The sequence below is a fragment of the Python bivittatus genome, unplaced genomic scaffold (genome assembly GCF_059951505.1).
Source record: "Python bivittatus isolate LINGU-HERP-01145 unplaced genomic scaffold, Pbiv_v1 ctg000030_np1212, whole genome shotgun sequence".
NCBI classification, from domain to species: domain Eukaryota; kingdom Metazoa; phylum Chordata; class Lepidosauria; order Squamata; family Pythonidae; genus Python; species Python bivittatus.
The window spans coordinates 827,298-896,354 of record NW_028277031.1 but is presented as its reverse complement, the minus strand read 5'-3'; the positions used below and the strand labels follow the sequence as shown (position 1 = coordinate 896,354).

At 52.2% G+C, this 69,057-nt stretch overlaps 2 protein-coding genes across 2 annotated transcripts; one reads left to right on the top strand and one right to left on the bottom strand.

Moving 5' to 3' along the window:
* Positions 1–2,905: 2,905 nt before the first annotated feature.
* SCNN1G (sodium channel epithelial 1 subunit gamma) lies at positions 2,906–13,448 on the bottom strand. The gene is made up of 13 exons (XM_088153243.1): positions 13,385–13,448; positions 12,027–12,359; positions 11,583–11,886; positions 11,120–11,313; positions 10,545–10,648; positions 7,014–7,177; positions 6,623–6,721; positions 6,158–6,275; positions 5,752–5,830; positions 5,170–5,227; positions 4,608–4,669; positions 4,358–4,433; positions 2,906–3,971 (listed from the first exon to the last, which is right to left on the bottom strand). The coding sequence occupies exons 2-13, from the start codon at positions 12,341–12,343 to the stop codon at positions 3,588–3,590; spliced, it is 1,959 nt and encodes a 652-aa protein (XP_088009369.1). The 5' UTR covers positions 12,344–12,359; positions 13,385–13,448; the 3' UTR covers positions 2,906–3,587.
* An 8,118-nt stretch (positions 13,449–21,566) lies between these two features.
* On the top strand, positions 21,567–54,446 carry USP31 (ubiquitin specific peptidase 31). Its single transcript, XM_088151973.1, has 16 exons — positions 21,567–22,276; positions 40,064–40,204; positions 40,559–40,647; positions 41,197–41,289; positions 41,482–41,617; positions 42,323–42,467; positions 42,768–42,951; positions 44,629–44,740; positions 45,366–45,460; positions 45,905–45,982; positions 46,525–46,654; positions 47,094–47,213; positions 47,336–47,561; positions 47,857–48,015; positions 48,294–48,446; positions 48,649–54,446. Exons 1-16 carry the CDS (start codon positions 21,683–21,685, stop codon positions 50,151–50,153), a joined length of 3,960 nt encoding a protein of 1,319 aa, XP_088008099.1. The 5' UTR covers positions 21,567–21,682; the 3' UTR covers positions 50,154–54,446.
* The last annotated feature ends 14,611 nt before the right edge of the window (positions 54,447–69,057 follow it).

Genomic DNA, 69,057 nt, shown 5'->3' with positions numbered 1-69,057 from the left:
CTGACTGGCAAACCCAGGCAGGTCGTCTTGTGTAAGATTGCTGCAAGGCCTGTGGGAGAGCCAGGATGGCCTCACCCTGCCGCTCTACCAGCAGATTGCGAAAGTGGCACTGCTTCTTTCTTCCTGCCTCCAGTTTTCTGGGCCGCCTTCAGCTCCCTGCCCCCCCCCCGCCAATTCTTTATACCATCAAAGAGCCTTCCTTGTCATCCCCACTGCTTGGTTTCCCTGCCCTGTTCTCAGCCAGCCGAGCCTTTGAAGGCAATCCCTGCAGAGAACAGTGGCACTTAGGGCTGAATCACGTCCCCAAGGATTTCTCAAAATGGCCAGCACAGAGATGAGCACCCAGGTTACCTTTGCTGCAGCTAGGAGGAAGTGTCTGCGGGACATTCCCCTCTGTCCTGGGAGGAGTGGACCTTTTGTCCAGAAACTGCTCCGTGGCAGTCAGCTCCAGGCCATGCTTCTGCCAGGGGGAAACCCACCCTGAGGTCATTGCCTGTGCTGGTCGAACTTGCTCGGCTCCTCTTTTTGCAGGCCACAGCAGAGTGCTCCTCTTGGTCCCCAGAGAGCTCCAGGGGCCCCTGCAAGCCTGCTGCTCCTCAGAGTTCAGAGGGGAAGGAGCCCAGAGCCGGGAGACTCTAGGGCAGCCCCGCTGCCTTCTCTGGCTGGGTGGCTGCTTAGCAGGAGAAGCAGAGCTGGGGAGAAGCCCCACGGAGGAGGAGGAGGAGGAGGAGGAGGACAGGAGCCCTGGAGGTTCTTGCCTGGCTAGCTCTTGCCTCAGGCAGCCCTGTCTTCCTCTGCCCCAATGGCCTCCCCTCCTGGGTGCGCTCCGTCTGGGAAGCGTCATCCCGAGGCAAGTCGCCCTGCCTCCTCCCAGGTGAACTCTGATGCGGGTTCTTCTCCCCGTGGCCCTGAGCCCTTTGTCTGCCCAAGGCCGGGCCTCCTTTCTCGAGGGGGCCCCCAGGAGCTCTCTTTCCCCTGGCCGCAAATAGGGATGTGCGTCTGAGTGGAACTCTGCCCAGAAAGTCTTCAAGCATTTCCTCTTTCTCCCACCCCACACCTCTTCATGCCCTCACCCCCAGAGCACGACTTTGGGGTGCACAGCTCTGCCTCTCAGCAGGCTCTCAGGCATCTGAACCCCTGGAGTGACTGGAAATTAGGAAGACAAGAACCAGGGAAGAACCCACCTGAAGCAACCAACAATCACGATGAGGACCAAACAGCTCTTAAAACCTGAAACACTGTTTACTCTTCAACACCCAGCTGATGCCTGCCAGGCAGCCCACACTGAGAAAGGCTCTCAGATGCCCCATGGGTTGGGTGGTGCCCTGCCCATCAGCCCTCTCTGTCTGGGCCTGGCGTTTGGGCGGTCTGTGCTGCAGGGGCCTGTCTGTGATTTACAGGCGTTGTATGGGGGGGTATGGGGGAGGAATCAGCAAATGCCAAGGGCTGCCCTTCTTGATGTTGTGCTTGGGCTCCTTCTGCCCAGGCAGGGTCTCCTGCTTCCCACATGGGGCAGAATCTCAGCTGAGCAAACGGGGACCAGCAGAAGCCTTCACTTAGTCCCTTAATTCCTTGCTGGCAGCAGGAAGGAGAGCCCCTTTCCCTGGGTGGGGGAGCCCCTGAGGCTGTTTCCCATGAGTCCTTGCCACATGGGCGGCTGCTGGCAGCTGGGGTGGCCCTGGGGGAGTGGCCAGGCCAACCATGCCCTCCTTCCTGCTCAGGAAGGAGAAACTGGCCTCCAGACAAGACACCGCTCTTTCTGGCTTGGGCACATGGCCTGACCCATTGGTGAAAGTCGGGCACAGTCACCTCCTTCAAGATGGCAGCCTTTGCCTTTCGTGTAGCGCAGCTGGTTGCCTCCAGAAGACACCTCTCCAATCCATGACAAGTGCCATGGAGTGGGGTATTCACACAATACAGCTGACCATTCAACGTTTGGCTCCTTTCTGGTTTTGGCAGCTTAGCAGCCTTCTTGGTTGCGTGATAGTTCAGTACCTTGTGCAGACTCAGAAAACGGATTAACTCAGAGAGCAATGAATGGGAGGAATGTGACTGTAAGACCTCGCACCTGGCCAACTTGATCCAGAGGGCATTAAACTGAATTCTGAATCCATTGGCAGCCCTGAGCAGAATTTATGTGGAAATCTGACCTTGAGCGGTTACCAGTGGATGAAGCTTTCAGAGCTAATGGCTGTCTCTGGTAGAATAGATCTGTGGGAGGGGGATGAGCATCTGCAGGGGGACAAGGGGGCAGAGGATGATGGTGCAATGACAGATCTTGCAAAGGCCATGACCTGTGAACTTACATCAGATGTCCTGATGTAAATACATAATTGTGGCATTTGCGAAGTTGCATCATTGTGCATGCGCTGTCCTTCTGAGTCTTTGTGGTTTGCCAAGGGTGCTGCTGTGGGTGTGTGTGGGAGTGATTCCTCATGAGAGGTGCAGCTCTTTTGACTGAGAGGGGAGGCAGCGAGCTTGAGGTGGCTCCTTTCAGTGCGGGGGGCAGGCAGAAATGGGTGGCCAGCCCTGGTAGCTCCTGCAAGGCGCGTTAAAACACCTGATCAGGGAGCTGTTGACCACCGGGGGGGCAGACTCCCCTCTTGCCTGGCCCCCGCCCTTCCCAGCCATGACACTGTTGCTTGTCTCCACGACCACAAACAAGATCTAAAGCCATAGCACCGATAGCTCTGCACACGGGAGAAGCCCTTTTGGATGTGAGAGAAAGCGCCGTTTGCCCAAGAGCACCCTTTGGGAAGGCTGAACCCCACAGCAGCCTTGGCTGGTGCAAGAATGAGCTCTGGCTGAGGGGAGGCACCTGTTGGGGTCCTGAAGGTGGTGCAAAATCCTTCCCTCCGGCCCAACCCAATTCCCCACGGAGGGAGCAGAGAGGGACGCAGGCTGCTCCTTCAAGGACAAGTTTATTAAGCTGCTTTGGCCCTCCCTTCCCTTCTCCACGGCTGCGTTAAGGCACTCGCTGTCTGCTGTGCACGAGCCGGCCTGTTCCCTCCCTCTGGCTTGTCGCTGGGCATCTTCCAGACCGCCCCAGGGCTTGGGGGCTGCTGCTGCTGCAGCTGCAGGAAACGGCCTTCCAGGGAGGGGGCAGGAAATCTCCCCCTTCTGAATGCAGCCGGCATTCGCAGGGCTTCCAGAGTAGGTGAAAGGTAGCCGGTCAGGCGGCGGTCTTAAGGTCAGCCACTGCTCCTCCTGCTCAGGAAGCTGGCCTCCCCGCCATGAGCCAGCTTAGATGCTTCCACCTCGGCTCCCCCCGCCCCGAGGTGCCCGGAGGTCTCCTGGACCAGCCGTGATGGTGCAGCTCAACAGCCAGGGAGGCTTCCCAGCTGAGGGAGAGGCAGCTCCTGTCCAGGGCTCAAGGCCACGGCCTGGACGCCGCCTCGCCCAAGGGCCCCGTCTGCCATCCTGAAGCATGGTAACAGCAGGTGTCCCGCCGGTCTGGCTCGGCCCCCACAGGGGCAGAGCGCGCAAAGTACCGAGTCTCTTGCGCAGAGAGCTGCCGTGCTGCTGGTGCGTGGCTCCAGCCTCCAGCTGTCTGCACATCCCGGTGCTTTCCGCGGAGACCGATGGCCTCACTGGGCCCTGACCTCCAGGGTGTCCGCCAGCTGCTCAGGAAAGGGGCTGATGTGCTGCAGGGTGTTGTAGTTGGGTGGGGGAGTTTGGGGTGGCGGCAGCCGCATGGCTGTGTTGAAGGTGGGCGGGTCATCATCATCTGGGGAGCAGGCGGAGTTGTGGTATCCTTGATCTGCACTGCTTGGGGGGAGCCCATCGGCCCCTTCCTGGTCTTGCTCACCCGGCTGCCCCTTCCACCACCTTTTGGCCTTCTGCCACTGCTGGCGCAGGACGATGCAGAGCGTGTCGAGGAAGAAGACCTCCACGATCTCGATGACACAGACCACCGAGCAACTCATCCACAGGCCCAGCTGGCCCCCGAAGTTAGACAGGAGGAGAACAATCTGGGATGGAGGGATGGGAGTGTCATGCCCCATGGCCACCGGAGGGGGGACTGCTAAGGTCCTGGCTGAGAAAGCAGGGACAAACTTGCCCCTAACTCTGTGAAGACGGTCCAGGTGGTGCCAAGACACCTGGTCCTGGTCCCACTCCCCACAGCTAGAAGATGCACGTTGGTCAGAGGGAAGGGAGGCCAGTTTGAGGGGGGGCACCCTAGATTGCACTGCACTGGGCACAATCCAAAAACGATGCCCTCCCCTGCCTCTTTCAAGAAAGGCCAGCCGGAAGGGGTGGGGGTCTGGGCATCAGTTCTCCAAGGGATCCAGGTTCTGGGGGGATTTGGGTCCTTCAAAACGCAGTGGCCCAGAACTTAGTCAAAGGGGAAACTTACATTGTTGGCTGGATTTTCGGTGATGAACCTCTCATTCAGATCTTTGTAGAACACCACGAGATTTGCCAGGTCTGTCCTGGGGAGGGAGGGAAGGAGGGAGGGAGGGAGGGAGGGAGGGAGGAAGGAAGATGAGGACTGGAGAACAGTACAAGGGCCAGCCACGAGGGGCCCGGCTACAGGAATGGCCCTTCCGGTAGCCAGCCCAAAGGTTGAAGGCTTCTGATAGTTGGAGAGGCAGCAGAAAACTTACTTGTTTAACATCTTGTTGCTGTTTTTCCATTTGTCCCAAGACAGAACTCGAAGGATCCACTCCTTTCAAGGAGGAGGAGAAGGGCAGAGGGAGGGTTAGCGTAATGTGTTTGCATGGATTCCCCATCCCCAGACTTTGTCATTCTCAATACCCCCTTACTGTGTTGTCTGAACCCTTTCAGAGGCAGTGAGTGTACCCTTCCCCCAGGAACTCCAAGTTGGCCTCCTCATAATGTTCAACCCCCCGGGTGTGGACAATGAAGCTGGGTAACAACCCCGCTCCCCATCTGTCCAGGGAGGCTCCAACCTAGATTTCCACTGGTTGCTTCCTCTCTTCAGAGGGGAGGCTAGGAAGATGGTGACACAAGAACCTTCGTTCTCTGTGCTTCTGGCAGAGAAGGGGGCCTGGCGTGGGTTCTGGGCAGGCGCAAGCCCTCTTGATTGCACCCACTTGACCCTGGTTAAAAGCCAACTGGGCTGGGCCCGGCAAGACCTGGCGTGCCAAATAAATCTTGAGCCGAGGCCAGTGCCTGGCGGGGATCCCTCAACCGAGCAGAACTTGCCTCGGACACGCTGGAAGGCCACTGGGCCAGGCTGGTGGTGAGGGTCCACTCTTTCAACCTATGGAGAGAGACCGCGGGTGAGTAGCTGGGAGCAAGGACAGGAGGGGAAGCTCCAGATCCAGGATGGCACCCCCCACCCCATTTTTTACACATAAACTCCATGCTAACTGCAACCATCTGGCTCAGAAGCGACTGTTTATGTTGGTAAGGATTCTCATCCTGACATGAAGGGGGATTTCTACTGCTGGATCAGGCCCTGCCTCAGGCATAAGCCCGGGGGCTCCACTGGATCTGAATACTCCAACCTAGAGTCGGAGGGGAAGGATGACAGCCCAGTAGCCCTTTGGGCTTTGGCCTTGGAAGCATCGGACTGGGGCAAAACCGTCGATCCCTGGGGGACCCCCACGAGGCTGCCGATGAACAATGAAAGAGCTGTTGGCCTGAGCAAGGGCCACAAAGGGAGAATGGGGGGGGGGCTCTGCCTCTTCCCTAGGAGAGAACAGATGCGGCGGAGCCAGCTTTGCACACATGCGCCTGTGCGTGGGGGGGCCTGGGCCGCAGCGGCCTCCCGCAAGGACTTACCTACAAGCTTCCCTGCAGATTTGCTGGCAGCCCAGCTGCTCTTTCACAAACTGTTCGTGCAGCTTGTAGTAGCAGTACACTGCAGGGGAACAGGGAGGAGCGTGATGGGGGACGGAGAGTGGGAGGGGGCCTACACTTCACCAGGAGCCAGGAGGAGAAAGCATATCGGAGGGAGCCCGAGAGCGGGCAGGGAGAGACCCGGGGCAGCGCCAATTGTCCCTGCTGCCTCAGAGAAGGCAGGGGTCTCTTGGGGCCTGCTTTCCAAATCTTGGGAGGGGAAGGAGAGGCAGATGGGGGTGGGCCAGGGGCAGCCCTCGGGAAGCAGGAAGAGCCTGTCCTGGTCGCCACTTTCGAGGGGCTTCGTGCCTGCTTGCGAGGGACCCACGAACCTCCCAGAGGGACTTACTCCAGTTGGGGAATTTCTTATAGTTGCAGAATTCGGCTCCGGCAGGCAGGGGCTGAGCGTACTGGGCACACCCGCAGGTTTTCACCATCGAATTCTGGAAGCAGGAATGCAGGCAGATCTGCACCGGGGGAATCAAATGCTGGTGAAACCACAGGGCAAGAGACCCGCACAGTGGCCTTCTTCCTCGTAATCCCTAGGAGCCGCGGGAGGGGGGCCCATGGGGGGCTTGAGGCACAGCCCGCTTCATTGTGTTGAGCATCAGTGGGCTCTGCAGCTGCTGAAGCAGGTTGCAGTTACCCCTGGGCTGGCCATGGAGATCCCCAAAGAAGTCAGCCTAAGTTTGCTGAATTGCTGCAAAGGGGTGGCGGCAGGGGACTTGCTGAATCTGGGCCAGCTCTGACGTCTCCCCCTTCAAAGCCAGCCTGCACGGAAGGCCACAGGCTGGGTGGGTCAGGATGGGCTCACCTGCAGAGCATAGGTTTTGTTGTAGAGGTTCTCCACAGGAACATCGGCTCCATCCTCCGTGCAATTGCTGTATGGCTGGCTGAGGCGATGCGACATGGTCTGCAGTGTGGCAAAGAAGAGTTCTGTTGGGGAGATGACTGGGAGAACCCAGGGAAGGGGGCTTTGGAGCCCCAAGGTGAACACCCCTTCTCCCAACTGATCCACTGCTCAAGGAAGGCCTCTTTCTGACCTGCAGAGGCAGAACAGACTGCACAAAAGATGCAGCTTTGTCACTTTGTTTAGCTTTGACCATGGCAGAGCAGGGCAAAGAATGTGCTGAAAACCCGCATTTCCCAAAGCGCCTCTAGCCCCTGCTTCCTGGGCACAGAGACCTCGAGACGGTGGTACTCACAAAGTGCATTCCAATGGAGGTGGCTGTGGCTGTCTCAATCTCGGTGCCAATGTCCTCAATGAAGGGGTATTCATCTTGATCGTGGATCACAATCTTGGCTCCCGTGGATGTCACCAAGAAGGGGTTGTAGTCTGCTTCCTCTATGTACAGGATCACCTGAAGTCCTGGGCAGAGAAGAGGGAGCAACTCGAGGCCCTGCTGGCAGAAGGAGCAGGACCAAGCAGCCCTGGAGGCCCCCTGGCCAGGTTGGTGGGGCTGAGCTCCACAATATGGGAACACCTTGGCCTTCTCCCAGCATATGAGGCTGCCTACAAAAAAAGTTACCCCCCCCCCCAAAATCTACCAGGCATACAATCAAATTAAAGTTTTGATTGCTACCAATTGCTGCTATCTATTGATCATCCATATTTTTTCAGCCCAGATCTGTTAGCCTGTGATGAGACGCCATCAGCCGTTTAACCCCAAGGAGAAAGCTTCAGTCCAGGGCAAAGGTTCCACAATGCTTCCTACTGCTACAGCAAAGTCAGGGGAAATACTTTGATTTCAGCTACCCTCCCTGGATGGGCCCACTCAACCTGGACAAGGCAGTCTGATATTCAGGCCCTGAGCCACACAGGGCTTTAACAGTGACAACCAGCATCTTGAATGGCACCTGGAAGCTACCTGACAATCAATGCAGCTTCCATAATAGCAGGGTTACATAAGTACCCGGCCTATTGCATGCTGTCCTGGCTGAAGCTTCTAAATGGCTTTCAAGGTCAGCCCCAGGTAGAATTACAGTAGTCCAAACGTGAGCTGATGAGGGCACAAGTGGTGATGCATAATGCCTTCTGATCCAGGAATGACAAGTAGCACACAAGATGTCATTTTGCAAAGGCCCTCCTGGACACAGTCTTTGCCTGCTGTTCAAGCAGCATCCGTGAGCCCAGGATCCTCAAGATGCAAGCCGGATCCATTCAGAGACTGCAACACCATCCAAAGCTAAAGATGGACTACCAGCCTCTTGAACCATAGTCTTGTTAGGATTCAGCTTCCTGTCCAGTGTGGGTGAAGATACACAGTTGGGTATCTTCCACATAATGATGTCATCTCACTTGTCAATGGATGACTTTTCCCAGTGGCTTCATACAGAAGGGAAGGGCCAAATTCTGTGGCACCTCACAGGAGAGCAATCTAGAGGCCCAATGCCAAGAATCTCATTAGGAAGCTGAGAGGTTGAAGTGGGTGTCCTTCAGATCTATGGAGATGAATCACTCTCCTCAGTGGAGCAAGAGGAAAACATTGCTAGGAGTCATTATTTTGCATTCCCCAGGCTTGCCAGTGTTCAAATCCTGAAGATCCAGGACAGGGCAGAAAACCCTCTAGTGTGATAGATGGTAGTGCCCTGAGTAAACTCCTTCTCTTGGACTAAATCAGCAGGAATATCAGTGTCCTGTGTAGATGTGTGCTGAGAATAACTCCTCTAAGAGAGATGGTTGGATGGTAACAAACTCTTTCTAGAGAAAGGGACACTGATTTTATTATGAAACAAGCCAAGATAATAGTAGCCATCTACTGATCAGAGATAATGTTCTGCCACATGTTGAGGAACTCCTGAAGTGAGAACCGAGGAAAAGAGCAGCTAAGCCTTGAATGTCAATGACTGTGCTTCCTATTCATTGAGCAAGTATTCCAGCGCTTTTTCTCCCAATCAGTAGTACTGTTGGGCTTCACTGAACAATCCCTTGTCATTGACTACAGTAGTCATCGACTGTATGTTCCCTCAATCATATGAGGAAAGAACCTGCTGCTATTTTGAGTAGGAAATTGGATCACAGGTTCAAAAGATGTCTTTTGTCTCCAACAGCAAACATTGTTAATAGGCGATAGAAACATGGCTAGCTACCCTCATGCATGGCTAAGCTGTTGCTGTTCACTTTAATTCATATGGAGTAATTTCAAGGTTTTGTACCTCTAGTCTCCACTAACTCACTCATTTGGAGGATTGGGCCAGTGAATGCCTTTGCATCCTCTGCAGGAGACCCTGGGGTTTGGTTGCCAATGTTGGCATCACGAGACAAAATGGAGGAAGAAGATTCAAGATTGGAAACTTGATTGTCAGTTCCTGAAGAAGAGGAACAGCAACAATGGAAGGAGCAGAGAGAGATGCAGGTATAAAATCTAGACAGGAACTGCTGGCTGCTGGGAATCCCAGGAAACTGATAGTGGAGATGCTCCTGGAAGACTTATAAAATAAATGAAGCTGCTCAAAAACGCCTTGGGTGGCACAGTGTGAGGAAGGTGGAACCAAGGATGCAGCTTAGAACTAAAGATGCATTGCCAGATGAAAAATAGGCCAAGTAGCTGGCAGGAGGCACCTGCAGCAGAGCAAGGATTTCGAACTGAAGGACCAGAACTCAAAAGGAGCATCAAGGCCCACCCTAGGACAGCAACTGAGGTGAGCCTAGACCACAATTTCTCTATTTTTCAGCATCATCTTTCAGAAGGGATGTTGTTAAATGGGCTTATATGAACAGCAAATCCAGATGAGGAGCAGCTCCTAGATATCAATAGTTAGGGAATGGTGGTGAGGTTACTTAGTTGCGGCAGTGATAATGGTGAGGAGGGAGACATGATTAGTAGGGTAATAACCAGGCGATCAGCACCCAGAAGTGGCGACCAGGCAAGCAATGGTCCCAAACAGAGGCAACAGACCTCGGGATGGATAGAGCCTCAGCCAGTTGTGCAACCAATGGGGATGACAACTTGATGTGAAAAGGATACTGGAACAACAACAGTCACAATCCTGATATGCAGAAGATCTTATAGGGGTGAGACAGATGTTTTTGTCATCCAATAAGGTGGTCGGTTTCCAGCGATGGAACTGCAGAGAGTGTGTGTGGAGAAACCACAGTTGCTCCAAAGGCTCAGGCTGGCTGTGGTCTCAGAGAAACAGGCTGAGGTGTCAACTGGCGATGAGCCCAACAGAGGCCCAGTGGCCCTGCTACCGCTGGGGGTGTCCCCAGCCTCCTACTCCCAAGGAGCCGATCCTCACTCCTGCCGGTGAAGACGCTCCCATCGAGCCCGAGCAAATTCAGCTGCTCCACTGCCCCTGGGCTGCCAGGCGGAGCTGGCAGGGAGCGCGATGGAGGCTTCTGCTTGGGTGCCTCCTCTGGGAAGCACGAGTCCGATATCTCCGACCTGCGTTCTGACAGAGAGGCTGCCTTTATAGGGCCTGGCCAGCCCAGGGCATTGGAGGCCACGCTGTGCAAAAGCAGGACCTTAACTGCTCCTGGAAAGGCAATGTAAATAAAAAGCGGGTCGGGGGGGGAACTTGGAGCCCTTGGCTCGCAGAAGGCGGCTCTAAGCCAGAAAACACGGAGGTGCTGAAATAAGGAAAAACGCAAACAGGACAGAAGCCAAGCAGAAATTAACAGAGAAGCAAATCAGACAATATACTAGTGCCAATCAAGAATCTGGCTTGCTTTTCTCCTTTCCTCTAGTGATCAACCTCTCCGCAGCCCCTGCTTCCTGGAGGGAGCGACCTCTTACCATTTTCACTGCCTCCTGTGGACGTGCTCAGGATCTTCCCATCTTGCCCACTGTTGAAGGTGTAGCAATTTCCATGGAGGGGATGGTGGAAGGAAGTGAAGTTCCTGAGAGAGACCATCATAGGAAACATTTTACTAGGAGTATTATGTACACTCCCCACCAGACCAAAATAAGGTCTTTTAGAAACATCATGTTTCTACTTATTTGATGAACCAAAATAGGAATTCAGCTTTGCGATAGGGTTGCTGTCTCTCCTCCTGGAGAGTTGAGGCTAAAGGCTGAGAACTTAACCGGGTCAGTTACAAACACAACATGTCAAGCTCAGTCAGTTTTCTTCCGCCACTTAGTTGGTGGAGTAAATCTGGGTCATTGGGTCAGCTTCCCTGCTGAGGTCTTGAAGACAGGTTCAGCATCCAGGCTAAGCTTGCAGTGCGAATGTAGTCCCACAGTCAGCGGGCCCTCCCCACTTAGGTGGCCAGCGACCAGCCTGCCCTTCCCCCTATCTGCTGGGGGAATCTGGAGCCGGCCCACATGCCCGCTCTCGCTTCCCCTCTGCCCGGAGCCCAGTGGCCGACCTGGCATCACAGGAGTCCCCATCAAAGAAGCAACTCAGCAGCAGCTCCTCCGCTGAATAGCTCATCCTCTCTTTCTCCTCCGCGTCGATCTGAGCCATGATGTTCATGTAGTGCAGCTTGTACCACTCCTGGATGGCATTGACACCCGAACTGAACGTATAAACGGTGCAGTCACTCTTGTTGTTGGTGTCACACTGGAAGGAACACAACAGGCAGAGGGAAGGTCCGGAGAAGGAACGCCACGGCAGATCAGCATGCCTGGGAAAGCTGTGGCCCCTTTCGAAGCTGAGCTGTGGGTGTCCCTGAAGTGCCCCCTTGCGTCTTGAAGCCCCCTACCTCTTGCTCATGGCACCTCTGCAGAAGCGTCGCCTCAAATCAAACCCTCTCCCTCACCACAAGCCTTGCCGCTAAGTCCAAATGCCATAACTGGGGGAGTCTGGCCCTCCTCGAAGGAAGAACTCACCAGCCGAAAGCCCACAATGTCCTGGGGGCTTCTGACATTCACTATGCTGGAGCTGCCCGAGATGATGCCAGCCCCAGTCCGTCGCCTGTACCCTGCAGAGACGTTAACAATGGGCTGGGGATGGGGGTTGCCCAGTTTCACCAGGGGAAACTGCCTGAGAAACTTGCTCTTCTTAGGGCTCTGACCGCCAGCATCACGGCGTTCCCGTGGCTTGCCTTCTGCTCCCGTGAAGTTATATAAGGTCTCCAGGGCCACCATGGTCTCCTTGTCCAGTTCTGCGAGGTGCTCTTTTATGGCACTGTACCTGCAGCAGGAAAAGGAGCTGGAGGAAAGGTTCAGTGGCAAGCAGATGCCCGCCCCCCTTTGTCTTCCACCTGTCCTCCAGTCCTCGTCCGTGCCTATCTGTCACCTGCTGAAAACTCCTGCCGCGCCCTCAGCACCTACTTGTAAGGGTTGATGTTGCAGATGGTCACGGCTGGGAAAGGGAGCTTCTGGAACTGCACCGTGACTGAGACAGAGGCCACGTAGTAGTTCATGACCAGTTGGGCGCAGTACCACAGGATCAGCCCTACGGCCGTCAATGTCAGCAGGATCCAGAGGAACCGGCGCAGACGTCCCCGAGACACGACGATACGCCGGCAGCCGTGGGTATTGGTGTTCATGCAGTACCAGTGCATCAACTCCTTCAGGGTGGGGGCCTGGGGCCCAGTCACAGGCAGTGTCTTCTTGATCTTGGCCTTGATCTTCTCTGCAGGAGCCATGCTGGTGGTCACTGCTCTGAGGAGGACAAAGGAAAATGAAGGGGAAGGTTATCAAGAGAGTCTGTGGCTCCATGGCAGCTCCCCTTGGATGATTCCATCAATCTTTGTCTCCTCCCCCCCCCCCCCCCGCTCTAATCTCTTCCAGTTTCTGTCCAGGCTTCTCAACTGGCTTCAGGAGAGGGAGGGGTCCAAGTGCGGGGAAATCTCTTTCCCTCCAACTGGAGGATGGGGGGGCTGCTGCTGCTTGGAGGCTCCTGGACTCCCCGGCCTCACCTAGCTCCAAGGTGCATTTCTGGTTTTGGGGTGAAAGGGGGGAGGAGGAGGCGGAAGGGGAGAGGGAAGGGAGGAGGGAGGGAAGGGCACCAAGGAAAGGGAGAGCAAAATGCAGTGAATTAAAGGCGCTTGGCTGCCTCAGTTGGAGCAGTGAAGGCAAGCCCTAGTCGTGGGCTCCGGGCCCTCCCCTGTTCTTCCACAAGAGCCGGTGGCCCTCCGCAGCGAGTGCGGAGAAGCTCGGAGGCGCAAGAAGTTCGCGAGCGCCCTTCCACCCTTCCGGCCAAGGATCAACCAACCAAGACAGCGGGTGCGCTGCGCCAGGCAATGCTGGTCCGGACCTCTACTCAGGAGCAAGTGGCCCCGCTCTTCCCGGGAAGAGGGTTGCTTCCCGCGCGCCCAGGACTGGGCAGCTTAACGCGACCGGACACTTCTTCCGACGGGGCAGCGGGGCTTCGCGGACGAGGAAGAAAGCGCAGCCGCAGCAACGGAGGCTACGCAGAAGCCCGGTCAGCCCGCGACGCCGTCGAGGGAAGGAGGGGGCAGGCGAGAGCTCACCTTCCCTGTCCCAAGGCAGAGACCGCGCTGGAGGCAGCGCAGCGCCGGCCACGCCGCGGGGCCCCCGCCGGCCGTCGAGGAAAGGGCCCGAGGCGAACGGCTGGGAGAGGGCTCTTCCCCCGGAACACGCCGCAGCGGGACTCCCCGGTGCCCCCGGGACGCCTGCTCGCCCCCCAGCACGACACTAGCGCGCCGACGACCACCGCGTCTCACCTGAGAGGCGGCCGTGCCCGGAGCCTCCGGAGCAATCCGCGCTGTGCCCGCCGCCGCCGCCGCCGCCGGCCCACCCCGCCCCGCCTCTCTTGGCTCGGGCGGCGCCCCCGCCCAGCTCGTGTGGGTGCCCCGCCGGCCACGCTGCCTCCTGGGCACCGGCTGTCCTGAGGCGGCCCCTGTCGGCGGCGGTTGGTGCAGCAGCCGGTGCCACCCGGCCCCGCGCTGTGCGCCTGACTCCTGCCCGACGGCGCTTCAGGGGCTGGAGAGGTGCCTGCAGCTGCGCGCAGCCCTGGGGCGCGGTGTGGGCAGCGGGCCTGGCCCTTGGCAGCGAGCCCAGCAGGAGTCAGCCCCAGACAGCTGCTGGGAGGGCTGAGGCAGTTCTGGGATGCAAGGCTTGGGGACCTGCTGGTTTGGGATGGACAGAAGAGAGGGGGATGTTCGGTCTGAAGAAAAGGAGACTCGGGGAGACGAGATATTGGTGCTCAGGTGCACAAAGGGAAGCTCTTCTCCGCAGCTATAATAATGGGCATAAATTGCAGCTACCTGGTTTTCGTTTAAATATAAGAAAGTTCCTGATGGAACAGTCTACCTACGGAGGTTGTGGGGTCTCCATCTCCGGGAGATCTTAAGAGGCTGGACAACCACCTCTCATGGCTGGCTTTCCTGCACATGGCAGAGGGTTGGACTAAAAGGTCCATGGGGTCCCTTCCAACTCCGCAATTCTGCGATTCTGTAAACCCAGCCCGTGGCAGTGATTTGACAGTTGTGTTAAACAGAGCAGGGCTTCATGGAATATGTGTACTTAACCTGCCGTCCTTCACTCTGCAGAAGTGACCTAGGAGTAAATCGGTTTCTCCTGGTATCAATAGGACACCAGTTTTGTGCATCAAACCAAACAAACATTGCCTTTGGTCCTGATCCTGATTGCCACAGCTTGCCCAGTCTATTCAGAGCTCCTAACAGCAGATAGTGCCACTTTAGAGGGGTCTATGCTTCCTGGCAGCCACCCCTTGGGTTGGTGGTTGAAATGTGTATTTCAGCATTCCTCAACCTCTGCAGCTTGAAGATGGGTGGACTTCAACTCCCAGAATTCCCCGGTCCACCCATCTTCAAGTTGCTGAGGTTGAGAAACACTGGTGTATTTAGTGGAAATCAAACATGCCAGGAAAGGAAGGGTGTTTGTCCAGTATTGCTCTGGGCGAAGCTCAGTCCTCTTCTCAACAAACATGTCCTCCTTAGAGGGGACCCACTTCATAAAGTTAAGTCAGGTCTGTAAAACAAAGCACCATCAAGACTTTCACCAAGGGGGTGTTTCTCATAGCCCAGCAAGGAAAGGTTATTTTGCCTATGGCTTTCCTTAACAAGAATTGCACCTCCTAATATAGAGTGAATTATACTGTAGTATTCTGACATTCAAACCTTCATGTTAGATGTTAGTAATGTATGTTACTCGTGTTATGCACAAGGGATCAAATTCTTCAAATTCCAGACGGGGAGTGTTCTGCCCCACGTGCCTATGTCACCCTTGCCCTTTCAGGTGATCTTCCTATGCTACTAGCATCGCTTACCCCACTTTTAACAGCGGTGTCCTTCCTCACATCCACTGAAACGTTAAAATCCTTTGGTGCTTAGCCAGGCTGGCGTGCCACCTGATCCAAAGGGGCCCCAGAGTTTCCCGCAGGGACCAGCCTTCCCAGGAGAGAGGATTGTTAGGCATCAGCAGCCTGTTGGGGGGAGCACTGAAAATGAGACTTCTTCCCCCCCCCCCCCCCCCCGCGTTTCCCCTGGCGGTGGGTCTTTTCCGGCCAAGGCTGCTGTGCTGTGACACGGGTGCCCCCGGGGCTTTTCTTGGTAGGAAACAATTAACTCCTTTGGGACTATAAGAAATCCTTGAATGGCAAAGTTAAGCTGCTGGTTCAGTGGGAATCTAATACTTTCTCACAAGAGAAGAAAAATATACAACCTTCTAAAGATACCATAGAAAATATTAGAAAACGGAGCAGGAAAAGAAAAGATTTCTTTACAAATACCTATTATATTTGTTTTATTTGTTAAAGATTTGTCCTTGGGCTCTGGGGAGCTGTGCTAACTCGTGAAAAGTGACTACAGAATTTTGATTATATTCAATAATGATGGCAGCAGTGATTATATAGACATGTGTGTGTGCGCGTGTGCATGCGCACACGCCTTCAAGTGAGTGTTGATTTCTGGTGACTGCCTGGATGAGCCCCTGCAGCTTTCTTGGCAAGAATTTCAGAAGTGGTTTTCCACCACTGCCTTCTTTCTAGGGCTGAGAGAGAGTAACCGGCCCATGGACTTTTACCTTTCTCTAAAAGTATGCCTCTGGGATATATGTTTAACAAATAAATAAGACTTCCCAATCAAACAATCCTCAGCCAAGGACCGCTGTCCCAGCAACGAGAGGGATTGGAATGCTGCAAGGAAGACAGCTTATTCAGGGAAAAAATGCCGTACGTTTCTGATGTAAAAGTCAACTGGGAAAATCTTTAACAGCTGAAAAGTAAAGATGGTTGTTTTAAACATTTTGAAAAGGAGGAAAAGTGACTAAAAGGCACAATATGGCTGCTACCATGAGGAGGAGGGCTGAAGGTCAGAAGAAACCCTGGTGCATGAGGCAGACCAGCTCCGGACCTAACCCCAGGCCCAGGGGGAAGGCCAGATGGCCAAGGGGTGGGGGGGGCTGCCCTGTCCAGAGGAGAAGGTGCGAAGCGTGGAGGAGGAAGGGCGCTTCAGGGCCCTGGGGGAAGGAAAAAGATGCTGGAAGCCCAGAGGCAGTTTGAGAGTGAAAATGAAGGAAACCTTCAAGCACAAGAGGAACAAGGGCAACATGGAGGATTAGGGCAGACGTCAGTCATAAATCCAGCAAAAGGGGAGAACAACACAGGAGACTGGAAGAGCACTCAGAGATGGAGCGGGTGTGAACGCATCTCAGCTTGATGAGGGAGACTCCCCTGAAACCTTCCTGAGGATTGAGATGATTGCTGAGACAGATTCAAAGAGGCTGTTTTCCAATGGGATCTGATTTCTTCAGGAAAAGATTTAAAACTCAGCTTAAGGCAGGCCAATATTTGGCACCCAGTTATGTCAACTTCCATGGAAGTGGGCAGAAGAACACAATGAATTGAACTGGGTCCATTTTAGAATCATAAAAACATACAGTTGGAAGTGATAGAGGTCAATAAGCTTGACCTGAGGGTAGGGATAAAACTACAAGTACATTCCTTGTGAATTTGAAATGCTTTAACAGTTCCTAAGCTGTGTGAGACTTCTGCATTTAAAAGAGGGTTAAAAGAAGATTTCTCTCTGGGAAAAATCAGAGAAATTACAACAGCAGGAAGAAAGTCTGAGGCAGTAGAAACCTCAAGAGAACTTCCTCATTGGGAAAATGATACATTATATAGAAACTGGTGACCACCTAAGAGAAAAATTATCTATCAGTGAAATAATTAATCATACTTGCTAAACATAGAAAATATGTAGCTTGCTGTGTAAAGTAAATAACTTATTATATAGTATTGGATATTAAGGCAAAAGCAAAATAAAATGGAGATTTGTCCAGGAATTTCTTAGGGATGTTTGCAGGGTATGGTCAAAAATGTTAGATGGGGGTGCTGGCAGTGCAACTGAAGCTTTGCCTCTTTTCATGCGTGACACACACCTTGCAGTTGCTCCTGTAAGATGTGAAGAGTTATTACCAAGGGTGCCAAGTTTTGTCAAGTGAACAAAATGAAAACACATTGCATTACTACAACCTTCCCATACCCACAGACTGAACTGAATCTTTTTGAAAAGCAGCCAGAAAAAGTGGAAAACATATTCTAGCAGTGGCACAACTGGAGATCCCCAGACAATGGCATGGTCTTGTCTAGAATCCGCAGAAACATTGCTGAGCATATTTTTGCCTTTGTTTCTTCCTCCCAAACTAGATGAAGCAAGTATCGTGCAAAGTTTAGGGAAATATTATGGCATCACCCAGTGGTTTATCCGAAAGGCTCAAGGGTACCCTGAAGTCCATTATTAAAACATTCAGTAGATGGCTGAGAATCCTGAGAATTGGGATGGAGAATGACAGCAAATCCTGTTTGCCTGTGTAGAGAAGCGCACAGGCATCCCCAGAATTTTCCTGTTTCAGCCCTTTCTTTGAAGGAAAATAATGCAATTACTTTCTTCAGTAAAAGAGAGTTGAGGAGCAAAACTCTGAGAACAAAGTAGCTGTTATACAGCATGCACTAAAATTTAGAGAAGTCTTAAGTAAAATTAGTTGAACAAAATCTGGCCTGCTCTCAGGAATATTAAAAAAACTCAGGAATGATAAGAGTTTTGAACTGATACCATCCCATGGTAGTTCTTCCCTTAAAGACTGAATAAATTAAAAGCTGTATGGGAAAGTTAAATTTGTTTATTCATGTATGTATCGACTTTCATGCTGCCTTTAAACACATTAAAAAAACTCTATTGGAAAAGAGAAAGGTGTCCTTTGTTGAAGACTCAATGCTGGTTACTTTGACACTAGTGCAATTTAAAGCAGATTTTGAAAGTCCTGATTAGATGATGTCAGCAAAAGAAAAAGGAGGAATTAAGCAGATCCAGTGGGCAGAGAACCTTTCAACAGCAGATAAGGAAAGATTTCTGGAAGTGGCGAAGAATATCAGGAGATCTTCTGCAACAAGCCATGGAGGACAGATCTGTTCAGGGACAAGATTAATACTAATTAAAACTATGTGTCCCTCAGGCCTCAGTTATATAAGGCCAATGGCAAAATAATGGCTTATAAGGGAGGAAGTGAAAGACATATTAAAAATGGTAAGGTCTTCCATAAGTCCTTGGTCTTCACCCATAGTTTTGGTGGATAAGCCAGATCAAAGTATTCATTTCTATGTAGATTTCAGGTGGCCAGTCCTGCTGACTATTCCATATGCCTATCCAACGCCTTGGGTGGATGTGCTTATTAGCTATTGGGGAGCTGCAAAAGTTATTTCCATCTCTGCAAAGGGTCTTGGCAGATGGAAATCAATCTAGAATCTATTGAAAAGACAATGTGAGAATTACTTCTTGTGCTGATTGGAATGATGGTCAACAAAACAGAGATCAGATGCAGACTGCCCTTTCTTCACAAAAGAGGCGAGGTTCCAGCCTGCTGCATACCAGGAGCCACCCTAAACTGCATGCATAGGTATGTGCATGTCTCATTTGAAAATAGGGTACTCACTGGTATACTTGGGTTATAACCTTAACCTCCCTTCTGAGAAATGCTATGTAATCAGAGCTCTCTAGCTGATTGCAAACTGGGTATGAATTAGCCATGTTGCTGCAGAACAGGCCAATGTAATTTTAACAGAAGTTTAGTTTCCAGATCATGGAATGTAATAACTGCCCTTCCATGCTGGTCAGAGTTCTGGACACCAAAGTGATGTGATTCAGACAAACTGGAACAAGTTCAGCAAGTGGCAAAGAAGGTAACCAGAGTCTAGAAACTCTTATGAAGAAAGAATGAAGGGACTGGGAATGTTTATCCCTGAGAAGTAAAGAATGAAGGGGGAGTCCTCTTCAAGTAGCTGAATGGATGTCCGAGACCTGTTGTCCAACATTTGAGGGTTCTGAAATAATGGGTTTTCAAAGTTTGGTTGCAGTACCCTCCAGAAATAAAGATCTTTCCAGAAATCCCAGTGGCTCTCGTTTCCTGAGTTTGCCTGCCTTGAAAACCTCCAAGTGATTCTGCAGCTCAACTTATACCTAGTGTAATTACTCTGAATCTCTTTCTCAAGTCGTTCTCTCTCTCCCCCCACCCACCCCCCAATTCAGGAAACTTTTCTATAACAGTAAGTCTCCCAGGGTCTGCTAGACTTTCCATCACAAGACAATATAAAAGGATTCAAGTGCAATTAATTGACTATTCTGGGACTGTTATGCCTATATAGTTCAAATATGGAGTAGTCTGTTTAGCAGATTTTTTTTTTTTAAATCAAATAAAACTTCCTAGGATTTCTCATGTTTATTCAAAGGAATTAGCTGTACCTCTAATATTGCAGGAGATAATTGACCCAGTTGATTGGAGATGAGACTTTTGAAAAAGGGTGTCTTCCCTTATCACTCTAAAATGGGAGTTGATTTTTGGTCTCTTAAATATTTGGGGACAATTATTCCTAGAAAAAGATCTTTGTTGGTATATTGGAATATTTCAAATTGTGTAATGCAGATTAATGGTGACATTAACAGATGGTTGAAAATACTCAGAAGCTTACGGAGCTCATAAGCTTGTGAATGTGACTGTAACCTTGAAATTTATATATAAATTTTTAAGAGGGATGTCTATTTCACTTATTTTAAACAAATTAATAAGTTAATAATTAAGTTCTAATGGAACAGCCAGACTCCAAGGTCCTCTCTCTCGGTTATAACTTTCAGATGAGTATGGGGGCTTCAATATTCCTGATTTTTTATTTTATCACCTGGCATATTTGTTTACTTCTGTTTTGCTTCATGAAAAACTTATGAGGAAGAGTTGGAGGTGTTGGAGACATGATAGCTTCTTCACATGTCTGCAGGGCTGCCATGTGGAAGATGGGGCAGCATTGTTCCAGAGGACAGAACAAGGAACAACGGGATTAAATTGCAAGGATGTAGAGGTGGTGGCGGCGCTGGCGGGGACATCAGGACCAATTTCCTGCTCAACAACGGCACGGACTGCCTGGTGACGTGATGGCCTCCCACCTGCTAGAGGTGCTTAAATCGAGGCTGGTCGCCAGTGGGAGATGCCCCAGCGGTGGGTTTCTGCACCAGGCAGGGGTCGACGTGATGAGCTCCAGGATTATCCCAACCCTGACGCTTTCCCGTCTTGACCGATGGCTGTTCGGCTGCCAAGGCCCCCATCTCCAATATAATGGACTCGGTTGCTCCACTGACGTTATCCTTATGTCTGTTGCGCCCGTCCTTGTTTAGAAGCCCACCAGAAATGGCTTCGTGCGACCTCTTCTGGAGGTCAGTTTGTTACCCTCCCTCCAGAAACCAAGCTTGTTTCTTTAAAACGAGATAATGATCTTAACCAAGGAGAGCAAGGAGGGTTATTTCCTCCAGCTCCCCCTCCGTGTTCTGAATTCAGGGCTGCCTTTCCTTCACCCGGCGAAGCTGCAGCTTGATGGCCTGGGAGCCCTTTGGGAGGCTCAGCGTGGCCGAGGCGGCGCTCCGTTCTCCCCGCCAGTCCCAGACCCGGACCAAGAGAACCTGATTAAACGGACGGGTCGAAAACACCGCGCTTGTCCGTTTACTTATTCAGGAGAAGGATCGGAAGCGACATCTTTGTGCCCTTCTCGCTCATCCACTTCAGGATGGGGGGAGGCCCAGCCACCCCCGGAACGCCCCAGCGACGCTTGAGGGCCTCCCAGGCTGGCTGGGGCATTCTGGGAGTGGCTGAGGGGGAGAAGCGCTGCTCTGGGAGGGCCAGTTCGGGGGGGGCGGAATTAGAGTCGGGGTTTCCATCCACGGGAGGCCGATGGGGCCAGCGCGGGAGGCCCGGCCTTGTTCGGGGTCTTCCCCTCAGAGGCGACGCCGGGGAGGGTTGACGCGCCCCGGGCCGGACAGGCGAAAGCCGGGCTCCTTCCGAAGAGCTGGGGCTCCGCCAGCGGGGCCGCCGCGCGGTTTCCAGGCAGGCCGCGCCCGGCCCCAGGGCGCCCCGGGGCTCAAGACGCCCCTTCGCCTCAGACTGGGAGCGGCGGCGCCATTTCCTGTCAGGCCTTGGAAAGGGAGGAGCGGCTCCCGCGGGCGCCAGCCTCCGGGCCCGGCCGGCGGGATCAGAGGCGGGCCGCCAGCAGAGGCCCCGCGGTCAAATGCGAACGGGTCCCGGCCCGCACTCGCCACGGACCGCCCAAGCCCAACGCCGGCCGGGCAGACCATGCTCCACTCCTCTCCTCGCGGCCGGCCCGGAAGCGGCCCGGACTCGAATCAGGGCGGGGGGGGGCAGGTCACTCGGGGGGGCCGGTCGCGCGGACCGCCGCGTTGCCAGCGCGGCAAACGCCCCGGGCTCCCCCCGCAAGGATGGGGAGGTAAGGCGGCAGCGCGGGCCCTTTAAGGCCTGCCCGTTTCCAAGATGGCGGCCTCGCCCGGCAGGCAGGGCAGCGGCCGCCCTCGCCCGAGATGGCGCGGCCGGCTTCACGCGTGACGCCCCGCCGTGCGCGCCCCGCCCCTGCCGCCGCCGCCGCGGGAGCCCTCCGCCGCCTGACCCGCCGGCCCGGCTGCGGCGCTGCCCCCCGTCCGCCCGCCCGCCCGCCCGGGAGAGGCGCCATGGCGGGCCGGGTGAGCGGCGCGCCGGCCCCGGGGCTGCCCGCGTCCGGGGCGGCGGGCCCGGGGGCGGCGGCGGCGGGGAAGGAGAAGGAGAAGGAGAAGGAGAAGGAGAAGCGCTGGCTGGGGAAGCGGCTGCTGTTCCGCGGGCGCGGCGCGGGGGGCTCCTCGCTGGGCGGGCTGGTGAGCCGCGTGCTGCGGACGCTGTCCACGCTCTCGCACCTGGGCGGCGAGCACGGCCCCCCCGCGCCGCCGCCGCCGCCGCCGCCCCCCGAGGAGGAGGAGGAGGAGGAGGAGCCCGAGCCGCCCCCCCCGGCGCCCCCCGGCGCCCCCCCCTGCTGCCCCCCGGCGGGCGCGGCGCTGGTGCCCGGCGTGGCGGGGCTGCGCAACCACGGGAACACGTGCTTCATGAACGCGGTGCTGCAGTGCCTGAGCAACACGGAGCCGCTGGCCGAGTTCCTGGCGCTGGAGCACTTCCGCGCCCCCGCCGCGCCCCCGCCCGAGCCGCGCGCCGGGGAGGTGACCGAGCAGCTGGCGCAGCTGGTGCGCGCGCTCTGGACGCTCCAGTACACGCCGCAGCACAGCCGCGAGTTCAAGGTGAGGGTCTTCCGCCCGCCCCGCCCTCAGGGACCGCTCCCCGCTGGGAGCGCCCGTGGCGGCCTTTCGCCGCCGCCGCCGCCGCCGCCGCCGCGCGCTGTTCCCCGTTCTGTCAGCAGCCAAAGCGGTCCCGGTCACTCCCCGTGCTCGGCGGCCGCGGCTCCGTGAACTTTGAGCCGAGCTGCTTTCGGCAGGCCCCTCGAGGGGCGGCTCTCCCGCGTCCTCCCCGCTGCAGAGCCCCGCTTGCCCTTCGGAGAGGCGCTGCCCGTCTCCGATCTTCTGCAGCGACGGTTTCCCTTCCCCCGAAGGCTCCGAACCCGATTCGCTGCCGCGGTGGAAACTGGCTCCGGTTCCCGAGCCTCTGCCTTGCAGGTGTCCCTCGCACCACCTGCGCTCGCGCCGCTTCGGAGGGGGCTTTTTCTGGAGTTCTGACGGTCAGCGGAGAGGGGCCAGTGGTGGTTCCGGTCCTCTGGCTCCCTGAGGTCGCTCTCGTGCAAATGTACGCCAGGTTATTGGTAGGCAGCAGCACAGATATGTCACAGCTGTGGCGGGTCCCACCGGAGGCTCCTGCTGGCGCTTTTTAATAGAATTCCAGTTCTGAGGGGGCCTGTTCAGGACCCCGAGTTCCACCCCTGCCTGGGGCAGGAATCCTAGTGACAACAGTCCGGACAATGGCTACCCGCATAAGGGGGACAGATACAGAAGATAGGATCTAGGCTGCAGATTCCAACTGAACTTTAGAAACATCTTCCTAACAGCTACTACATTAGTCAATTTCGAGAGATTTCAGCCAATTTCACATCTGCAGTCTTGAATTTTCACCAGGGTTTGGGCTTCTTCCCTGAGATTTCTGTAGCATTCTGAAATCTCACAAGGTTGGGCGATCTTTTGTGTAGTGGCATCCCCAGGAACTGACAAAAGTGGTGTCATGATATTGTGCCACAAATTCTGCTCCTTTGGGGCATGGAGTGATATCACGATATGTGTAGAAAAGGGTCGGGCTTGTGTTGTAATGCTGCCGATGTTAGTCAGGCTCCCAATGGACACCAGTGGTCCTGTGAGGTTTTCAGAGTTTGAAAACTGCATGGCGTTGCAGACGTCGTTGCCCCCATAGGTGCTCCCTGGCCAGCATGAGAGTTTTCAGGCAGCAGTCAGTGGAAAACAAGGTATGAGCAAATCTGACTGTTGCAAAAACAGAGGAGAGCTGGAAACAGGCCAGCTTGCTTGAAAGAGGGGTCCGGCAGTCTGCCAGGCAGGGTGGGAAGGAAAAAGAACTGCCGTGTCTGAACGCTGTTTCTTCATGTAGGGCTTGTTCTCTGGTTATAGCAGCTGTTCTGGGCTTCCTAATAGAAATACTACTTAGTTCCTGGATTTCTTGCAAGCTTTCCTTAATGGTTCTACTCATGCTGGATGGGTGAAGCTGGCAACAAACAAGCATGGCTGTTCTGAAGATCATTTGATGACCAAAGCTAAGAGCGTTGGCTGCCGCAGACAGACACATGGGAATGAGCGTAAAACTGCAGTTCAGGCCTTGATGCAATAGGTTTTGGATGCCACAGATCAGGCATGGTTTCTTACGCCAATGACATAATTAGGGCCAGACCTGCCCCTTGGGTTGGTGTAAAGCCGAGGGCCACTACACGGAAGGCCTGCCTTCCCACCCATGCCCTCTCACCTCCCTTGGGGCAGCTCATGGAACTATCCTGCACGAGACACCTGGACTGGGTGGGCAGAATTCTGTTGGGTAAAGCAGCCCCTGATAAACAGCCCGAGTGCTGCTGTTTTTGTGACTGTTGCTCTGAATTGGGCTTGGTCGTTCGTGTAGTGACTGTGAAATAGGTAGAAGTCTACAATTGTGGGTTTCCCTGTGAGTAGTGGGTTTTCCTGGTCCCACTGCAGCCCCTGCATGGTCTTCAAAATCAGCCCCGTCAAGAGTATGTTGCTGCGGGATGACACCAGGGGTTCCTTGTCTGGGTAGCTTTTGCTGGGTAAGGATCTAAGGGTGGCTGCCCTGTCTTCCTGCTGAAGAAGTCTGTCCCAATGATCTGGACGGTCCACCTTGCCTTAAGCTCTCGGAGCAGAGCAAGACAGGCGTGACGTTGTGGTGTTCAGCTGGGGGCCTAGCCTTCTGGTCAGCCTTTGGCATCAAAAGCAGAGAATTTAGTACTATGCAGAGGTTCAACACTATTTTACTTACTTCATAAAAGACACTTAGGGGCATCCTTCATAACATAATTGAAAATAATGATTATTAAATGAACGAATGCAGAAATAAAACATGTTATCTTACATGTATTCCATTCCATTCCCTTCCAGGAACTCAAGACCCCTTTTATCTTTGCGATGGTTTCTTTGGGCAGTTTACATCAATTCAGTTAGTGGTTCCAGTTGCTTCTTTTTTTCCATCATGTGCCGAGGTTTGTTGTGGGTGAGTGGGCTGTGGTGGCTGTTTTTTTAGGGTGTTGTGCATGTCTGTGGATGGAACAGTTGGACAATGAATTTCGGGGATCCCCCGGGCTTTCCCCAGATTGGATGGCTTCAGACTGCTTTTTATTGGCCCAGTGCGGTTTGCATCCCTTGTCAGGCCTTTGGGTGATCTGGGGCAGAAATGTTTCAAGTGTGGCACCAACCGAGAACCCAGGACAGGGGCAGGGGTGTAGCTGTAGTTACTGTGGGGACATTTGGAGGCGCTGCTTTGTGGATAACTGGTTGTGAGAACCTGTTTATCAGTTGGGCTTTAAGGGTCAGTTACTGTACCAGCCTCGTAACAACCTCCCTGCCTGAGCTCCTGGACAGTGGCTGGGTGGACAGTGGAGCTTCCCAGGCTTATGGTTCTGGGGAACTTCAACCTGCCTTCTTTGTGGGTGCTGGGCAAAGTCATCCGAAGACATGGGGTAAGGTATCATCAACATGCTGACGATACCCAACTTTCTATTGCTGGCTGACTGAGTGAGGTTCGTTCTTAGTGTCTGGAGGCTATGGGGCCTGGATGGGGAAGGACAGGCTGAACCCTGCCAAGAGTGAGTGGCTTTGGGTTGTAGGGCTACCTGGTTCCACGGAATTTCCATCTCTTGTTCTGGATGGGGTTGCACTGCCCTGAATATAACAGGTGTGCATTTCAAGGTCCTCCCGGAGTTGTGGCTCCTGCTCAGGGAACAGGTAGCTGGCGTGACTAAGAGAACCTTTGCAGAACTTCACATTGTGTACCCATTGCACTGTTTCTTGGACCAAGAGGGTCTGCTCATGGTCACCCACACCATAGCTCCCTACCTAGGTGGACCACGGCAATGTGTTCTACATGAGGCTGACCTTGAAGAGCATCCAAAAGCTACAGCTAGTACAAAATGCAATGACATGGGTTGTTGTGGATGTTTCTCGGTCTTTGCGTGTTGTGCCTTTGTTCTGTGAGCCGCATTGTTTGCCATTGTGCTTCCAGGTTCAATTCAAGGTGCTGGTGGTCACCTATTAAACTTTTATGGCATGGGGCCAGATTATTTGTGGGACTTCTTCTCCCTGATTGTATCTATCCTTCCCATCGGATCTGGCAAGCTATGGATTCCATCCATTCAAGAGTGCTGCCTGGTGGGACCTGCCCTGTGGAACATCATCCCCCTGGAGATCAGATTGGCCCTGACCTTGCTGGCTTTTTGCAAGGCTCTGAAGATGTTGTGTTCATGGGCGTGGGGGTCAAAGTGGCAGTTAGGGGCCCTGAAGTTGATGGTTGTTACTGTTTTTGTCTTGCCTGTTTATTTTGTATTTTTTGGTGGATGGCTGGTTTTAATTATTGTTATTGGCTATTTAAAGTGCTAATAAAAGTGACCAGAGTCACTTGTTTGGTATGGGCAGCCATATACAAACTTTGAGATAAATAATAAAATAGCGAGGCTCATGACTAGGAAGCAGTTTCACTCTAAATTTCATCTTTCTGCCTGAGTTGTAGACTGACCTTTTAATGCTTGCAGAAATCCTAATGGACAGTTGGCTGGTTTCTTTCGTCCAAATGAAGATGGTTGCTCCAGTTCTAGTTCACAGTTCTCGCTGCCATTAGGAAAGCTAAGACAGTAGGGTTGCAAAGTTATCAAGAGGAAAATATTGACAATTTCTGTCAATTAGCCCCTGGTTTTTCCTGGATTGCCAAAACCCAAGAGTTGTTTGAAAAGGGTCTGGCTGGGTTTTGGTTACTGCTCCTTATTGCTGGCTCTTTTGGTCAGCCTTGTTCTGCTAAACATTTGGCTGCTGAAGAGATCCAGTTCCTGACCTGAGGTAACTGGATCCCTCCCCAACATGTGTTTAAACACCTCCAGGAGAGGCTCTGAAGCAGCCAGTTCCACTGAACAGCTAATGTCCAACTGAAGTTTACTACTTTGTAATTTCAGCCCCTCATTTCTTGTCTTGTCTTAACTACCCCTACTAAGGTTCAATGTAAAGAAGGTTAATCTGTTCTGACCCCTGCGAATGTGATCGCCAACCAAATTGGTCACCAACTGAATCAAATTTTCCCATAAGGTTCAGTGTAGATAAGGTTAATCCGTTCTGAACCATATGTATTTTTTTTAACCACAAAAATATGAAACAAAGTACAGTACAGTATGAAGAGAGAGAACACTAACCTTGCTTGAGGCGACACCAAAAAGCGTCACAGCAAGTGTCTGTCTGCGACCGCGATCTCGCCTAGAGGAAGCCATGACCACGTGTCAGAGCAGGGAAGATGGCCACGGGTTGTGTTCGTCACCCAATGCGGAGTTCACGAACAGAAGCAAAATTTTGCGAACGCTGCTGTTCGTGAACTGAATTGTTCATGAACAGAAGCATTTGTGAACCGAGGTATTACTGTACTACGCTTCTGTTGTTGTAGTGTAGGACAGTGTTTGCTTTTTTGCAGCTGCATCACCCCATCGACTCATTTTCAGCTTGTGTTCCACCAAGACACTAGATCCTTTTTGTTTCCATTGCTGCTCAGTTTGATCTCCATCATCCCTGCCTTTGATATTTCTTACCCAAATGTAGGAGTTGGCATTTGTCCTTGTTGAAATTCATTTTGCTGATTTCTTCTCATTTGTCAAGATCCTTTTGAATCTTGGTACTCTGGTAGTTTTCTTCAGCCAAGAAAACAAACAAATGGATCATCGAACAAATCAATCCACTCGAGGCACAAATGACCAGGCTCAAATTATTCTGCTTCCGACACATGCAAAGGCCTCGCTCTCTGGAGAAGGCTCTAATGGTAGAAAAGGTGAAAGGGAAGAGAAGACCTGGATGGAATCAATTACAGTGGTGATGGGTGCACTGCTAGAAGGCTTAAAAGACCAGGTTAGGGACAGATCGTCATGGACAAGATCCATCTATGTGGTCACTAAGAGTTGACACCAGTTTGCCGGCATGTAATCACTCGTCTAGATGTTTGTTTTCCCCCCATCCTCCTGTCATCTACAGATCTGATAAACATATTTTTTAATACCTCATCCAAACCAGTTATTCATCTGTATTGAACAGCAGAGAACCTAGAATAGAGCCCTACAGTATTCATTCAACACTTCCTTCCAGGTTGACCTAGCACCACTCCCATTAACCCACTGATTAGGTATTCAGCCAGCCCTATATGTATACCTGATGGTGGCATACTGCAGCCTGTTTTTGTTACCTTCTCTGCTAGAATCTCATGAGAGGCTTTGTCCAGTGTTTTGCTGAGCTCAAAGTACACCGTGTCTGCTGCTCAACTAAACTTTAAGCTGAACTGGTAGGACAAGCTACTGTATATAAGCAGGGTACAAATCGCAGTCACACTGATGATGTTACCTAGTTGGGTAATGAGACATCTGCAGGCAAGTAACCAAAGCTCAGAGAGCACCCAGGACTCCACAACTAAACTCTGTCAGCCAGTGTGATCAGGTTGGTTTGGCCTGACTTCTCTTTGATAACATTTTGTTGGTTCCTGCCAAGAAGAAAGTGCCACCTTAATGATCTCTTCTAGGGTTTTGCTTATATCAGTGTCAAGCTGACAGGTGTGCAGTTACCCAGGTCTTCTTTCCTCCTTTTGAAGATGGGAACAACTGGCACTATACCCATCTTCATGTTTCTGAAAGATTGCAGAAGGTGACTTCAGGATGACATCTGCAGGCTTCTTCAAAACTCTCAGATCTAATTGATCAGGTCCTGGAAACTTAAACTCCTTTGTGGTAGCCAGGTACACCCTAATAATCTCTTATCTTGTTCTTCATAGGCCCATTTGAACATTGTTCCCCTTTGGGGAGAAGACCAGAGGAAAGCAGGAGTTGAGGCACTCTTCCCTTTTCCCATTGCCTGTTGCTAACCCAATGTCTCCAAGCAGGGGCCCCGTCTCTTCCTCCTGATCCCTTCTATAGCTGACACACCTTAAGTGGTAATAAGCATTGGGTCTGAGCCAAATTAGGAATGCTGTAATCTAGTGCGGGTGTCCCGAGCCTCATCTTGGCTGGGGGTGTTGGGAGTTGAACTCATTCAAGGGCAATAGACTGTGTGAAGGCTGAATAGACTGCAATGATGGCAGAATCTTCAGATTCAGTTTAGCCTGTGGGTTGAGGTAATGTCAACACACCATCTTTCTCAACCTGGTGATGTTGGGTCATACCTTCCAGTATTTGAAATAGAAGGAATAGTAGCCATTATAGCAATAAATCAAAATCCAGAGGTGAGTAATAAGATGGCTAATTGGAGGGTGGCAACATTGGATCCCTCCTCCCAGGTCAGCAGGAAGAGGGATTTGGGGGTACAGGTGAAAGGACAGACCTAAGAGAGTCTCAGAGCCCCAACCTTGGAATAACTGCCCTTGTTGAGCAGTTATTGGTGACTTGGAATAATTTAGATCTGCGGAGGGCTCGAATTTACGGAATATAGAGGTACTGTAGAAATAACTGAGCCTGTTTTTAAAGTTATTTATTAGAAGTCAGTTTGTTCCTATGTTAACCAACTGTACATGCTATCCTATATCTTTCCCACATGTTATCACTTAAGAGACTTGAGAATCTCTAAACCTTCAAAGAGGTTTAGTGGTGGCAGTAAAACAAAAGGATAGTAAAAGAGAAAACCCTGTAACAAGGAGGATAGGTCGTGGCAATACATTTATCAGGACCAATCAAACATCCTTTTGAGTTATCCAGAACTATTCAAGCAAGATACTACAGAAGCAAGGTAAGTGGAATAAGCAAGAAAGCCCAAGAAAATAGGCCACGAGATTGGCAGCTTCAAGGTGGAGATTGCAGGCATTAGTCAGTGGCAAGTGTTCTTGATGTCATCCCCTGCTCTGAAAATGGAAATGTCATTATTGCTCAGTCTGCCACTTTTCCCACATCTCATGATTTTGTGTAACATGTCACCCGAAGAAGTAAAAAACACATGTTCAGACAGGCTATTTAAAGTGCTAATAAAAGTATTACCCAATTATGGATGGTGTGCATTACAGCGTTGATCCTGGGTGTTAAGAACATGGACTACTGTATCCCAGGTTCTGTGTCCAGGAGAAGCCACAAGAAAGGAGCCAACATTATCTGATGAAATATGCTTCATGACACAGAGGTCACTTGGCTCTCCATTGACCAAACTGGATCTGAAAGCATCCCCAGACTACAAATCTGAATTTATGGAGAAACATAATGCCCTCTAGAACAGGCTGACTCCCATCGCTAGAGATGTTTGGGTGACATGAATACTTTGCATTTAAGTCAGATGATGCTGTGTGAATGCTGAACTGATGCATGAAATTGGTGATTGGCTGGGTGAAATTGATATTGAGAAGATGGAGGTTTCTCTCAAGTTTTTTTTTTTTCCTGCTCAGATAGAGGGAGATTGAGAACTGGGCTCTCAGTAGCTTTTGATATCAGGCATGGTATCTTTCTGGAATGACTGGAAAAGGAGTGGGACTTTGTTTTTGGAAGTGGCTCTGGAAAAGTGATTCCAGAAGATATTGCTGGGGATATTTAGATATGGCGCTTTAAACAGCACTAGTATAGACTGGCCTGGGTGACCACAGAGATTCCTCAGGAGAGGCTCTTTGTATCCATCCAACACCAGGGATGCATCTGACATATGTCTGTGAGAGGACTTATTTTGCAGGAACCTTCTTCCTACCAAGATGAGCAAGCATGGCGCCCATTCTTTTGATTAATTTTCCTTTTAGTTCAGCAGCAACGCCTGTATTATATTAAGTAATAATTGTAGAGCTTTAGGGCTTATTGTAGAAAAGAGGGCTGGTTTTTTTAGAAAGTTGTATATTGACCATCATAGAGCGCCTGATATTGATCTTCTAACCATGTGCTTGTTTGAGCATCTTATCTAGGAAGGGGCTGCTTGTGACCAGCTGTTGACTTCAATATTTGTTGGCTTTGGAAGAGGCCTTTAGCAGCAGGAGGAGGAGCAGAATCTCAAGGAACTATTTCAGAGAACACAATTGTTCTGTCCAGTGAAGTTCATTACAGTAGTTCAATTGCTCCTACTTCAGAAGTTTAATCCATCTTGAAGTTATCACTTGTGAAACATAAGGATTAAGTGGACAAATGTACATTTGCTGCACACTTTGTCCATATTCTCAGATTACAACAACTGAAAATTCTTCAAAATGTAATGCAACTTAGACCTTGGAGGCATCCAAGGGCTCATCTACCTGGCCATGTTGACGTGTTTTCCTCCTGTCTTTAAGATGGAAGGAAACTCTGTCAGCTGGAAAAATACTGCCCTTCTGTCTACCTTTTGCTTCTCTTCAGGACATAAACCAGCGCTCAGAAACTGTAAAAAGGAGAGCGGAGGAGGTGGAAGCCGATGGTTAGGCATCTCAAGACATTTTCCTTTTCGGAGCTGTCTGGTAGCACAAGATTCAGCAGTAACAGCTGGCCTCTGGCTCCCCCCCCACATCACACCATGCAAGGCTCTGGCTCTGGCCTTGCATTCTTAGCGTGTAGGAATCTTCAGGAGGGACGGGAAGGACTGGTGCTTGGCCCGGGTGTAACTTGGGTACAGTCAGCAGTGCATAGGAAGCGTTCCACTGAGCTGAGAGTTAAAAAGGCCACGCATATGAAGTGGAACATGGGTAAAATCACCAGGGAAGCCTATTGGCATAAGAACTGATACCAGAAGAAGGGAAGTCAGAAAAGCTAAAGCACAAAACAAACTTAGGCTTGCAAGGAAAGCAAAAAGCAACAACGTGGCCTTTATTGGCTGTGCTAGTAGTAAAAGGAAGGAAAGGATGGGAGGACAGCAAAAGGGAAGGGCAGAGCTCCTCCCTCCCACTTTTCTTTGGCCCTCTCCCCAAAGGGAAGCTGTTCAGTCTACCTAAGAAGAGCAACAGACCTGGGTCATTGCAGACCAGCGCCCTTGATGTTGATAAGGGGCGGAACTCTGGAACAGATTATTAAGCCATCAGTCTGGGAGCATTTAGCAAAGAATGCATGACCTGGCAGAATTAAGCCATGTCAAACTAACCTGATCTTCATTTTTGATAGGGCAATTGGTTTAGTTGACCAGGGGAATGTGTTGACGCCATGATCAGCAAGGCACTTGTCTCCCCCGAGATTCTAGTGGAGAAAATGACAACATCTGGGCTGCTCTGGGCTGCCATCAGGCGGGTGCAGAGCTGGTTGAACAATCATGCCTAGCAAATGTATGTTGGTGGCTCCACATCAGGATGAAGAGAAATGTTAAGTGATGTATTGCAGGCTCTGTTTTAGACCTTGTGCTGTTCAGCATGTTTAGAAATGATTTGGCTGAGGGGTTAGGAAACACGATTATTGGATTTGCAGATCACACAAAGATTGGGAGAGCTAATAGAAAACACCTTAGAGAATACTGTAGTATCAAGTTTCAGGAGGATCTTGAAAAATTGGAACAATGGGCAAAAACCAGCAAGATGAATTTCATCAGAGTCTTATGTTTGGGTAGGAAAGAACAAAGGCAGGTATAGGGTGGGGGAACCCAAACTGGGTGGCAGTAGATGCAAAAAGGAACACAAGCTGAATATGAGCCAATGTGGTGATGCAGCTGCCAAAAAAAAAAAAAATTCTAGGCCACCACAACAGAAATCTAGTGCCAAGATCAAGAGAAGCCTTTGCTCCTTTCTGTTCTGCATTGGTCAGACCACACACAGAATTCAGGCCTGGGCCATGCATCTTAGGAAGGACACTGACAAACTGGAGCCTGTTCAGAGGAGAGCAACCGAAATAGTAAGGGGTCTGGGGGGAGAAAACCTATGAGGGACACTTGGGGAGATATTGGGCATATTTAGTCAGAAGAAGAGAATATTTTAAGGTGACATAATCAGCCATCTGCAGAGTTGTTCAGAGGTGCTTCGAAAGATGGGGCAAGAAATAGCAGGTCTAAATTGCAAGGACGTGGATTTGGTTGGACATAAAAACAGAACCCTAACTGTAAGTACTGTTCAGCAGTGGCGCAGGCTGCCCAAGGAAGTGGTGGACTCTCCTTGTCTGGAGGGGTGGATGAGGTGGCCATATGTCCATCTTCTACTATGCTGTGGTGGGGGATTCCTGCAGTGGGCAGAGGGTTGGACTAGATGATTCACACAATCCCTTCCAACTCTTGTATTCTGTGATTGTCTGAGCTAGTTAGGAGTCACTTCTGGTGAGACAACCCCTTGGTGCATTCCTTTTGTGACCTGATTTTGAGAACATTTAAGTGATTTGCGTGTCAACTGTTCTTCAAGTGTCTTCTAAATCTGGGGTTTACTTATATAGCCGGTGAAGTGCAGGGGAGGACCTTTGGTGTTGCTCCCTCAGATAGCATATTCTGTCTTACTGTGCTTTGCTTAATACAATTACTTGTCTTATGTCTGTGGCTTTTGGTAGCAGTACGGCACCCATCTTCATTGCCTCCCCTTCTGTACTTGTTCATATTGAGACCAGGTAAAATGTTCCTTATGTGACTTTGGGGCTGGTGACTCTCAGCCATACCTTCCACAGCAAGGGGTTGGTGGAGGGAGAAGAGTCCAGGAAGGTTACCCTGAGGTTTTGGAAGAAGGTTCATTTGAAAGTGTGAAATAAACACAAGTAATGAGAAAGAGGGGCAGAGGAGACCATGCATATTCTCCTCTTAAGTCTTAATCCAGGCCCTCCTGGCAGAAAAGCCTGTTCGGTGCTAAACGGCTTCTGGGGGAACAGCCAGCCATTATGACCATCATCAAGCACTTGCTAAAGGAAAGCTATTCAACACTTCCTCAATGTGTGAGAAGAGCATTTTTGTTTCCATGACCTAAGAAGAAGCTCTGGGTGTTGAACAGTTTCTGGTCCTGTTTAGGCTGGCATGTCAGCAGCTTCTTACTTTGAAAATGTTGCTGTGGCTCACAGCTAGGCTGGTTATATTTATCTTGATGCCACAGCCCGGTATGAAAGGTTGCTCTGGTGGGGCAGGGCATGGGTTTCAGAAGCCTGCAGCAGACCCAGCTGGACCGAGAGAACTTTCTCTCCATTGTCTTAACTGAGGATGGAAGCTCTTTCCGTCTTCGCGTATGCTGCCAATCCATAGAAAACCCTTTTTGTATCTTAATATGGTGCAAACTGCCCCTCTCCAGCCACTATAGTGAGAGAAAATATTGGAAAACCTCAGTCTAATGGAGGCCAGGTGAATTTAAAAACGTACAAAGGCCTTCCTACCCTCTATTTAAGAAAGGAAGCATCACGCCTTGTCGGCAGCAGGTGTTCATAATTATCCAAGTACAGCCACTCTGACGAAAACAACAGTTGGGCCCATTGGGACCTCCAGGCCTTCTGAGCTGGGCCTTAGGTGACCATCCATCCTTGCAGAAGCTTTGATTCCCAGTGTCTTTACCTCCTGGCCCTGGAAGTGCATCATTGGTCCATGACAGTGGAGCTGTACTACAGAGAGTCCCTCTGCAGCTAGATCCTGACACCGCACCCAGTACAGAAATCCAGATTCACCATGCCCCCACTGAACGAGTCGGGCCAGATACTAACTGGAAAGGGCCTTGATGCCCTGGGTGTCCCCTCCATGGGAGCCCTCTTGGTCTTTTAAAACCTGAAAACAAGCAAGTTGTGGAAGCTCAAGTCCCACCTCTGAAATTGCTCCAGGAGCTGTAGAAGGGAGAATGTTGGGCATTAGGTGGTGATTTACCCACAGAATCCTTGTTCTTCCTTCTAGTGATGCCCACAAAATGGGGGACTGCTAAGATGGTGCACCTTCTCTTCTCTTCCGATGCTGTTGGGTGCAGTATGAAGACCCAGCTAAGAAAAGCTGTGAAAGATTCCCAGATGCTCAGCTATTCCCCTACTAGAACTAAACATTTGGAAAACCTTTTCTGAAAGTTTGGAAAAATAAAAGAAATGGATTATGAAGTAGTTCCCTTTCCCCCCCAAATGATTAAGAAAATAAAGAAAAGCATTTCTATATTGTTACCTCACCTTCGTTATCCCAAAATGATTTTAAAAACTCTTGTGTAATAAAAAGCTTTTGTGCAAGCTCACAGTATCAGACCAGTTGCTGTACCCAGAGGACAAAGGATAAAGAAGGTGCTCTGTTTTCAGAAGAAAAGGATGGAGTTGCTCCTCCTTTCACTCAATTTCAAGTCCTCGCCTTCTGTGGCTCTTTGAATTAGGGTGCAGCGAGTGCCCTGGTGCATTTCTGTTTTCCATAATAACCTGACTCTTTGCCTTCCACTGAATCACTCAAAATTACAGTAGTTACTCCCCCCCCCCCGCCCTGAAATGCTCTATTTTGAGAGCTCTCAACCAGCAGTCGAGAAAACTCCAGCTCCAATAGTGGATAAAAATGTCAAAATTGGCAGATGTGCATTACAAGCCAGTAGGCCTGTGTGAATTTTCCTTTCATCCGAAGGAGATTCGGTTGAATCGCTGCTGCTTCAAATTAAATCCTTGCATCAGATCTTACAGCCAATCTGAATTCTCAAATCAGAAGTCTCTGGATTAGTTTGTAGCTGTCTGAAGGCAATTCAGAATTTCAGTGGACTTCCTGGCTGTGTCTAGCTGTGGCTTTGTTCGCACAGCTTTCCTGCCACGGTGGATGAAGCTGAAGGGAGGGTGGCCGGGTGTTGATTGGCATCGCTGGCAACCCTGATCTTGGCGTTGGGTGCTGTGTGTGTCTCGCTCTTCTGCTACAGCTTCTTTAGGCAGATTCACCTGAAAGGAGAGAAAGAACTCCAAATTCTCCTGTAATGCTTTTTTGAATGGGGGTGTGGATTACAGAGGGCCCATCTTTCTGATGCTTGGGGTGGCTGTTTCACGTCTCCCCTTTGCTTCACTTCTCATCAGCATTCCTCTGATTCCGCAGGAAATCTGGCCACAGGAAAGAGCTGCGTTTGGGACCCGGGTGAGCAGCCCGGCCCTTCCTCCGGACACCCTCTGGGCATTGAGTGGGCGGGGCTGTGCTGGCTGATGCAGCGGGCAAGGCACAAAGCGTTGTCAAGAGGGACGTTGCTGTGCAAGAGGGGCTCTCTGGCAGAAGAAATGGCTGATGGCAGTCAATGTGGCGCCTGCCAGATGTTTCCATGCCAAATTGGCCTAAAAGCTTTTGCTGGTAGTTCTGTCAACTCCAGGGGACTCTCCTCCGTTGCTGGTGTCATCTGTTAGGGCTGCTTAAGGAGGTGGTAGCCAAGTCCTGCACTTGGTCGCCTGGTGTCACACCATCAGTCTTGCCTGAACTTGGGAGCTTTTTTTAAAACACACAGAATTGCCCAGTCTGTTCTCAAAAAGTACCAGACGCCACATTTAGCTTTTCTTAAATCACATTCTCCTGCCTTTTCAATGCTGTCGTCTTGTTCTAAAAGTTTGGAGCAAAAGGGAAAAAATGCTCTTTTCTTCCAGGACTAGTAGTTAAAAGTTGGAGGTGCCTGGATGTTAATAAGCAGCTGGGCAGCTCCTGTGTCCTCTTCCACATGGGCAGATAATCGTGTGTGGGAGTAGCCACTTTGATGACCATCAGCTGACATTTTCTGTCTTATGTAGTGGTTTTTGGAAAGAAAGTGGTTTGATGGTGGGCAGAGCTCCTTTAGACGAGCAGGTGCTGCCCCACCGAAGTGGGGAAAGAGGGGAAGAAAAGCCATTGGCAGAGGGCCCCCTTGCCCTCTTTCAGACTCTTCAGTTGATTTCTGGAGAGTAAAAGGGGATGTTCAGCCAATATTAAATCCTCTACCTGGTTGCACAGAGGTTTAGGTGCAAAAAGACAACAGACCGAGAAGGTGAGAGGGAGGGGAAGCTTGAGCTTTTGGGCCTGAGGTCCCCATCGATTTCTCTTGGGGGCTCTTGGATGGCTCATGAGGGCAGGCTCTGCAAAGCCAAAGTGGAGAAACTAGAGTGGTCCAAAGTGAGCAGTGCTGGAAAGGCTTCTGCCATTCCAGAGGGGCAATACTTGGGTGGGTCTGGGGCACTTCCATCCTCTAAGCCAGACAGATTCCAGTCTTTGGCTTCTGTGCATCCCCTCTGACCCTTTTGAAAGCTGCTGCTGACGTCAGCAGCGCGGGGAGCCCGAAGCCAGATCCTCGGCCCACCGCGAGGACAAGCGTGCTGCTTGGCTGGCTTGCAAAGATTCTGCCCGAGGAAGGTGCAGAGCAGTGCAGAGGCTAATCGGGGAGGAGGGTGGATGTGCTTTTATGTCAAGGATGGGAGGCCTCTGACAAACATGGTTCCTGGCGGAGACTGACTTGCATGCTTTAAAAGGGGCTAGAGGTAACCAAAATCAGACCTTTGGTACCACTTCCGCAGAGTGGACTCCCCGGCTTTGAAGGTGGTAGGGTGAAGTGAGCCGCTACAGAGGCAAACCCCTCCATCCATCTGGGTGCCTAGGAAGGATTTTTGGGCCTTGGCTGTTAAAATATGGACTGGAAAGTGCTAAATGTAATTGTTCAGAAATGGATCTGAACCGGTTTAGAGGATTTTATGCTACTCGGAGACGGGGCTTCTTTCTCTGTGGTGGCCTCCTGGTTACTTCTCAGTTAAAGCCATCCGGCTTGTCTTGAGATTGCTTTTATTTTTACCCAGAACAGTCTCCAGTTTTCTTGATCTAAAAATGGTCTTGGTTCTTTTTGTTTTCCAAACAACTTGCGTGTTTTGTCTAAATGTGAAGACAGGTCTGAGAATCAGCTGGTCCTACTATTTTCAAAAGCAAGAGATCAACCCTTGTGATGCGGCTTAGAAGGCAACGTCCTTGAGAGCTTAATTTTAGAGTCTGCAGACTCTTGCATCTCCTTTTGACAGGAGGGTGCTGCTTACACCTTGCCGTGGGTTAACCATGATGCCGTCTGTGTGGTTCCCACAGGGGGGCTCGCCCGGCAAACCCCGGGGCCTCAAGCGGACTTGGGACTGTTTGACGCTAGCCCCGTTCTCTGGCTTGCTCTGCAGGGTGCAGACCAGAGTGCATACTGTGGTTTATTAGCTTTGCCCGCTTGTAACAGGAGACAGCGCTTCCTGTGTCGGCACACCGCAATTTGTGTGTTGTGCAGGCTCTTCCTGGGCTGAATGCAGATTCTCTGCCTTCATCATCAGCCACTTCTTTCCAGACTTCCCCTTCCACCCCACCCTCACCCCCATCTTTGCTTTATTTGCTATTTTGTCTGATGAAAACTTCATCCTATATTGCGATTTGAGGTTTGCTTCATGGGAATTTTTGGGTATTTCTACTTTGTGGCTAAGTTTTCAAAACACAGATGACCTGGTGGGTCAGCAGCAGATGAACAGGGATGACCCGGTCAAGTGGGAGCCTTCAAGAGACCCAGCTTCCTCTGTGCTCAGTGGGAGGTGGCAACTGCCCTCTGAACCTCTGTTCTCGTGACCAAGCTGACACAGGAGTTGAGCTCAGCTCCTCCGAAATTAATCTTCTCTAACACGCGTGCTGACTGATGATGGGGCTTGGATGGCACACTAGCACCCCCCCAAGGAGTGGATGGTGCTGGGTGATTTTTATGGTTTGGTTACCAGCAGACAGTAAGAGGACCTACAGCCATGGCCAGCGAGCCAAGAGCAACTCTTGCTGAGTGCGCAGAGTCAGGCTTAAAATGCAAAGTCAAGAAGACCCCTTGCCGTGCAGGTACCGCATCCGATGCGTTACAGTATTATTTTGCACTTGGGAAATAAGAGGAAGGAAAGGGCCCTCATAAAGTTTTAATTTCAGTTTAATAAATAGATTTAATAATTTAGGAATACAAATCTTCCTTTGTTTTGGGTTCTTGAGCTTCTCTCTCGCTGCGTTTTCCTGTTGCTGGTCGTTTATTTAATCATTTTCTTTTTCGGTCCTGGAACTGCACCCTTGCATTCCACATTGAAAATGGATGGAAACATTGGCCGTCATAGTGGGAGCAGGGGACGGAGTGCCCCGTTTCTCGCCAGGCAGGAAAAGCGCTGGCGGGGAAGCATTACGTTTTTTAAAATGCACATATTTTATTTAATGCTCCAAATGCTTCATAGCATTAGAGAGGTTTAGTGCAACAGATTTATAATTAATGAACGTGCTATTCTCTCCTAGTGCAAATGCACGACTCAAATAAATAAGTAATAATAGTAATGAAACAGACAGTGGTGGGGGGAGAGCATTTCTGCCCCAGGGCCAGTTCCCACGAGAATGAGTGGCGAGAGAAGGGAGGGGGCGAGAGAAGGGAGGGGGCGAGAGAAGGGAGGGGGTTATTTTGCACGGGCACCAAGCTGGTTCCAAAGCCCAGCCCAGCCCTGCCCTGCCCTCCCCTTTGCGGGTCCGGTAGGTGCGCATTTCTTCTTGTTTCAGTCATTCTCTGTCGGCACAGCGCAGTGGGTTGGTCTTCGCTGAGCCTGGGAGCACGCTTACCCTGGTGACCACCCGGGCCATCTGGGACCTGTGCAGGCAGCCCAGCTGCTACAAGAATGGTGACCTCCTGACACTTTTTTCCCCTTGCACATTTGGGGGAAAAAGTCTGTAGTGACCTGATTGGTGTCGGTGTCACCCGGGGCAGAATTGGAGGGGTCTTCCTCTCCTGCTTTCTCCCCTGTTTTGTCCTGCTCCGTGGGTGGCTCCAGAGTAGGAAGACCAGCAAGTAGTGCCTGGGAGAGCCCTGTTTTTGCTGGTCTGCTGAAAGACTTGGTCTCTATGCCTGAAGTGGGACTTTAGCACCCAATCACCCAGAGCCCTTTTGGCTTCAATGAACCCTCCAGACCTCAGGCTGTTGAGGTCTTGCTCTCTGCCCCTTTCTGGGTGTCAGTGCATGTGGGAATGTCTCCACTTCTACAATGGTTCAGTCATGCCAGATCTTTCTATTAGAAGTGGTATTCTCTGTTGGTGATAAAGGCTGGGGGACCATTTTTTGACTGTTTTGATGAAAACTCTCCCAGTCTGTCTCCCTTGATGGCCCCCTTTTGCTAGCTGGAAGTTGCAGTCCAGCAGTCCTGGCCACTTGGGGCCGGTGGGGGGGTCAGCACCAGCTCCGAAATCTTCAAGGGGAGGAAGGTTTGTGCTGCTTTTAGCCGACGGGAAGAGTTCTGAACTTATACCTGGGAGAGAGCAGCCACTCGTGCACCCCTGGAGCATCTGCACTGGTGGGTTCTACCTGAAGGAGGTGATCCTGGAGACGCTGGGTGCCGTAGTGATATCTTTTCCAGGGTTACAGCCTGTGCTGGTCTTTGACCATAATAAAGATTTGATGATGTGGGTTACAGCCTGATAGTTTCTGGACACACAACAACTTGGTCTTGCAGGGATTCAGCTTCACCGGTTCCCTGCCTGATGGGAGGAGCCAGAAAGCTGTTCCTAAGTGGCAGGTGGGATGTGGGTTCCCAGGGTTTGGTTCTCTTTCAGCCCTGTGCTGTTTCTCTGCAGAGCATTGTTTCCAAGAATGCCCTGCAGTTCCGAGGGAGCTCACAACACGATGCGCAGGAGTTTCTGCTTTGGCTTCTGGACAGAGTCCACGAAGATCTCCACAATTTAGTGAAGAACAACGATGGAAGACCTCCTTTGAAGGTGAAATATTCTGTTTTGGAAGCCATTTGCTCTTGGCTTGGCTGTAAAGGAGCCACGTGGAGAGAAAGATGTGACTCCAGAGGATGAATCCAACCAGTGGCCTTGCACTGATTATCTTGGGTAGTGTGTGCTGTGCGTTCCTGCTTAGCTGTCCTGCTGTGATCACAAAAGGTCTTTGAACAAAATGGGGTTATTGGGAGGCAGACCTTCGATTTTATGTTATTTTACGTTACCAAATGTTATTCTTGTGAACTTTCAGAAACTATTTGTTTTCAGATTGCCCCTGGCGCTTACATTACTGAATACCTGACAGTGCCCACACTTACCTGCCTTACCGAATTACATTTTTTTCAGCCACCATTGGAAGAAGATGTGCTGATTGAGGGAACCATCTTTCCAGTAAACAGCACTTTTGTTCAGGAACTCTTTCAAGCTCAGTACAGGTAAGATGCCCTCCTATCTTCTGCTCACCTTGCTTCACCCTGAACTCTGAAAAAAGAGCATCCTCAGATAAAGTAGGGTTGTTTCTTGGGCTGAGCTGTCTGGCCTGGTCTGTCTGCAGTGGGACCTGTGAGCTAGATGGCTGCTGTTCAGGTCTTGGCTTTCCTGAGCATCCTCTTAGGTCTGATGCTTAGCAACAGAAGCTGAGGGGTAGATGTGCTGGCTCAACCTGTCAGTGCATCTAACATGATGTGTTGCTCCTATGTAGAAAAGGATGCTTCTGCATGATCGGAGAACTTCAGTACGAAGGCCAGCTTGGACCTTTCTCTCTCATTTTTTTAATGATTAGATCTACTTAGTCTTTTGGTTTGGTGTTTACTTCCCTTCTGCTGTCAGAGATTAATCTAACTTTTGGCCACAGGTAGTGGTGGGAACTGGGAGGACTACCCTGCTGGCCTAGGGGTTCTTATCACCAGAGGGCTCCCACTTATCACCTCCCTGGGTAAGGGGATACTGTACTGTGTCAAAAAGAGGGCTTTTCCTGTTTCTAGGTCGTCCTTAACATGTCCTCATTGCCAGAAGCAGAGCAATACTTTCGATCCATTCCTCTGCATTTCTCTGCCGATCCCACTGCCTCACACACGGTAGGTCTGGAGGACAAAGATTTGTTCACAGTACTAACAGGTGGTTAGTAAAACAGGGAGTGAGCCCGGCATGAGAAGCTCTGTGGGACTAATGGGATAGAGCTGGTGGTCTTCAGAGAGATGGACCCATTCTTCTCTGCACCAGGCCTGTGTGGGAGGGAGCCCCTCAGCAGTCTGCTTGGGTCTCTGCAGGCCGCTGTACGTCACCGTGGTCTATCGAGGAAAGTGTTCCCACTGCATGCGCATTGGAGTGGCTGTACCTTTGTCTGGAACGGTGGCCCAGCTGAGGGAAGCTGTGGCCAGAGAAACCAAAATACCTGCCAAACAGGTAGGTGGAGGGGCTCTGGATATTTGGGTGGTTCTCCCAACAAGGCTGCTCTTCCCCTTTCCATCGAGCCTTCCATTGATAAGGCTGCCTCTGTTCCATTCCCACCTGCCTGGGACCCCCTGACAGTCTATGTAGGAAGCCAGCTGTGAGCACTTTTCAGGAGGCTACTGGCAAGCCGCTACTTTAGTTGACAGAAGCCCAAGGAGAGCAGAACCCACGTTCAGGCAAAGTTGATACTGGGCCTCCATAGGAAAGGAATGGAAATTGAGGCTGCCATGTTCATAATGCCTTTACAGCAACATCTGGAGCTGGAGGGTGAAGGATTCTGGATACATCCAAGATATGGCCATGGCCACCAACTCAAGTGGTTTAATTATGGGATGAGACAAATTCTTTGAAGAGGCAGCAGTTCTCCACAGCCATCTCCACAACTGGGGGGGGCAGTAGTGCGCAAGGCTGGGCTGGTTTTGGTTTTTCTTGAAACGCTGGTTGGCCACTAGAGAAGGGCGAAGGCATTTGATCAGGCAGATCTAATCAGGTTGCTCTAGCGCTGAGTCTTGGTGCCTCTAGTTAAAGGAACGTAGGTGCTTGGAGGTCCTCTGCTTGAGCCCTGCTGTCCGCCTTTGCTCTGAGCTTCTTTTGCATGTGCTGCTTGGCCTGGGCCATGCTGCAAGAGAGACATTGCTGTCCTCTGGGCTTCCCCAGATTGTGCTCACTGAGATGTATTACGATGGCTTCCATCGCTCTTTCTCTGACTCGGATGACCTTGACACGGTGCAAGAGAGTGACTGCATCTTTGCCTTTGAGACCCCAGAGATCTTCTGGCCAGAGGGAATCCTAAGCCAGAGAGGTACGCTGACCTGCAGGATCTGTCTGGCACCTGCCGGGCAAGGATTGCTGTGGCTGGGAGGGCCAGGTGGAAGTCCTCTGGCTTTGGTCTGTCGTGCTGGCCTTTGACCTTCTGACTTCTGTGCCACTTTTTTTTCCGGAGAAGTCTGTGGGCATTAGGAAGCAAAGAGAGCCTTGGCCTTATGCTTCTGCCCAGTTCCCTTAGGCTTTTTTCCAGATTTGGGAACGGAGCTGCTTTTGTGATGGGACATTTTCTGCTTTGGGCGTTCTGTGCTGTAACCTCCTCTTTGCTCTCTTCCAGGAATCCATGTCAATAGTAATCTGAATCACTTGAAATATGCCATCGATCACCCCAAGTCATCCGCTTATCCCCAGGCGAGGCTAGAGAGCTGCAGTCCCAGGTCAACGGCGGCAGCTGCTGCCACGAGTGATAAGATTGTGCTGTTGGTGTGTAACAGAGCCTGTAGTGGACAGCAGGGAAGGAGGTGAGCGCAGCCTGGAGGCTCTCCCTCCGTTCATGGGACGGGCTCTGATCTCTGCAGGAGCTGTTTCCGGCTGTCTGCTCTTTACTTTGGTGTGAATCTGTCTGAGATGGCATGGGGCCTGGTTACTTGAGAGACAGCCTCTCTCCCATAGTATCTGGCAGGGTTGGCGCACTCCGGGTTCTTCGATTCAACAAGGCCACCTATCAGACCCCGGAAGTGTGCCTTCTCTCTCGCAGCGCCTGCCCTCTGGAATGAGGTTCCCCCGAGATGCGAACGTGCTGGTGTTTCAAAGGGCCCCGAAGACCTGGATCTTCATCCAGGCCGCTGGCAAGGGAGAGCGAGACCCCTTTTTCTTCTTTTCCTTTGTCCCCATCTGGCTTTATCATTTCTGCCATCTTTATCCTTTTTCCCCTCCCTTCTTTTTAAATGTTTTTAACAATTTATAAACTGCCCAGAGTCGCTGGGAGCTGGGCTGCTTATAAAGATGATGACGACGACGATATTGAGTCCTCCGTTAGTAGAGAATCATGTTTTTATACTTGTGCTGAAACGCTCAGCAGTGGGTAAGCCTTCATCCTGAAAGGCAGAATCCAGATTCTAGACTGTCTTGGCAGGCTAGAATGTGGGGGCAGATCAGATTCTCTGGAGGAGGACAGAAGGACCTGCATTTAGTACTGAAACCAGATGGAAGGCCACTAAAAAAGTTAATACATTGTCAGTGGCATTGATAGAAGGCTCAGAATGGGTCAGGCCACGTAGGGAGTTGCATGTCCTGCCCCGGCTGACGCTTTCAAAAAGTACATTGACAGACCAGCGCATACTCAGAAGAGTTTAACCAGGGTGCCCCCGTTGCTCTGGCCATACTTAACCAGAGCCCTCGTTTAGCCCCGGAAATAAATCACTGGCGTCTCTTCTTGGTGGATTCCCTGAACTCACGAGGCAGCCAGTTAGACGTCTGGAGTGCCAGCCTGGAGAAGCCCCAGGCACGAGGGATCCACCGCGGCGGATGCACCTTTCGTGTCAAAGAGGTCGCTCTGGCACGGACTGGGGGAAAGCCGGAGGGAAGAGACTTCTGGGGGGTGGGGGGCACTGCTTTCCATTGCTAAAAGTGCTTTATAAAAATGCATTAGTATCATAACATAACCACATGAGTCTCACTGTAAGAATCGTTTTAGATTCTTGTTCTGGGAATCTAATGCCTATAGTTAAAAAACGTAGTCACACATTCTTAGATGAGCTGAAATCAGAATGGTAATAGTTTTCATTTCTTCCCTTAAAATCCAAAGCTATATATTGAGTTAAATCACTTTACAAGTAAATCAGTAAATGTATTAAGTTTTGCATTTATTTAAGTGTAACATTTAAACCACATTAATACCCATGTTTTGTTTTGGAGGGACCTGGCTGAATATTCAAATATTGTAGGGCAGTTGATATAGTTAATAAAATTATAAACTTTGGTACTTTGTGGGCCAAATATCTTGAAGATACTAAAGTGCAATCCCAGAAATAAGTGCCATTGAACTCGGAATTAATTAATTTTATACTCCCTGTAGGATTATGTTTTAAATTGGCTTGCAGTAAGCTTGAGGTGTCTGATTTCACATGCACACACAAGCTGCATCACTGGGAGCCAAATTGCTGGGTGGGGTCTGCCATCTTATGCTCTCTTTTCAGGTTTGGCCAGCCCTTCGTGCTGCATCTGGAGAAGACCATCCCTTGGGACCTTCTGCAGAAGGAGATCTTGGAGAAGATGCAGTATTTTCTGCGCTCCTCAGCGTGCATTCAGGTACCGAGCATCCTCCCTTTTGGCCGTGTGCTTGGAACAAGGAGGAAGAGCTGGCCTCGTGGCCATTAACCCAAGGCAACGAACGTGATGCTTATGTTTTTAGTCCCGCCCTTCCTCCCATCTTCCTTCCTCCTTCCTTCCCTCCCTCCCTCCCTCCCTCCCTTCTTTTTTTGACAACTCAGGACAGCGTACATACCTAATGCTTCTACCTCCTATTTTCCCAGCAACAACCGTGATAAGTTGTGCCGTTCCAAAATGCAAAAGAATAAAAAATCCATGATACAGTGTTGGGTGGAGATTGCATATCAATTATAAAAAGCAAGAGGATGGGGCAGCTGAGCTGTTCCTAAGATTTTTGTCCTTCTTGCTCCATATGGGAGTCCTGTAGAGGCCCCCTCCGCAAAGGAAAGAAGCTTTATTATGTAGACAAAGTTGCAAGACATTTGAAGGTGTGTATTTTCTTTGGGGCCTCTGGATTCAACACTCTGTTTGGCCCCTGGATCCAAGTAACTTTGGTGAATACGCCCAAAGGTTACCTGGTTTTGTCTCTTACGAAAACGTGTATCCTTCTCTATCCATCCTCTGAGAAGCCTGGGGCTCTCCCCATTCCTCCTCTTCGATGCAGGTGTGTCCGTTCAGCTTGCGAGTGGTCAGCGCTGTGGGCATAACATACCTCTTACCTCAGGAAGAGCGGCCTCTCTGCCACTTGATGGTGGAACGGTGAGCAGGACTTCTCCCTACAAATGGAACAGAGCTCTTTTGCCTTGGGGCCTCCTCCCAGCCCTCTTCTGCCAAGGCCTCCTTTTTGCCAGGGCCGCCTCCTCCGGTTGGAGCTGCGTAGAACAGCTCTCGTGGCTGCAAAAGGGGTGCTGCTGAGAGGCCATGCTTCTGGCACCCCTGCCTTTGGAGGAGCGGGGTCTCTGGGGCAGCAACAGCACAGAGGCCCAGCCCCTTCTCCAAAGGGCATCTGCTCTCCTCCCTCTAGTTCTGCGAGGACGGCACCACCCGTTGGCCGGGCTTTCTGTGGGGCCCTGCGTGAAGGCCGGGAGTGAACGGCCGAGCACTGTGCCTGGCTGGGCAATGGCTTCTGGGATCCTGATGGTGTTTGGGGGGCTCTTTGGCTGCAGGGCGTAACCCTTTGATTCTGTGGTGTTCCATTTGCAGAGCCCTGAAGTCCTGTGGGACAGGCGGAGTCCCCCACGTGAAGCTGGTGGTCGAATGGGACAAGGAGACGAAAGACTAGTAAGGACCTGGTTTGCGGTGGGCTTGCCGCAGACCATGATGGAGGTGCCTGTGGAGCCCCTGGTGCTGTTCTGGAGGGCTTCCCCTGCTGCTGGCAGGGGCTGTGTGGCGTGCGTGGGGGGGTCGGTCCAGCCTTCCAGCTGACACTCAGAGGAGTTGTAGAGCCTTCTCGGCCCGCAAGCAAGTCCATGAACCCAGGAGGTGTGCCCTTTCGGTGGTGGCCCCTGCCCTTTGGAACAGTCTCCCCCCACCCCACCCCACCCGCGATATATGGTTGGCCCCAATCCTGTGGGGCTTTCGAGAGGCAGCTAAGGCCTGGCTCTTTCCCAGGCCCAGGACGAGCAGAGCCACCCATTGCAGCATACTGTATTCGGTCCTGACTGCCGTTGAATCGCTTTGCTCTGGTGGTGTGGGTTATTTTTCTTCCTTGCTTTTGTATTTCTGCTTAATGGTTTGGTGTGCTGCCCAGAGTCCTGTTGTTTCGCTTGGGTGGCCTTGTAAGTAAACGGGGAGCACGAAAATGCCCTCTTTCCATGTCGTAGCTTGTTCATCAGTACAGAGGAGGAGTACGTCCCGGACGCCGAGAGTGTCCGCCAGCAGAGGGCGCTGCACCAGCAGCCTCAGTCCTGCACCTTAGCCCAGTGTTTCCAGCTCTACACCAAAGAGGAGCAGGTCAGTGGCCTCGGCGTGCTCCTGCGGCTGCTGGCGCCGTGGGTCATTCGTCTCCCTGGCCGTAAGGAGACAGCGACTCGCTCTCCGTTGGAAATTAGGGTGTACGATCCCTGCCCCAAAGCTTTTTTGGGCAGGTCTCACTCTCTTCTCAGCTTCATCTGATGTTGCTAAGGGAGATAAAAGTGAACTCAGGGCCTTACAGACTGGCTGAAGTGGCAGAAGAGGGCCGGGAGGAGCACCAGGTGTTTCTTACTCCGACTGGGTCCCAAGGAGCAGATCTCCTCCGAAGGGCCAGGAGAAACCGGGCAGGGCTGCAGGAGGAGCTGGGGCCGCTCTCTGGCCCCTAACGTTCTCCACTGGCTCTGCCTTGCTTTGAGGGAAAAGGCCTTGTGGGGAAGGGCTCACCTCGTGCTCTGACCGCCTTGACTCATGCCTCTAGCTGGCCCCCGACGATGCCTGGCGCTGCCCCCACTGCAAGCAGCTGCAGCAAGGAAGCATCAGCCTGAGCCTCTGGACCTTGCCCGATGTGCTGATCGTTCACTTGAAGCGCTTCCGACAGGTGAAGGGAGGCCGCCCTCGGCTGCTCTGCGGCCAGGAGCTGGTCTGGGAGTTCCCCGGGTCTGCCTCCAGCGCAGGGCTTGCTTTGCTGGTGACGGCCGCCCTCTCTCCCTCTCCACCCAGGAAGGAGACAGGCGGATGAAGCTTCAGAACATGGTCCGGTTTCCTCTGACTGGCCTTGACATGACCCCTCATGTGGTCAAGCGAAGCCAGAGCAGCTGGAGCCTTCCCTCCCACTGGTCCCCGTGGAGGCGTCCCTACGGCCTCGGAAGAGATCCAGGAGATTTCGTCTACGACTTGTATGCGGTGTGCAACCACCATGGCACCATGCAGGGGGGGCACTACACAGGTGACTGAACCGCACCCTCTTGGCGTGATGTGCATCTCTTCTCCTGGGATGGCCTCTAGATTGCGATGGCCTGCCCCCTCCCCCCCACGGCCAGATCAGTGCTAGGATCTCTTTGATCCCAGCAGAGCCTTCAGGTGGCCTTCAGACTGGGGGGTTTCCAGAGGACAAAGCACGGTGCTCCTTGGCTCGGGCGAGCTCCTTTCTCCCTCCCTTCTTTGGGGAAGCAAGCTGGCAGACCTTGTTGGCCCAGTCTCTGGAGCCCCGGCCTGTCCCTGACACGGCCGCTCTCTCACAGCCTACTGCAAGAACTCCATTGATGGCCTCTGGTACTGCTTCGATGACAGCGACGTGCAACAGCTGCCGGAGAATGAGGTGTGCAAGCCAACCGCCTACATCCTCTTCTACCAGAGGCGGACGGCCGTTCCTTCCTGGTCGGCCAACAGTTCTGTGGCAGGTGAGGCAGGGGCTGCCGCCGCCGCTTTTCCTGGCCTTCCTTGCAGGCGGGGACTCGTGACAGCACCTGCAATGTCTCGGCCAGGGACCCTTCGCTCTCCCGCTCACCCCCTCTGCCTCACCCGGCCACTCAGAGGGGGCCCTGCGGAAAGATCTGGGCCATCTGCCGCTTGAGTCAGCAGCGGATGGTCTTGTCAGGGCCCCATGCTGACTCCCGAGACAGGCTTGCCCCTCTTGCCCTGTCCCTAGCCTGACCTGCACGGCCCCTTTTCGTGGCAGGTTCCACCAGCTCTTCCTTGTGCGAACACTGGGTGAGTCGGCTTCCAGGCAGCAAACAGCCCAGCGTTGCTTCTGCGGCTTCCTCCAGGCGCACCTCGTTGGCCTCCCTCTCGGAATCAGTGGAGCTGATGGGGGAGCGGAGCGAGGACGACGGTGTGTATGCTGGCGGTGAGGTCTTGGGGGCTGGCTTCTTTCCCCGCACTGGGGGCGAGGTCCCTTCCACTCCTGCAGCTCAGCCCTCCCCGAGGGAACCGTGCTGGCCTTGGGGCTCCAGGAGGATGGGGATGGCGCACGGCTTCCTGCTTAGGAGAGGCCAAGGCCACGCGGGTGACGTCTCTGCCTTTGTGCTTTGCAGGAGGGTTTTCGACCCGGCCCTTTGTGCGGAGCGTTCAGCGCCAGAACCTGTCTTCCAGATCCTCGGTGACCAGCCCTTTGGCTGCGAGCGAAAATGGAATCCGCCCTTCGTGGTCCCTGTCAGCCAAGCTGCAGATGCGCTCCAACTCGGCTTCTCCCGTTCACGGCTCCTCTGCCACTCTGGAGAGAATTGGAGAGACGGGGGATGACCGAGTTGCCACCTCCTGCTTTGGCAGCCGGCGGAGTCTCTCCGGCAGCCACCTGGAGCCTGGGGAGGGGGAAGGCCGCCACCGCGGCCAGCAAGACTCTCGGACAGTTGGCAGGGCCCCTCTGGCAGTTATGGAAGGCGTCCTCAGAGACGAAGCCCCAGCGTGGAAATCAGGCTCCTCCAGCAAGACGGGCACGCAGACAGACAGAAGCGAATCCGCTCTGGACCCCTTTGACAACAACAATCAAATAGCCTTCGTTGACCAGAGCGATTCTGTGGAGAGCTCTCCTATCAAGGACAGTCAGAGCTTTGGTTGGTTGGCCAAGCCGGATGGCAGCAGCCCCCCCCAGGCCCTGCCCCCCCAGGACAGCTCAGGGCCGGGTAGTGGCTTGAAGTCAGGGCGGGCGGTCTTGTCCAGCCAGGATTCCCTGACGTCTCACCGGTCGGTTGCTTCCCCCCCTCCCTCTAAGGGTTTGCCGAAGGGGCCCCGTTCCCGGAGCAAGCTGGACTCCTGCCGGGCCAGTGGGCGCCCCAGCTCTCCCGCCTCCAGGCCGGGCAGGAAGGAAACAGGCTCGAAGGGCCCCGAGGCCACTTCTGCTGCCTCTGCCCAGCAGAAGCACCGGTCGGTTTCCTCACCTTCTTCCTCTGCAGCAGCTAGAAGGAGCTCCTCAGGGTGCTCTGTGCGGGGGCACCCGCCCTCTGGCAAAAGCCGGACTTCGGACCGCAACCTTGGTAGGGAGGGCTCCAAGCTGAGCATGGGCTCGGAGAAGACGGGTGTCGCTGCCAGCTCGCGAACAAACTCCCCTCGGCTAAGCCAGGCACGCGGGGAGGGCAAGGCGCCTGAGAGCAAGCACGTGCGCAGCACCTCCCTGGCCAGCCTCCGTTCACCCAGCACTGGCCCCCGTTCCAGCCTGAAGAGGGACAGCAAGTCGGAGGAGAAAGGCTTGTCCTTCTTCAAATCTGCCCTCCGCCAGAAGGAGACCCGGCGGTCGGCTGACCTGGGCAAGACCACCCTGCTGGCGAAGAAGGTGGGGGGTGGCTCCACCAAGGCTGCTGGGAAAACCCTCTCCGAGGAGAAGCTCCCAGACAAGGCCGCCATCCCTGACGCCAGCGCAGCCGCCAAAGACCCCTTGCTGCCAGGCAAGCGCTCCCTGCTGACTGCTTGCAAATCACCGTCTTCACAGCTGGAGGGCAGCCCCAAGTCCCCTGGCGGGGGCAGGCTAACCACCAACAAGGCTTTGCACAGGGTCCCCCCTGGGGTGCCCTCCTCCACCCGCACATCTTCCACGTCTCCGTGATCCGCTGCTGCTCGGCCGCTGCTCAGCTGCCCCGGGGGGGTTGGCTTCCTTCTTCGCTTTCCGTGGATGAGGAGAGCCTCCCTGCTCAGGGCCTTCTGGTTCTGCCCTCGTACCAAATAGCCACCGGCAGCTGCAGGGCTGCCGAAGGACCCTGCTGCTGCTCTCCTGCAGCCTGTCCAGAGAGGCCTCCCAAGTGTGCGGCTGCTGGCCGGGTCCTCTCGCCAGGCGTGCTCTCCTGGGGCCTCTCCTGGGCAGGTGGTAGCCCAGCTCTGTGAGCTGAGGAGGCGCACAGAGGGAGCCCGGGATGCCAGGCGGTCCCTTGGTTCTGCCGTACTACCCTCCCACTTCAGCCCCCCGTGTTGCAAGCTTCTCCGAGGGCAATATCTCAGCGCTCACATTATTTCTCAGGTAAATGCTCAGCCAGAACTAGGAGGAACCGAAGACTCTGAGAAAGGTGCCTTCTCTCTCTCTTGAGGGATGTTCGCGTTCTTTTTGTTCTGAGAGGTTTCTGTTGGGGTGTGTGTTGTTGTTTTTATAGCCTGTCCTGTCTGGGGCCGCCTCCGTTCGGATGGTTCCCTGTCCTTCGGGCCAAGGGAGGGAGGGACTGGTCGCAGCTTGGAAGTGAGGAGCCGTGGGCAGGAAGGGGACGGTTCAAGAGGAGGGGGCTGTGAGGGTGGCAGTGGAAGGCAGGTTTCTGTGCTGGCCCTGGGCACTTGGTACAGTTCCATCCCCTTCAAGGGATGGTGGCTGGCAGTGCTGCTGGTGGGAGGAGCGCTCTGGTTTGTGGATCCGACTGGAACAAGGGTCCTCATGTTCTCACTCATTCTCCTGTGGGTGGCTTTTCAGTGCAGGCCTCCTCTTGCCCCAGCACTGTCTGGAATCAGGAATGCGTCTTCTGCCCCATGTTCTTCCTCCTCCCTTCCCTGGCAGTCCTGGGTGCTTTGAGCTCCTGAAACCCACCTCATTCTTTCTTGCTCCGCTATTCCCAAACGGTCTCCGTGTCTGGTGGCTTGGGTGCGGACGTGCAGAAAGGAAGGATGTCTTAGATCCTCTGTGAATTCTGCATGGCAGTGTGCTTCTTCCCCAGGCAAAGAGGCTGCAGCAACTGCATTTTTCTTGCTATCCCTGCTTTGGAGGTTTCCTCCAAATGAACCAAGCCCCTCTGTGGTTGATTCTCTTTTTGCTGCTCTCTTCTGTGTGCGGCTCAGGGGGCTTGATCTTTGCCCTGCGGGCAGCTCCAGAAAGGGGCTGTTGACTTGTGTTTCGTGCCCCCTCCTCAGTCTTGGGCTAGATCTCTGTAAGCAAGGGTGCCTCTGTTAATGGGTCACTTACTTGCTGCACACCCTTGGAAAGGGACTGGGGGCTCCCTTCACGCGTTGTAGGAACTTTCAGGAACTCATCTCTCCCACTTTGCAGGGTTTGACCCCTTTCTTTGCAATCATCTTTCCCAGCTGTAGCATTGGGATGAAATTCCCAGAGTTCCTAGCCCCCATGCCACGGCTTCCTGTAAGCCATGATCATGTCGCATTTGGGAAGCACCAGGTTGGAGAAATCTGCTTCTGTTGAAATGAGGATGAACAAAGATGCTTCAGTTTGAGGAAGAACAGCTGGTTCCCAGGTGGTGGTGAAGGATTGTAGGCTGGCCTCTGTCCACGTGAAGCACAACGGGAAGTGCTTATTTTCTGTAGCTGGGTTCATGGAGGTACACCAAGGAGGAGGAGAGCCAGTGGGTGCAGGAGTCCGTTTGACCCTTGAGGGGTGCCTCTCTTAGTGTCTGTCCCCCACTCAAACTGACATTTTTGTGGAGTAACACTAGTTCGCCCAGAACAGTCTTCTGAAGCTCTGTGTGGCTGGTCTTTGGACCCCGGGCCTGGATCCTCTTATGATGGGGACTTGCTGTTGGTTCTCCCTTGTCCCATGGATCTCATTTGATTGAGAAAAGACCCAACTGTTCTTGAGATCCTCAGCTGCCAACTTGTCATTTAGGGCTTGTTGGACATTTCTTTGAATAAGTTGGCCTGAGAGTCAAGGTGTTGATTATTGGAATATCATATCTAAGGAAGCTTCTACACTTCTTGGGGTTGAGTGGGGTGGGGTGGGGATTGGTAGTAACTAATTCTAGCATCCTTCAAAGAGGATGGGAACTGCACTCATCCTCAACTGGCATATTTCTTCCTTGTGTGGTCACATTTCCAATGCAGAAGAGTCCAGTTCCTCATCCCAGAAGGCTTTCTGTGCTTTGGGATTAGATTATTAGGTTTGTGTTAATTGTACCTTCAAGGAACTGTTCAGAAGAGGTACCTTGAACACTTCATATTACTTGTCCTCGACACACCAAATGGAGCGCGACTACGGCAAGCCTTGCTTTAAGTCTTTCAAGCATAAATAAGGCTCAGATCAGTTCAGAGAAGTGTTGAGACAGGAAACCTCCATGTTCTAGGCGTATGTGACTTAATTCTGCAGACAGTTCTTTGCTTGGCAATCACATCTGGAATGTTGAGCATGGCCAGTTACTTTCCCCCTAAATACTGAAGTTAAATTTGCATGGCACTGCCCAGCTCTTCCCTATGCATGCCCATATTAAGTATGCACACAGCTCTTGCAAGCTACAATAGAACACACTATGGCAAGGATAGGCAGCCTGTTTTCCTCCAGAAGTTTTTGAGTTGCAACTCCCAGCATCCCTCACCATGGGCTGTGCCACCTCAGGATGGTGGGGGTACCATCTGGAGGCTGTAGCTCAGGTAACCTGGGCTGGGCTGCAAGAATTTGGGATGGAGTCCAACCTACACTGGATGCGTCTGAGGGACCAGAAGCCTTTGCTCCTTGCCTTGGTAGGCACCCAAAATAGCTTCCTTCGTGTGATCCTTGGTTTACTTCTGTGGATATAAAACTTAGCTGTGGAGTACTTAAAAGAAGGCAGGCAGTTTCTCTCATTGTAGGCTATATTTTTGTTCCTAAGCAAGAACAATCTATGCAGCTTTTACCCCAGTGATGGCGAACCTTTTGGGCTCGGCGGGTCAAAAATTCAGAAAATGCCTAACTTGACTCTGCTGGCATGTCAGCGCCCCCCTGCCCCGAACAAAAGGGAAATAATTCTTTACATACTCATTTATTTTAAAAAAAATACAGTCCAATCATGTGTGGTGCTATGCATTATATAAAGAAACGTCAAATGATTACAAAAATGAAATACAAGTAAAACAAATTCAATTTCTTTGGTAACTCAAACAGAATAGTTGTCAGGTGTTGGTGGTGTCGCAGGTTCGCCGTCACTGCCCCAGACCCATCCTGACCCGCTTTTTGGTGAGTTGTCGGCCCCTGGCAGGCTCTGCAATGGGGATCCCCCTCCCTTCCCCACAGCCCAGCAAGGCAGAGCTTTGTCCTGGACGAAGGGGAGCTGGCTGCTCCGCCGAGGCCTGCAAAGCTGGTTCGGGAGGGGCCCTTCCGAATGGCCCCAGGCAGGCCCGGTGGGCCCCGCTGCCTAGGACAGGGCTCCTCTGACTTGCTCAGTGCCTTCCGCGTAGCCATTCCGGAAACCCCTCTGCTCGGGGTCAGAAGGCGTTTTTGCTTGGAAATTCCAGTTGAAACCATGTTTGTGGGAAAGCCTTTTTCTCTTTGCTCATTTCCCTGTTAATCTGTTGATGGGTCCAACGTAACTGCACAAGCAACTGAAATTTAGTTTTAATCTTTGGTGAGACGACACGAGGTTTTTGTCTTCCTTGAGGGAAAGACGCTAAGCTGCATTTGACAAAATGAAAGAGGAGAACGGAGTTTGCAACACATGGAAGCCGTGGAAATTCCTTGAGTAACCTGGAAGGCATTTCTGAGTCCGGTTGGCCCTGGTAGCATTTTACTTCACCCGAGCCGGCCGCCCCGTCTCCGGAAGGGGCGCTCCAGAGAATCCGCCCCCGCGAGCCAAACGCGATGCTCAGACCCGATTCAACCGAGGCGAACTGAGTTCCGTGTGAGAGCTGCATCTTCCCTCTCCTTCCCCGCTGCTGACTTTGATACCGTGATCAGAGTTTCTGTCTTTTTTTTTTAATCTCTACAATCCCCTGGGAAGGAGACCGTGTCTCCTTCCCAGAGGGGGTTTTAACTTATTTCAGAGCAAGTGCATGAGAGTGTGTTGATGCCTTTTATTTATTTGTATGCACTTTTAATATGCAGAATTTATATTTTTATGTTTTGAAAATAATTTCCTTTCCAAAAGAAGAGTTTGGATACAAGGGATTGGATGATTAACAGTGAAAAATGTAATAATAGTACAATAAATTTACAGTGTACAAGGCCTGTATGAGGAGATGAGTTTTTCTTCAAATTTCATGGGTCTGCCCCCCCCCCCATTGAAAAGTAATGGTAAAACCTCCCTCAAGTGGAGCTTGAATTTTGGTCGCAGCACGGATGCGTCTGCGTCATGTTCTTGGCAATCATGCGGAGACGATTTGTCACTGCTTCCTCCTGTGGCGGATCTCAACTCCCTGGTCTGAAATCGCCAAGCCACAGAATGTCTGGCTGGGAGGGGCCCTGGGCTAATTTAATCCAAGCCCTGGTCCGGGTCCAGGCCTGCTTTGCCTTCCCCCCAAGATCGAACCAGATTTCTCCTGGGCCGCCCAAGTCCCCGAGACCCTTGAGGTAAAGTATGATGCCGCCTCTTCTCCCGCCCGAGAAAGATGGTTGGTATCTTGAAATGGTGAGCAAAATGTCAGGTTTCCCAGAATTACTCATCTGTCTGGAAAAATGGATTAAGAAGTATTTCCTAAATGTCCCTTTACGACGACAAGAAGTCATACGGTGCTATCCTGCCTTTGCTCTCGGAGGATTTCCGGGGCAGAGAACCTGCAACTGTCACGTCCTGGGAGTTCTGCCGAGCCCCTTGGAAAAGCAAAGTCCAGAACGCGTTTCGGCCACAACAAAATCTCGAGGGATTCCGGGGGGATTTCAGAGGCAGGAAGGGCAAGGACTGGTGCACGCGGCCCCCTCCCTCCCCCTCCTCTGCGTAGTCTGCTCAGCAGCGGGCCTCCCCCCCCCCCCCCGTCTTCCCAGCACTTCCCCCCTTCCCTCCCTCCCTCAGCTGCTGCCATCGGCGTCCCGCAAGGAACCCCCTCAGCTTTGTACTCCTCCCGCCCTTCAGCCCTGTTTGGTTCTGCACGTGGACCATCCATATTGTGGTTTGGGCTCAGAGCACCCAACACAAGCCACTCTGTGTGTGGAAGAGCTGGCACCTCTGGCGTACTTTCTGTAACGCGGTGTCTGTGCTGGGCAAGCAGATTCCACGATTCAAGAGAAGATCCTGCTTCATGCTCTAACTCCCCATGACAGCTTCATGACTGCAAGACACACAACACACGTGCACATGCCACCATTGTGCCGGTTCTTTACCTCTCAGTATTAAAATAGATTTGGGGGTGCACAGACCCGAGTCCTGTCAGGAGTTTTCTTTCTTTTTTATTGCAACGAGCGTGTACAGCATACGACAGTGTCTCTCTGAATTTCTGAGGGCGATCCCTCGCTTCCAGGGAAGAGCTTTTCCTCTACACCGTTTGTCCTGCACGCAGTCCATCTTTCGGAAGAACGGCCTTCTTCCCTTCTTCAGGAAGCACCAGGGCTTGCTTTCAAGAGGGAAAACAAAGGACTTTCCTCCTCATTTGGGGAAGCACCGAGGCAGTTTCCCTCCAATTTCTGCTTTCTTGAAAAGGGGGGGGGGGGGAGTTGGACTTCCCTCTGAGCTTCAGCGTTTTGGGACCTTTTCCGTCTCTGTCTAGGCCAGGAGCTGAATGCAGCTGGCAAGGCAAGGCCTCGGCCTTGGAGCACCCGCGCCAGAATGAGGAGGAACGCCTCTGGCCGTGGCTTCTTTCCTCTTCCTTTTAAAAGCTGCATTACTTGGACCTACGTTACAAACTTTGTATAGGGTAGCGGCAGCCCATGGTGATCAATTCACGGGTGGAAACGCCTTGCTGACTGTTTGCTCCTTTCCAGCACCTTGGCTGGAGCCACAGAAGGGGGCAGGACACACCTGTTTGGGTCTCACTCCCAAGACTGCTTCTGCACGCTGTGGAAGTTGCCCCAACAGATGTCCTATTGAAGTGCAGGGTCATCATTCATTCGCTGGCGATTGGATTACCACTATATTAATCTTGCCTTAGGCTATGCCAGATTAGAGCTAATGCAGCATTATTATTTCTTACAGAAGCCAATATTTTTCCAATTTTGGAATGTTTTTATGTCTGCTTATTGGATCAGGAATCAATGGTAGAATGAGAGGATCCCAAGGAGGCCACTGGGGCCTTTGGGTTGCATCCTGACCTGACGATGTTGTTTCATGGACGCGGGCGGGGGGGGGGGCGCTGGCAAGAGCAATCAGGTCATACAGCAGGCCGAGCATCGATTGCAATGAAACTGCTGTGCAGCTGCAACGGGAAACTGGGAAGCAACAGTGAAGCTTCCTGCAAATAGGCTTTGATTCCAGGATTGCTGCTGGTCTCCTGCTGGGAATAAGGATGGTCACTGCTCGTCTGGAAGCAACGTCCCTTGTTCCTACCACCCCCCCCCCCCTTTAGGATTCAGCCCACTTTCATGCAGCACCCATTTTTCTTCACCATCTCTCTCCTTGTTTCTGCACACTGAAATGACCTGTTCCAGTGGAATTCAATTTCTGGGTTTCTCCTGACATCCACCTCTCACTTCCATGTACCTTTCTATCAGCATTTACACCTTTGCACATCTTGAAATTTCTCAACCCATTTCTCCATCTTTAATAAAGGTTTTACCATTTACCTTTTTCTCCTGTTAAACACAAATGGCTTAGTCCTCGAGACATTCATTTTTGGCTCTTTGTGGTGTTGTGCAGCCTCATCTGCGGCAAATCCTCTGGGTTCTCAGCAGCCTCACGGCATTGTCAGCAGATAAAAGTAATGCACCTTCATGTCCTCTAATGTCACAAGCATTTGTTGTGCATTTAGGCACAAATGCACGTCCCTGTCTTACTCCCTGCTCCATGTTGCATTTGCTAAGCATTCATCCCCATACATCATGTGGCATATGGCTCTTACTGCATTCAGCAACCAATTTTCAACTCCATATTTGTGCAAAACATTGCATCGTTCAAGCCTATTCACTTTATTATGTTTTTCCTAACGCAATAAAAGTACAAGAAACTCTTCCATTTTCATCCTTTTCTCAGCGACTGGCAGGAGAGAGAGAGAGAGAGAGAATCTGGTCTGCCCTTTTCCTGCCGGGCATAAAGCTACAGGATGCCAGTTCCTGGCTGCCAACTCAAGCTATCCGCATCGAAAGCTCAATGGCCCTGCACTCCGGGTTTCGCTGCCCGGCACCCCCTAGGAACGCTGGCTGCCCCCGGGAAGATTCAGCCCCGCTGCCGGCAGGGGCCCCGGCGAGGGTCTCCGGCGCCCAACGGCGAGGCCCGCGGGCTGCCGCGATCCCGGGCGAGGGAGCATCGGCTCGCGGGCTTCCTCGGGGCGCGGAGCCCGGGCGGGAGCGGGGCAGCGGCGGGCAGCGGAGTCCTTCCGCCAGCCCCGCGGAGCCGCCAGGCGGGTCCTGGGCGCGGAGCGGGGCCGCCTCTGCCCCGCGGACCCGCAGCCGGAGACGCGACTTCCGGGGCGCCCGCGGCCGCGCGAGTCCCCGCGCCGAGCACCCTCCGCCTCGCCCATCGGGCGCCTCCGGCTTTCGGCCTCGCTTCCCCTCCGCCCTGGCGGCGGGAGGCGGCGGCTCTCCTGGGCCGCGGCTTTCGGGGGACGAGGAGCCCCGGAGCCTTCGGCCCGGACCCGGCTTCAGCGCCAGACGGCCGGCGAGGCGCGTTTCGGCACGGGCACGGGCACGGGCGCGGGCGCGGGCGCCGGGCAGCCTTCCCGGGGCGGCTGGGCGTTCCCGAAAAGGCCAAGGTGGCTTTTGCTGACCCCGCGCCCCGCCCCCCCGGGCATCCTGAATCTTAGGCTGCACCCATAAGTGTGGGCCCCCCATCGCTTCCGGAGCCACGGCCAGACTGTCCGGGAGCAGCAGCCTCTGAGCAAAAGGCGGGGGGCTGCGGGGGGGGGGGCCGCTGGGGCTGGCCTGCCGCGGGGCTCGCGCTCTCGCGGTTTGAAATGACCCGTCCGTCGGCTTGCGGGGGGGGCGGGTTGGCCCCCCGGTCGTGGCTTTGCACGCCGCTCAGAACACAGTTCCGGCTGCTGATGGAAAGATCTTGAACGCCCTGAATATCTCCGTCGACTCACAACAAATGCAACTGTCAAGGGCTGCTGACAGTCAATTTTAAAAACCTAATTCCTTGGGCGAGCGGTTGAGGGAGACACAGGTACTCGCCGGCTTCAAAGCTGGGCTTCATCACTTTTTAATGTGTTGCAGTCTTTGGGCTTGCAGGATATTGATGGTGCCCTCTTTTTCAGACAAGCCAAGCGCTTTGGCAGGATGCTGGTTTGCTGAGGCTTTTAGCCAGGAGCATGTGGGGCACCAGTGATGTGCTGGTGATGAATGGTTAGCCGCTCAGTAAGGACGACCAGTTAGTGGCGTTACCTGTTGCCAGAGCTAAGCAGTCAGTCCAGTTGTTGCTTTACGTAAGGGCCTGTAACTGGAGCTGTCATTGGGAAACATTCTCAGTCTGGGTCTGGCCCTTTCAGTTCCGAGATGCAAGCGGTCCCTTGGCTGCTAAACTCTCCGGGCTGCAGCCGGCCTGCTTCCCCATGACTCAAGGCCAGCCAGGTGGCTGTCCAAAGGCTATTTCTTCTCCATGGGAATTCAGTTCTTTAAAAAACACCTCGAAAACCACATGTGTATCCAGATGTTTCAATCTGACATTTATTTTTATAGAAACGTATATGGCCACCCATCTTAGTCAGATAACTGGGTGGCTAACAAGGCATTAACCCAGAAAAGGCGTCAGATAAAAACAGTCCATCAACGGAGAGCAAGCACGCACACCCGCACTCACAGCTGGGTCCTGAAGCCTAAGCGTTTAGTGCCTTCTGAAAGGCCAGCAGAGCCATGGCAGGAAGGAGGTGCTGCAGCAGAGAAAGCCTCTCTCCTGGGTCCGTAAGATGACACCAAAGGGACCTGGAGGACGCCCACCGTGCTAGACCTGGTGGGATGGGCAGAAACCACCAGAGACAGCAGCAGCCTGGCTCCATGCCACGTAGAGCCTCTCAGCCCTGAGAGTGGAAATCCCTTGGAGGTGCGGGAACTGGACTTAGATAAAAATTGGATCTGGATAGGAAAAGCGAGCTAGCAATGGGGTTGGAATAATGCCTGTGGGCCTGAGCGGGCCCTCCCTCCCTCCCTCCCTCCCTCCCTCCACAGGTTTGTCTATGTGCCCACCATGTGGGCACAGAGGCCCTTGGTTGGGTGCTCAGGCTCTCCCTTCCACTCCACTTGCCAAAGCAAGCAACTAATGAGCTGAGAGATTGATTGCTGGAGATTCTGACAGCCCACCTGAAATCCATTTTCCAGGGCTCAGAAGCATTTTCTAGCTGTTCTAATATTTATTTATTTACTTTGTAGTTGCTGGGGTCATTTTTTCCCTGGGAACATTCACAGCCTCTGTAATGTGGGAGCCACACATCATAAACTGAGTGGGGTGCTAAAGGCTTTTGGCCAAGTGCCTGCTTGCTGAAGCCAGTTTTAAGCCTTGGAATATTTCCTCAGAGATTTCTCTTTGGCAATGAGCTGATGATAAACTCTTCTTGAAGCATATGGATTATCTGTTAATGGCAGTCCTGGGAGAAGCCACTCACAAAGGACTTATTGCAAGAAACAGATTTAATTATGCTTAATGGGAGAAGTTAGTGGCTCCAAAATGCTCGAAGAGCCAGCCAGCTGGAGGGGGCTTGTGTTAACAAGCAAACTGGAAAATGGGGGGTTTAGCTCAAGAACGCCCTGAGGGGCTGGGATAAGTCAGGCGGGGATGAGATCTGCAAGAAAGTTTCCAGCCGCTGGGGACTGTCCTCGGGCTCCCGCTTTGCATTAGCCAAAAGCTGCAAGGCCCCTGCAAGGCTGAGGCCCACGTGCTGCTTGGCCCTAAAGAGTCAGCCTAGTGATGTTGCTGTCCCTCAGCTGATAGGAGCTGAAGGGATCTCCTGCGACACACCTGGCCAGGTAATTGCAAGGGAAGGTACTGCTCCTCCTCCTTGTCCTCCTCGTCCTCCTCCAAATCCTTTTGATTAAACGCGGGCATGAGTAAAGGCCACCTGTGTACCTCCCCACCCTGTGCTATGCTGAAATGATAAAAGACCTGAAAGATTCGGGCTTAGTTAGCTGTCTAGGTTTCATTTCATTTTGAAAAGCAACTATTTCTGACTTCTCTCTGCCTAATTCTTTAATAAACTCGGAACTGAAGTTAATTTTTGTTCAACTTAATTTTGATTTGCCTAGAAGACGGATTTTACTTGTACCACATGGCTCAGTGCGTGATAACCTATTTCGTTTTTGAAAAGCGATTAAGAGCAAACTCTGGAGACTGGATTTACTGTATCTGCAGATATGGCTCTACCTCCTTGGGCCATAGACTGGGAATCCCAGGTGCCCACGAGGAGGGTGGTGATGCACCCACAACCAAGATGGTCTGTTGGCCTGCCCTACTTCTCAGCGTAGGGGCGCAGACTCCTGGGTCCCCCCCTCCACATTTCAAAAGCCAAGGCAAGCTACGCAGGAGCTACACAGAGAGCTGAAGAGGAGCTGTGCTTTATTTTCCCCAACACATCTACTGTCTGTGATGGCCCAATATTAAGCAGCTACGTGGCAATGATTCTTCGTCTGATTTCCAGAAGCACACCAAAGGTATGGGAGAGCACAAGCTGATCGCTGTCTGAAGGGACGAGGCCTCCCTGGCGGTTGCACCTACAGCTGTCGGATCTGCTCCCATGTCCTTCCTTTGCGCTCTACCCTTGGTTGTTGTGGGGGACTGACAGCTGTTTCCCCAAAGCCTGTGTGCAGCCAACAGGTCTGGGCAAGGTGGGCAAGCAGGGAGGGCTGGTGGTCCTTAAGAATATTGGTAGCCACTGTGGCACTGCTTTGAGGGTGGGGGAGGGTGAGCAAATGGCCAGGGGTGGCATTTCTGGCAAAGGCAAATGGTTTTGTTGCCAAGTCATTCTTTCCTTTGGTCACTTGCCTGCTTGGAGGAGGCTGATGGCCTGTGGAAACAACCCAGAAAATGGAACATGCACCTGGATTGGGATGACCCAAAATGCCACCAGAAGAAGAGAAGAGAAAGAAGAAGGGCTAAGTGGATAGCAAATGTGGATTCCTGCTTTGAAACCACCCCAAAGAAGCTAAAGTCCTAGTTCTCATGATCTGCTGAACAATCAAGAATAAACCATAGCTTGATTCAGTGGAACAGGTGAATTCTATTGGGATGTATGGAAGACTGCTTCTTTAGGGGTCAGATGAGTTGAATATGGTGTCTTAATGTGCTGCTACTCCAAGAGACAGAAGACCAAGGAGCATCCAGGAGTTGTCGCAGGTGTGGCTTCGAGGCTGAAGCCCTCTCTTCTGCCAACCCTTGAAGTGAGTCACAGCTCCACCATTTCTGTTCTGAAGGTGCTGGAGGGGGAGACCTCAGTTCTTGGTTTTATTCTTATTTTGGTGAGTGCAAGGGGCTGCCCAAAATGCAAGGATGCACCCCCCAAGTTCTCTCTGGATGGGAACCCATTTAATTCTGTTCACTGCCCAGAGCCACCTGTTGAGTTGGGCGGCCATATAAATTGGACAAACAAACAAACCCCTCTGGAGAAGCCAAGCAGATGCCCTTGGCTGCAGCTGCTCCCTCAGGTGATGCCCACATCCCGCCCCTGGACCACTAACCCTGGCTGTGAAAGCTTTTATGCCCTCTTCTCAGCCCAGCCAGAATTACAGAGGAAGGGAGGCACGATATGGAGACTGTGCAGGTGAAGCCACATTGATCTAGCAAGCTTTCCAAATGAAACCAGCACTTGGACTTATTGCTTTCCGGCTGGAAATTTGATTACATTTTTCTGGGGCTGTAAATCTGCCTCTTTTTCTGCAGTGTTATTATTGAAGCCACTGTCGAATTTATGCGACGATGGCGGTGCCAACAGGGGTGGGGGAGGAGTGATATGTAAAATTTCAATCCTGGCTCTGACATTCCAGGAAGTTAGAAAGCAATTACAGCGTGTGCTTTGCCTCGGGCCAGAATGAATCACGCACGCAGCGCCCGCCAAAGGCACCCGCGGCTGAAGCGGGGGGGGGGGCGGGGGCGGGGAGGCGCAGTGTTAGGCTGAGAATCAAAGGTCAATTACATTGGAATTGAATCTATTCTGTTTTTTAAATATTTTTGCTTACGTTGCCATCCTTTCTCAAGTAAGCAAAATAAACTTCCACTTCTATTTATTTGCTGAGTAATAAATCTGCCCCTGAATTTGTTTTAGAAATGCTGGCAGGATGAAACTGCCCCTCCCGCCCCACTTGCCTTCCTAGCTCCAGAGCAAAGCCTGCCGGAGGATGGCGTGGAAGGGGCCAGCTCTGCAGAAGTCCGGGCTGCGCCAGCCCTGCCCTACAGAAAGCGGAGCCCTTCGAGAGGGGGGCAGCCCTCCGGCCAGCGGGCCGCAGGAGAGGAAGGCGCGAAAAAGGAAAAGGGGCACCGGGCCAGCAGTGGGGCGGGGACGAAGCTTGAAATCGGCAACCCACGGAGGTGCTGGTGTGGCCCTGCCAACAGCTCTGCCTCTTCTTCATAATGAAGTCCCGATCTTGGGGCAGGGATGTGCCCAGGAGACAAGAGGGGCAGGCAGTGGGGTAGCTTGAGTGCCCCTTAAAGTGGTGCCTGAAAGACTCTGCCCTGCGCGGGGCTCCCTGAGCAGAGAGTGACCAGAGAAGCTGCATACGGGGCGCTTAAAAGTTGTGAAGCCTTTGGATTTTCAGTATTTCTGCAGAAATATGACCTAAAATGTGATCTGTTTTCCACACAAGTCCTAAACTATATAAAAAGAACCCAATTAAGCAAACGAGTCAAAAACATTATACTTGTTCATTGATTTATTGAGGAAAATGATCCAAAGCTACATATTTGTGTGTGGCAAAAGTACGTGAACCTTTGCTTTCAGTAACTGGTGTGCCCCCCTTGGGCAGCGATAACCGCACAACCAAACATTTCTCATAACTGTTGATCAGTCCTGTACGTTGGCTTGGAGAAATTTTAGCCGTTCTTCCTTACTGAACAGCTTCAACTCAGGGATGCTGGTGAGCTACCTTGTACAAACTGCCCATTTCAGGTCCTTCCACAACATTTCTATAGGATTAAGGTCGGGACTTTGACTTGGCCATCCCAGAACATTAATTTTCTTCTGCTTTAACCATTCTTTAGTCATACAACTTCTGTGTTTTGGGTCGCTGTCTGCTGCACGGCCCACTTTCTCTTGAGCTTCAGTTCACAGACAGATACCCTGACATTTTCCTGTAGAATTTGTTGGTACAATTCAGAATTCATAGTTCCATCAATGATGGCAAGCTGTCCTGGTCCAGAGGCAGCAAAGCAGGCCCAAACCATGATACTGCCACTACATTTCACAGATGGGATAAGGTTCTTATGCTGGAATGCAGTGTTTGTCTTTCGCCAAACATAACACTTTTCATTCAAGCCAAACATTTCTATTTTGGTCTCATCGATCCACAGAACATTCTTCCAATAACTTTCTGGCTTATCCACGTGGTCTTTTGCAAACTATAGACAGGCAGCATTGCTCTTTTCAGAGAGTAGTTGCTTTTTCCTTGCAACTCTGCCATGCACACCACTGTTGTTCAGTGTTCTCCTGATGGTGGTCTCATGAACACTGACATTTGCCAATGCAAGAGAGGCCTTTAGTTCCTTAGATATTACCCTGATATTTGGGACCTCCTGGAGAAATACTTGCCTTGCTCTTGGTGTGTTCTTGGTTTGTCAACCACTCTTGGGGAGGGTAACAATGGTGTTGAATTGCCTCCATTTGCACATGATCTGCCTGACAATGGACTGGTGGAGTCCAACTCTTTGGAAATAGTTTTGTCACCTCTTCCAGCTGGGTGAGCATCAATGCTGCCCAGAGTCACTTTGTGTGAGATGGGCAGCTATATAAATGTGATATATAAATAAATAACCACCTGTTTTTATGGAAGTCCTCAGAAATCTCCTTTGTTCGAGCCATGACACACTTCCACATACCTGTGTTGTGAAGATCAGACTTTGATAGTGAATACCCAGAATTCTGTTTTTTAAATAAGGCAGGACCTCTCACACACCTGATTATCATCCCATTCATTGAAACATCTGACTCTAATTTCCCCTTCAAATGAACTGATCATCCTAGAGGTTCAACATACTTTTGCCACACACAAATATGTAGCTTTGGATCATTTTCCTCAATAAGTCAGTGAACAAGTATAATATTTTTGACTCATTGTTTAATTGGGTTCTCTTTATCTAGTTTTAGGACTTGTGTAGAGAACAGATCATGTTTATGAGAAATACTGAAAATTCAAACAGGTTCACAAACTCTTAAGCATTACTGTAGCTGTGAGAGGTAAAATTGATGGGAGTACCTGTTGCTTGTAAGTGGTATGTCCTGGTAACTGCTAATTGCCCATTGTGAGTGAGTGAGTGACTGCTTGCTGCTTAGTAAACAGAGACTGTAACAGGGATATAAGATAGCCAGATTTCAGAAGCAAATTCACTAAGGGATCTTCCTCAAGGCTATGTTCCCTCAAGTGTTGGGCTAAGGTGTGGTTGGAATGCAATAAATGTAAATGTTCAGGTGTGGGGGAGTTTTGTTCTAAGGAACCAGGAGTTGTTTTGATGCTGGTTTTATGGTTATTTTATGTTTTATTGTGTTCTCGTGAGCTGCCCAGGGTTACTGCATATAAGATCGGTGGCAAAATAGACCTGTGAGCTCAGGAGGTGTGCTGTCTTCCAGGAGTGAGCTGCAATGCCGCAACAGAAGAGTTTCCAAGAGTGTCCATCCACTGACAATTACCCCTTTCAGCTGTTATATGTGGGGACATTTAACGCTGCATTGCCACAGATTTAGAAAGCTTAAGATCCTGGGTGCTCAGGTGGTCTTCCCATCCACCGGTCTACTTCATGGAGAAGGACCACAAAGAGAAAGAAGGCTGCAGCTCTGTGGCTGGCTACGCAAACGGTATGTAAACAGAAGAGATGTGGGCTCTGAGACTAAGGCTTGAGCCATGGAGATGATGGACTGCTGGCCCAGGATGGGCTGCACCTCGTAGTGAAGAGGCTCCACCTCTAAATGTGTTGAGAATAGTGATCCTTTTTTATTTAGAGGCGGCTGGGCACAGTGGGTGGGTTGGGGAATTTTTGAGGCTGCTGAATAGCTAGAGACAGCTATTTCCCGGTTCCTCTTTCAGGCCGTCCTAATCCATGTTGTCAGGCTGAAAATGAAGGTGTGGGTGGCATTCTCGTGCCTGGTGCAATCAGAACTGACTGCTGATTTTGGATTATTATGCAGTTTGGATTGGCAGATCAACAGTTAGGTAGGTTTTCTGGAAGGCATCTTTGCCTCTGTATAAATCTGCTTTATTTTATTCCTTCAGCAAGCAGCAAAGTATATTGTGTCGGTGCCCCATTTCCCCCTTCCTAAGGGAAGCATGGAATCATACAGGCCCACCAGTGCTGTTCCTTCAACAACAAGCGAAGTCTGTCTTTCCCTGGAAGGGCAGAAATCTCGTGTCCCTCCAACGTCCCTCAACGCAGTTATCAACGAAGAGCCAAGGGCCATGCAAGGGGTATGAAACACTAGCTCCTGGGGTGACCAGTGGCCCAAAGAAAGGGGGACGGCAATGCCTTTGGAAGGATGCCCAACGTATCTTGCCCAACGTAAGAGGGAACAGTGCTGTGACTATTGCCATCAGGGCATGGGGGAGGGCCCCCTGTTTGGCTGTGTGGGAAACAGCGGGACGAGGCCACAGACCTCGTGGCCTGGGGACGAGCCTTCCGATGGCCAGTTAGCAATAATGGCGGAGGCCCGGTCCTGGCAGGGATGGGAGCCCAGGGCACGGGCTCGGTGCAGGGGCTGCTCTCTGCGGGTGGAGCTGGGGGTCCTGGTGACTGGGCAGGGCAGGGCTCAGTGCAGCCGATCGGTTCCTCCAGCCATTGCACAGCATGTCTTAGACTGATCACTGGCTGGAGGTCATTCTGGAAGGAAAGCAGGATTATTAGTTTTTCCCAGGCATTAATTCAGCAACATTGATTCTTTTCCTAGCCTTAAGAGAGGCTGGGGATGGGGGAGAGAGGAGGGGGATGGCTGGCAAGGGGCCTCTCTAGCCAGGCAGAAGACGTCCTTTCCTTCTCCCGCCGCTGCCACCTCTCCTTTTTAATTAGCTGGGGGGCTTTCGGAGCTGTGAGTGATCCACAGAGATACCTCCACCCAACACCGTGTGGGCCAGGCCAAGGGTGTTCTCTTGGTCCCTGGTCCTGGGGAAGATGAGCCACTAGAGAACCAAGCCCCAAAGTTTTGATCCCCACAGAGAGTGGGGAGGTCATTCCTTCCTTTTGGGGAATGTCTGGGGCAGCTCTTCTGCCCCCTTCCCTCTCCCAGCGCTCACTGCCCCAAGTGGCAGCATCACTCAGCCTGGTGGAGGGGCTTCCTCTTCACCGGGGATTAGTTGGACAGTTTGGGGGGGCTTCTTTTAAGGTCCTTGGTGATTGACCCCCCCCCCCGCACAGATGTCGCTTGTTAGGATCATCAAGTCCTTTGACTTCAGCTGAACTCAGTGGCACGCTGCGGGCACAACGTGTCCTTCCCTGGGCTACAGTCTGGAAGTGGTCGGCCTTTGGTGGCCTGGGAGATGATCTGTGTGGGGGGGCCTCTCAGCACTCACCTTTTGGATTCAACCCCCTCCCCTCCGTGCCCCAGAGCTGCTTACCATTTGCTTGGGAGACATCCTCACAAGGAGCCTCCATCTTGGTGCTGCTGAGGCAGACGGAAGCAGATCAAGTGGCGCTTTCTCTTCCCATCTGCCTGGAGCCCGAGGGGGGCCGTGACTTTGTCCTGCTGCGAGACCGGCTGGGGGGCCTCTGTGGCCATTTCCGTTTAGGCTGGTGGAGAGAGCAGGACCTCCCCGGGCCTTCGACAAGGCTGATATTCTCTTTGAGCATCATCATCATTGGGACTGGCAGCCCTTGCTTGCAGCCGCTCACCAGCACCCCCACAACGGTGGTTGGCATGGCTGCCTCGCCCTGGCCCTCACCCCACTCCCCCTGCTATCCCCAGGCTCCCTCCAGGCAGGGCAACCTTTCGTTCCCCAGAGGCCGGTGGTGCTGGCAGCGCTGGGGCTGGGGCTGGCCACGGGCACAGGTGCTGCTCCTCACAGCCCGATTGCTTTCCGTGGCCAGTCTTCTTCCGTGACACGGCAAGAAGAGCGTGGGGCCGCAGGCGTCTGAGTGCCCCCCTTTCCTCCTGTCTCGAGGGAGGACGGGCAGCCCATTGCAGAGCGGGTGGATGAACCCCTGGAGTGGCAGGCTGGGCAGGGAAGGACGGTGGTGGCTGCCAGGCCTGGCTCTGGAGAGCCACGAGGGTCGCTGCGCTGAATTCCAGCCAGGGGGTGCTCCAGGTGTTGCTCTTGGACTGCCCCCTCCCCGAAAAGGTTTCAGGGTGAGGCTTGGGAGGACCATGAGCCAGCAGAGGGCGGAAGCCCCCCCGGCCTTTCCTGGCCTGGCGGAGCGGGCCTTGCGGGCGATGGCCCAGAAGGGACTCCTGAGGTCAGTCCAGCTTTTGGCGGGAGCCCAGCCGTGGCCGAACGCTGAGCGGGGAAGGGTCGAGCTGTTTCGGCCAGCCCTGCCCTGCAGCGTCGCCCAGTGTGGCCTCCTTAAATGAAGCCCCTCCCAGGACCGGCCTGGCCTGCTGAGCTGAGCTTGGGCTCTCCTTCTCGCCTTGACACCCTGGGCCAGCGGCCACCCTTTTCAGTGGCCCGGCCAGAGAAGAGGAGTGCTGCGGCTCGAGACCTCCTGGCGCCCCGATGGTTTGGCTCACCTTCCAATTTTGTTAGGAATTTCGAAAAGGTGTGCCCTTGTTTCTTTTTTCCTTTGAGTTTTTGAGCTTTGCACTTATGATTTTCAGCCCAGGACAATTTTTTTTTCTTTTCTCAGATATTTTCACCCTATTTACGGTCCAAAATTATATTTAACCCTCAAGGGGGAGCACTGGCTCATGGAGTGTGCCTACGGCTTGTTGCTTTTTTATTGTGTTTTTCGGAAGTCTTTTTGATTTTGGTGCCACTTAAAATTTGGTGCCCTGAGGCCGGTGCTGACTCAGCCTTAGCCTAGAGCTGGCCTGGCTGCAGAACCCCCGCCCCCCCGGGACCAGTGAATTCTGCCCGAGCGTGCTGAGGCGCTGCCCACTTTCCTGCTTCTCCAAGGACAGGAGAGCAGCTTGAACAACGCCCCCCCGCCCCCCCCAATGCCCAGCTGGGGTTTTTCTGCACAATGAACAGTCACAACTGCCCCCCCTGCCCCGCCCTGCCTCAGCTGCAGTGCAATAGAAGCCAGCGGAGAGGAGGGGGCTTGGACGGGTGACCTTGGAGCCCCTCCCTGAGGGCTCTTGGAGCCTTGCCCTGCAGGGCCCATTGTCCATAGCTTTCGACATCTCAAGAAACCAGAGATGTAGCTGATGGCCTTCTGGTCAGGCACGCCAGTCTGGGGATGTGGAGTAATCGTTCGGATAAGACTTATTTTTTTACTTAAAATATTTTCATACCATCTTTAAGTCCTTTTCTGCTTCCGGGAGATGAAGGGACAAAAATTTGTCAGGAGAGCCCCAACAAATCTTCCTTCTGACTGGCTTGTGCCAGGAACGTAACTGGGTCTGCAAATGCAGCCAATGCAGACGGGTGCAATGCTCAAGGGAAATGTAAGTGGGTTGGAGCTGAGAGTGGCTGATGGTTTGTTGCATTA

Bases quoted from the DNA above. Each gene is read 5' to 3' on its own strand.
- SCNN1G (XM_088153243.1), bottom strand. From the start codon at position 12,343: ATGGCTCCTGCAGAGAAGATCAAGGCCAAGATCAAGAAGACACTGCCT. The intron at 5,831-6,157 runs GTAAGTCCCTCT...GTTCCCCTGCAG, and splicing joins TAAGAAATTCCCCAACTGGA to TGTACTGCTACTACAAGCTG. The intron at 3,972-4,357 runs GTAAGTTTCCCC...CCTCCATCCCAG, and splicing joins CCGAAAATCCAGCCAACAAT to ATTGTTCTCCTCCTGTCTAA.
- USP31 (XM_088151973.1), top strand. From the start codon at position 21,683: ATGGCGGGCCGGGTGAGCGGCGCGCCGGCCCCGGGGCTGCCCGCGTCC. The intron at 41,290-41,481 runs GTAGGTCTGGAG...GGGTCTCTGCAG, and splicing joins ATCCCACTGCCTCACACACG to GCCGCTGTACGTCACCGTGG. The intron at 45,983-46,524 runs GTAAGGACCTGG...TCCATGTCGTAG, and splicing joins GACAAGGAGACGAAAGACTA to CTTGTTCATCAGTACAGAGG.